Source organism: Protopterus annectens, chromosome 13.part0 (genome assembly GCF_019279795.1).
Source record: "Protopterus annectens isolate FY-2018-M chromosome 13.part0, PAN1.0, whole genome shotgun sequence".
NCBI lineage: Eukaryota > Metazoa > Chordata > Ceratodontiformes > Protopteridae > Protopterus > Protopterus annectens.
The window spans coordinates 766,885,379-766,957,467 of NC_056747.1; the positions used below are offsets into that span (position 1 = coordinate 766,885,379).

The window sequence follows — 72,089 nt, forward strand, 5'->3', positions numbered from 1 at the left end:
GTTAGTTGGTCTTTTATTTTGTTGGCATAATCAATTATCATTAGGATTCTTTTGATATTATCAAATGTATTCCTGTTTTTAACAAAGACAGTTTGATCATTATAAATTAAATGTGGTAGGTATTATTTAAGCCTATTAGTTAAAATGGACATGGATAATTTATAATCAACATTTAATAATGATATAGGTCTACAGGATATACATTCTTTTGGGTCTTTATCAGATTTCAAAATTGGGGATGCTAGTATGTATTTCCATGAAGGGGGAATAATCATTAAAAGTTTTACTGATTGAAATGTATGTATTAAGATTTTCAAAAATTTTTAGGCATCAATTTATATAGTTCTGATATTATCCCATCATTTCCTGGGTCTTTATTGTTTTCTAATTTATGTATCTGGGTTGTAAATTCCATCATAGATATAGGTTTATTAATTAGTTCTAGGTATTGTTCTGTTAGTCTATGATTGGTATATTTGTTAATAAATTTTCTTATTGCTTCTTTCAAGTCCATTTTTTGATTAAATTGATTAATTTTAATGTAATGTATTCTGAACTCATTGAGTATGTCTTCTATTGCAGTAACTTTTTTCTTTTTATTCTCACTATATATTTCCTTAATATGATTAGATTTAATTATCATTGTGGTTCTAGATGCTATTCTCCTTTGTTTTTTGGGGTTTCTTGAATAATTAGTTAATTTTATTTTCTCCATATTTGTTTTGATTTTATGATTTAGAATTTCTAAATATTTATTCTGTAAATTGTTTATTGTTTGTAACATTGTTTTATTATTCTTTTTTCCCTTTTTTGGTTTTCAAGTTTTAATTTATCAAATTTCTCTTATAGTTCTTTTTATCCCACTGTTTTCTTTTTTGGGAATATCAATTTATGATTTTCCCATAAAGATAAGATTTGAGAGCATCCCAAATATATGCTATTGGTATGTCCCTTGCATTATTAAACTGTAGGTATATTTGTATCTCAAAAACTCTTTGAAATCTTTCATATTCGTGATATATGTCAGTATTCTTTTGAAATATGTATAATTATTATATGTCAGAAAAAGATCAAATAATATGGCATTATGATCTGAAATTGGGCATGAAGTTATTTTAACTTTATCTATATATGTGACTAAATCAGTAGAGATAAGAACTCTATCAATTTTGTTTTTAAACTAAAGCCTGAGCACTGTAGCTCTTTGTGCAGGCAGGTTATAAACTGCAGCAGCAGTTTGCTGAATTTGTAGCAAGCAGTTTACTACAGTTTAAAAGTAGAAATAAAACATGTTCAAGGAGGGTTGAAGCAGAGCACAAAATGGGACCTGAATGGTTGGGCAGAGGGAGGGTGTGTGTGTGTGTGTGTGTGTGTGTGTGTGTAGTACATCTGGCCATTTGATTGGTGTGCCAGTAGAAAGAACATTTTTTTCGCCCTCCAATGGAAGAGCTGGGGGGAGGCTGGTTCAGGGTACTGGCACAGGCCACTGGTTAAGCCAGCTATGCTTCCGTAGAGTTCACTGCAGTTATTCTTTCAATAATTTTAAATGTCCCCTACCACTCAGCCAGAAATGTGTTCTTCATGGAGGTTAGTAATACTAATACCTGATGCCCTGTGCTAAATTCTCTAAGTAAAACATTCTAATTATTAACTCATTGTTGCATCTCATTGGCTCTCTGTATGTGCTCCTTTACTATTGGCACAACCAGCTTTAGTCTATCCTATAAACTGAGATAGTGTTCTATCACATTTTTAAATTGCATAATCTCTGTTTTCCAAGTCTCCTTAGCAATATCTAACAGACCTCTTGGATGCCTGTCATAAAACAGTTCCAATGGTGTAAACCCAGTTGAAGCCTGTGGCACGTTTCTTATCACAAACAAGTTAACTACTTGTTCCAATTTTATTACTCACATTTATTTATTTTATTTATTTATTACAGTTTGTTGACTGGATAGGTGGACTGGTCAAATGACCCTTTTCAGCTACAACTCAGATACAGTTATATAATTTTAAAGTAGCATAAAGGCAAGATAGTTAAGCTATAATACAAATGAAAAACACTGGCAACATATGATGTAATATATACAGTATGCATACATAGATGTTATGTACAGTTATAGTTGGGAACTTGAATAATTTGCATATCTTTTCTCAGCCTCTGTCATAAAAGCATGAGTATTTAGCTTCCATAAAGAGAGAGCCCTCTAAGGCATTTTTAAAGCATCAGCTGTACTATTATCTTTAATATCAATAGGCAAGTGGCTCCAAAGTCCAGGTTGAGTTCTGGAGAAGGCTTTCTCACCAATGGCTAGTTTGAACCTTGGAGAGGTAAGGTAAGAGTATCTGGCTGGCTGTTTCTAATTGTGTAATTTTGTTATCCTAGTGGTAGTTTCCCTTTGAGAGGAGGACAGTATTCTGTTTTAAGAATTTTGAATATTAGTATTCCCGCTAAGAAAGTGGCTCTATCTGATACAGGTAGTCATTTCATTGCTTGAAATATCTCACAATGGTATTTTATTTGGTCAGTTAGGACTGCAAATTTACATATATTTTATTCAGTTGTCTCAATTTTTGGCTGTTGTAGGTGGAGTGCATAGTAAGTACTGGTAGTGCATATTCTAGTTTTGGAAGAAGAACGTTTCTGGCTATAGATTTGTGGGAAGTTGGAGATAGTAAGTGGGAAAATTATGTAGCATAGTTTTAATTGGGAAAAAAAATTTAGATGTAATTTTTCTGTGTGATTTCTGAAGTTGAAATAAGGGTCCAGTATTAAGCCTAGGTTTATCTGTTCATCTATATTATCCTTTAATGTATTTAATTATTAGTTGTGGTAAGGATTCAAGTATCTTTACACTAGAGAAAAGCATATGATTGATTTTACCATTATTAAATAGTTATCTGTTTTGTTGAAGCCATGTACAAAGGTCAAAAAAATTAGATTGCAGGTTTGTTTGGAGAGCATGATCAGTTCGGTTTGCATCAAGGAGAATCTTATCATCAGTGTACATTTTAATATCGAGGTCAGGAAACTGTAGTGTGATGCCGTAAACAGAGATCAAGAAAAGAAGATGGAGAAGGACTGGGCCTTGAGGCACCCCTTTACTAATAATGGCAACATCAGAAAAGGTATTATTATTACTTTTATTATAATTATCATAATCATTATCATATATTTGGAATGTCCTGTCTTTAAACTATGCTAAAATATTTCCTGTAAAGTTTAATTATTTCAATTTGTTTAAAAGGAGAATATGATTGACATTTTCAAATGCTCTAGTTAGATCTACAAAAATTCCAGATGTAAGAAGTCCCTCATTTATGTTATAATACATACTATCAGTGGCTATAAGCATGGCGTCATGGGCTAGATGAGATCCTGATTTCATGTTGTTGATCACAGAGAAGTTCATGTTTTTAATATGATTAAACAGTTCTTTGTACAATATTTTTTCAAATATTATTGTTAGGGGACACAAGTTGTGTACTGGACGATAGTGTTTGAGTTGGGAGGGTGACTGCACTTTTGCAAGAGGTATTATCATAGTGTGTTTGAATGAAGGTTGGGCATTACTGGTAGTAAAGGATACATTTTATATGTGTATGGCAATATGTTTGGCAGATAGTTTCAGGAAGGTAGGGTAAAGTTTGGAAAATTTAACTCCTGAACATTTTAGTTTTGATAGTAGAGACTTAGTTTCCTTAACTGTAACTCAGAGTATCTTGCTCTGGTAAGCCAGAGATAGCTATTTGGAGAGTGTTATTTGAGATTCTGTTATTGCTTGGTGTGGGGTCTAATGGTCAAATGTCACATAATATAGGTAGAATGTGGAGGGCTATCAGTGTGGTACAGATTGCAAAGGCATGGGTAGCCGAGGACAGTTTTATAGTCAAGTTATAGTAACTGTAAGAATGAGAAGGAGTACAAACAAAAGTCATATTAGGGAGTATTATTTGTTGATGACTGATGGTGGAGGCAATGTAAGCTAAGGAGGTGGGTGATGGACAAAGGGATGTGGGTAATGAAAAGGGAGTGTGAGGTAGGTGCATTGAGTATTGGAATTATCCATTCGGATACTTTACCTAATATAGATGTTAAAGTTTTACTGAACCTCTCTACTAAGCTGTCAGTCTGTAGATACTATACTGACTTTTTTAACTGCTTGGCCTTAAAGCATAGGAATGATTGATACAGTGCCCTTGACATGAACAGTTATCTTGGTCAGTATTTTTTAGGAATACCCACTCTACAAAATAAGTAAAACCACAAAAAATAAAAACTAATAAAACAATAAATGTGGAGTTGAAAGCCTGAAGCACCACAAGCACCAACAATAGTACAAAGTCTTTTATTACAAAGGATTTAGCGCTTTAGTCTCGGTATATTAGACTTCTTCAGAATAAAGTGCATTACATAATTACAAATTTAAATACACACGCTACAAAATAACAGTACCAAGTTTTCTTCCTTAGCATTAGCCTTGTATAATTGTACAGCTTCTAGAAATTCTGCAGTCTATTCTGTTATAACTAGTATGTGCTGATACCTATTGCTAAATTGCACTAATGGCATCAGAGTGCCAATGGCAATGAGTTGAAATGGCATGTTTATAACAGTCAATGGAATTAATGGACTCTTAAATCCAGTATTTTGATGTTATGGACAAAAGACAGACAGTTTCTGTTTCTTTCATTAGGCTTGGCCAATAACATCTGGCTAATGCTCTTACATTAATTCTGTCTACTAACAGGTGACCACCTAATGTGTTGACTTCATTAGTAATGTTTTATAAGGTTTGTGGACTAACTGGTGTAAAAACCTCCTCTCCATATTTACTTATGCTACATAAAAGATCATCTTTTAACTCAAAGCAGGGGTAATATATAATTGAAACATCTTGCTCACTATCTTTACCTACATCCATGGTTATATCCCGTTTCACTTCAAAAGTATCATCTTCCTGTTTTTTTATGTTTATGTGGCTTACCTGTACATCCATTAACACATGCTTACTTTAATCTTGAGTTGGAAGCTATAGCTTTCCCTTTCAAAAACACTGATACTACTACTACTGCTTCTTCTATGCCTTCCTCTACAAAAAATAGTTTTGGACAGAATAATTTTTCTTTACTGGGTCATACTTACTATTTAGGTAATAATATCGCACAGTAATACCTGAACACCCTTTGGTAAGGGCCTTTTTAGTAGATGATATTAGTGGTTGGTGGCAGCTGGTACTACCTTATAGACTGACAGGAAGGGGCATAGCTGGGGAACCTGTGCCAGCCTTCCCCAGGAGTGTCTGTGTGGTTGTATATAACATAAATCCAAAAAGTTCACTGTTACCCCACATTGCAATCCATCGAACTGCAGCCCATACTCATTACAATGCAAGTCCTTTATAAATTCCTGAACATACTGTTTTCCACTCTCACATATAAATATTAAATCATCAGTATATCGGAAGTAAGATATAACATATTGCTGGTAAAAAGAATGTTTATAAACATAATCCATTTCAAATTTTCCCATGAATAAATTGGCATACTTGGGGGCAAAAGATGCCCCCATGGTAGCGCCTTGTAATTGATGGTATATTACATTATTAAAACTAAAAAAGTTATTTAAAAGACAAAATTGCAACAATTCTATAACATAATTGCATACTAGAGTATCTTCCAAAAATATTGTGTAGCTGCTATTCCATCTTTATGTTTAATATTGGTGTACAGACTTTTTACATCAGTAGGTATCCAATACATGTTTGGGTTCCACTGCACCGTATCTATTTTCTGAAGGAAGTCAAAGGAGTCCCTAATGTATGACTGAAGTTTTATCACATAAGGGAGTAGAAAGTTATGCAAGATAATACCTATATCATGCAGGAAATATTTAACTGCTGACACTATTGGTCTCCCTGGGGTGGGGGGGGGGACTTTTTTCATTCTTATGCAGTTTAGGGAGACAATAGAACGTGGCCATACCTATATTTTCTAAATTAGATTCTTTCTTGGCCATTTGATCTGTAATATATCCTAGTCGATGTCCCTTATTTAACAGCTGTCTAAATCTTTCAACTGCCCTTAGATAAATTTCCATACTACTTACTTCATACACAGTATTATCTTGCAAATGTTCCATACACATCTGTAAATATTGTGTGTGATGCATCATTACAGTTTTGTTACCCTTGTCCGATGGTTTAATAATTAGGTCCTTCCTTTTTACCAAATCCTTTAGAGACTTCCATTCCCATTTAGTTAAATTGTAACTTATTTCATTCTTCCTTACAAAAAAATCAGTATACAAGTGTTCTACAGCATATTTTACCATTTCTGTAAAAAAATTAACACATTTGTTTGTGTAGGGGGGAATAAAAGTACTTTTGAAGCATACATTCTTGTCATTCAACAAAGTATGCATTTGCGTTCATTTCTAAATCATCTGCATCAGACAAACATGAATGAAAACTTTCCTCATCACTCATATAGTCATTTTCATCAACATCATTATTTTCGGATGTATTACAGAATGCAAAATAACATTTAAGATGCAATTTTTGTACCAGACGAAAAATGTCCTGTTTTATCACATGTAACCTTGGTATAACTGTCAGGATAAATTTTAATCCCAAATTTAATACATTCACTTGTTCCTCTGTCAAGGAACAAGCTGTTAAATCTACTACACAATTATGAAAAATAAAATCATTGCCATCTACCTCGCTTAGGCATTTGTTTAAAATGTCCATCCATTTGTTGTTGTCTCTGAAATGCTCCTCACTCCTTAAAGTTCTTCCCCGCTTCATTATTGTTCCGAAAGTAGTAGATTATGCTACAAGATACCCGAAGGCAGTGGCTTTGTCCTCCATTGAGGCAGAAAAGGTGGCAAATGCTTTGTTAGAGATTTTCAGCAGGGTAGGTTTCCCAAAAGAAAAACTGACTGACAGAGGTGCCAATTTCATGTCAGACCTGCTGGCTTTTCTGTGGAAGTACTGTGGGGTAAAGCACCTGAAGACCACTCCCTGCCATCCCCAGACTAATGGTCTTGTTGAGAGGTTAAACTCTACAATCAAGTCCATGCTACGGGCATTTGCAGACCGGTTTAAGAGGGAGTGGGATAAATATTTGCCCCATCTGTTGTTTGCTTAGAGAGAGGTTCCCCGGGAATCCACAGGTTTTTCACCCTTGAGTTGCTGTATGGGCGTAGGGTGAGGGGACCTCTAGATTTAATTTGTGATGAGTGGGAGGGTGAGTGTGAATCTCACAAGGATTCTGTTGTGGCATATGTCCTAAACCTCAGGACAACGATCAGGGAACTCATGGGCTTGGCCCAGGAGAACTAGGCAGTAACCCAACAACAGAAAAAGGTATGGTATAACAGGAATGCTCAAGCTAGAGAGTATGCAGTAGGTCAGCAGGTAATGGTTCTCATTCCTGTCAGACACAACAAGCTGCAAGCAACTTGGGAGTGACCCTACAAGGTGGTAAGAAAGGTAAGTGATTTTAACTACATGGTGGAACTGCTAGGCAGGAGGCAGGGGCACAAATTGTACCATGTTAACATGATGAAACCTTACCATTACATTAATTCTGTCTACTAACAGGTGACCACCTAATGTGTTGACTTCATTAGTAATGTTTTATAAGGTTTGTGGACTAACTGGTGTAAAAACCTCCTCTCCATATTTACTTATGCTACATAAAAGATCATCTTTTAACTCAAAGCAGGGGAAATATATAATTGAAACATCTTGCTCACTATCTTTACCTACATCCATGGTTATATCCCGTTTCACTTCAAAAGTATCATCTTCCTGTTTTTTTATGTTTATGTGGCTTACCTGTACATCCATTAACACATGCTTACTTTAATCTTGAGTTGGAAACTATAGCTTTCCCTTTCAAAAACACTGATACTACTACTACTGCTTCTTCTATGTCTTCCTCTACAAAAAATAGTTTTGGACAGAATATTTTTTCTTTACTGGGTCATACTTACTATTTAGGTAATAATATCGCACAGTAATACCTGAACACCCTTTGGTAAGGGCCTTTTTAGTAGATGATATTAGTGGTTGGTGGCAGCTGGTACTACCTTATAGACTGACAGGAAGGGGCATAGCTGGGGAACCTGTGCCAGCCTTCCCCAGGAGTGTCTGTGTGGTTGTATATAACATAAATCCAAAAAGTTCACTGTTACCCCACATTGCAATTCATCGAACTGCAGCCCATACTCATTACAATGCAAGTCCTTTATAAATTCCTGAACATACTGTTTTCCACTCTCACATATAAATATTAAATCATCAGTATATCGGAAGTAAGATATAACATATTGCTGGTAAAAAGAATGTTTATAAACATAATCCATTTCAAATTTTCCCATGAATAAATTGGCATACTTGGGGGCAAAAGATGCCCCCATGGTAGCGCCTTGTAATTGATGGTATATTACATTATTAAAACTAAAAAAGTTATTTAAAAGACAAAATTGCAACAATTCTATAACATAATTGCATACTAGAGTATCTTCCAAAAATATTGTATAGCTGCTATTCCATCTTTATGTTTAATATTGGTGTACAGACTTTTTACATCAGTAGATATCCAATACATGTTTGGGTTCCACTGCACCGTATCTATTTTCTGAAGGAAGTCAAAGGAGTCCCTAATGTATGACTGAAGTTTTATCACATAAGGGAGTAGAAAGTTATGCAAGATAATACCTATATCATGCAGGAAATATTTAACTGCTGACACTATTGGTCTCCCTGGGGGGGGGGGGGGGGGCTTTTTTCATTCTTATGCAGTTTAGGGAGACAATAGAACGTGGCCATACCTATATTTTCTAAATTAGATTCTTTCTTGGCCATTTGATCTGTAATATATCCTAGTCGATGTCCCTTATTTAACAGCTGTCTAAATCTTTCAACTGCCCTTAGATAAATTTCCATACTACTTACTTCATACACAGTATTATCTTGTAAATGTTCCATACACATCTGTAAATATTGTGTGTGATGCATCATTACAGTTTTGTTACCCTTGTCCGATGGTTTAATAATTAGGTCCTTCCTTTTTACCAAATCCTTTAGAGACTTCCATTCCCATTTAGTTAAATTGTAACTTATTTCATTCTTCCTTACAAAAAAATCAGTATACAAGTGTTCTACAGCATATTTTACCATTTCTGTAAAAAAATTAACACATTTGTTTGTGTAGGGGGGAATAAAAGTACTTTTGAAGCATACATTCTTGTCATTCAACAAAGTATGCATTTGCGTTCATTTCTAAATCATCTGCATCAGACAAACATGAATGAAAACTTTCCTCATCACTCATATAGTCATTTTCATCAACATCATTATTTTCGGATGTATTACAGAATGCAAAATAACATTTAAGATGCAATTTTTGTACCAGACGAAAAATGTCCTGTTTTATCACATGTAACCTTGGTATAACTGTCAGGATAAATTTTAATCCCAAATTTAATACATTCACTTGTTCCTCTGTCAAGGAACAAGCTGTTAAATCTACTACACAATTATGAAAAATAAAATCATTGCCATCTACCTCGCTTAGGCATTTGTTTAAAATGTCCATCCATTTGTTGTTGTCTCTGAAATGCTCCTCACTCCTTAAAGTTCTTCCCCGCTTCATTATTGTTCCGAAAGTAGTAGATTATGCTACAAGATACCCGAAGGCAGTGGCTTTGTCCTCCATTGAGGCAGAAAAGGTGGCAAATGCTTTGTTAGAGATTTTCAGCAGGGTAGATTTCCCAAAAGAAATACTGACTGACAGAGGTGCCAATTTCATGTCAGACCTGCTGGCTTTTCTGTGGAAGTACTGTGGGGTAAAGCACCTGAAGACCACTCCCTGCCATCCCCAGACTAATGGTCTTGTTGAGAGGTTAAACTCTACAATCAAGTCCATGCTACGGGCATTTGCAGACCAGTTTAAGAGGGAGTGGGATAAATATTTGCCCCATCTGTTGTTTGCTTACAGAGAGGTTCCCCGGGAATCCACAGGTTTTTCACCCTTGAGTTGCTGTATGGGCGTAGGGTGAGGGGACCTCTAGATTTAATTTGTGATGAGTGGGAGGGTGAGTGTGAATCTCACAAGGATTCTGTTGTGGCATATGTCCTAAACCTCAGGACAACGATCAGGGAACTCATGGGCTTGGCCCAGGAGAACTAGGCAGTAACCCAACAACAGAAAAAGGTATGGTATAACAGGAATGCTCAAGCTAGAGAGTATGCAGTAGGTCAGCAGGTAATGGTTCTCATTCCTGTCAGACACAACAAGCTGCAAGCAACTTGGGAGTGACCCTACAAGGTGGTAAGAAAGGTAAGTGATTTTAACTACATGGTGGAACTGCTAGGCAGGAGGCAGGGGCACAAATTGTACCATGTTAACATGATGAAACCTTACCATGATAGGGAGGCCCTTGTGCTGAGTATTTGCAGTGGATTGCAGGAGGAGTCTGAGAGAGATCTGGTGACTGATTGCCTCAGTGAGGCTCGGACTGACACCTCAGTGGAAGGGGTAGCAATGTCCCAGCAGCTATCTCCTACCCAGGTTCAAGAAATCCGAGCAGTGTTACAGTAGTTTAGGGACATGTTAACTGGGAAACCAGGGTGCACCCACCTGGTGCAGCACTAGGTGGATACAGGACCCCAAAGGCCTATTAGGCAAGCCCCTTATAGGGTGCCTGAGAGAATCAAACAGACTCTGAGGGATGAGATACAGGAGATGTTAGAACTAGGGGTAATTCAAGAGTCCAACAGTCCCTGGGCCTCCCCAGTGCTGCTGGGGTCAAAGAAGGATGGCAGCACCAGATTCTGCGTGGACTACAGGAAATTAAATAGTCACACAGAGTCAGATGCTTACCCCATGCCTAGGATGGATGTGGCCCTAGAGCAGCTGGCTGGGGCTAAGTATCTTACCACCATTGATCTTACCAAGGGTTACTGGCAGGTGCCCCTGACTCCCAGTGCTAGAGAGAGGTCAGCCTTTGAGACTCCTTTTGGCTTGTATGAGTTCACAAAGATGCCCTTTGGGATGAAAAATGCTCCAGCAACTTTCTGGCTGGTATATCATATCCTAGCAAGAACAGGAGGGTTTGCCCTTGCTTAACTAGATGATATTGCCATCTACAGCCATTCCTGGCAAGAGCACCTTCAACATGTCAGAGAGGTGCTGGGTAGACTACAGAGAGCAGGGTTGACCATTAAGCTCAGCAAATGTCACATGGGTATGGCAGAGGTCTCCTACCAGGGATGTAGAGTGGGGAGTGGTAAAATCAGGCCAGAACCTGCCAAAGTGGAAGCCATTCAGGCATGGCCTGCACCTGTTATCAAAAAGCAGGTGAGGGCATTCTTAGGGATAGCCGGGTACTAGAGAAAGTTTGTCCCCAGTTATAGTAGTATAGCTGCCCCCCTCACAGACCTGACAAGGAAAAACAGGCCAGATAAGGTAGTGTAGACCCCAGCATGTGAGCAGGCATTCCAGAAGCTTAAAGAAGCTTTGGGAGGACACCTTGTGTTAGCCAGTCCAGATTACAGCAAAGAATTTGTTATGCAGGTGGATGCTTTGAACCATGGGGTGGAGGCTGTACTTAGGCAGAATTCTTCAGCGGGAGAAGTGCACCCAGTGGTTTATCTCAGTCATAGGCTTCAACACAGGGAGGAATGCTATGTAACTGTAGAAAAGGAATGTCTAGCCATTTGAAGGCTTTTGTATAGCCGAAGCGTCAACAGTTGTGGTTTCATTTTATCATTTTATTTAGACTGTGTTGTTTAGAATGTCTAGCCATAGTGTGGGCACTGCAGAAACCTCAGCCTTATCTGTATGGAAGAAAATTCACTGTAGTTACAGATCACAATCCACTAACATGATTACACCAAGCCAGCCAGCCAGCAAAATGCCAAGTTGCTAAGATGAAGCCTAGGGTTGCAAGCATATGATATGGCAGGGCAGTGCAGCACCATAGTGGGATTAGCAATGCCAATGCAGATGGGCTGTCAAGACAGGGAATGGGGTAAGGTATACACAGCTAGACCTAACCCTCTCAAGCAATGTTTCTCAAGGGTCATTTGAAAAACTAGCTTGAGTTCTCCAGGGGGAAGATAGCCACCAATTAATATGTGATGCCCGTGCACTGGCCCAGGAATCAAGGAGCCTCAATCCTCACCACCAACACCAGTGACGGGTGTCCACATTGGGAAGGATAACAAATACACACACAGTAAAGTAGAATTTCCCTTAAGAACACACAGGGATCACAGTCAGTCTGGGGCTGGTTTCTCCCTTTCTCTCCAGATCCTCAATAAGAATCCCCACTAGCACAGCATTAGAGTCCAGATCTCAGCCTAGTGGTCAAGCTAAAACCTCCAGCACCCTCTCTGTCCAACCAGTGCTTCATGTCCCTGCCCAAGTAGCTGACACACACACACTTTGAGATAAGAGTTATATACAACCACACAGACACTCCTGGAGAAGGCTGGCACAGGTTCTCCAGCTATGCCCCTTCCTGCCAGTCCATAAGGTAGTACCAGCTGCCATCAACCACTAATATCAGCTACTAAAAAGGCCCTTACCAAAGGGTGTCCAATTATTACTGTGCAGTATTATTATTCAAATAGTAAATGTGACCCAGGGCTAAAGCTTTTGGAGTGACTTGGCCAGTATCACTATATAAATGCAATGTACTCTAGAGCTTAAATTATCTCTACGCAAAACAGCCACAGTTGAAAAGTTTAGAAATATTTAATAATAAATAATAAAAATACAAGACAATACTTCTTACTACACAGTGCTAATCAAGAGTTCAGACATCACAGCAAAATGCTTAAAAGAATACTGTACAATTGTTCTGACATAAACATAGAAAACAGCTAGACTAAGCTTACTATTTTCTATATTTTCCTAAGAGCAATCACAGTTCTAAATAAACTTAGATATAGAGCAAACAACAATTGAAAAAAGACGTTCAGAGAAGAATGATATAATCTAAACCTAGCAATTAACTCTGATCTCAAAACAATAAAAAGAATCTGCTGGTCCAGACATCACAGCTCTGAGTTTGAGATCAATCATGCAAGGCTTAACTTATCAGCTTTCTTCCAGCAGAGTGCACTGTTGTTACATTTTTGACATGCAACATTTAACACAATTTTCTTCCATTTAAGAGAACAAGCCTGTGGCTTATATTAATATTTAGAAATGACATAATTCCCATAGGTGCCAAATTAGGTTGGCTTTTACTGACTAAATTTTGTAGCATAGTTGTAACATGAAAGGATCTTGGATACATATATGGTGGCTATGCCCTAGAATGTATTCATGGTGGACTAAAACTAATCTACTTTTACACAAATTACCAAAAAATGTGAATATTTATATTCAGTGTGAAGGCTGCCAGCTTAGCTAGATAGAATTTTGTAGATAATCCATAAGGCCTTCTATGGGTACGTCAAAAACCTAAATGGCAATGCTCAGGTCTGTTCTGAGCTAGTACAAAATGGAACAAAATACACTGACCTTTCTGACATTGCCAACATCTTGGCTGACAGGTTCAGTGCAAATCCCCCACCCACCACCACCTACAGGGCCTATTACCATTCCAGGGGATTGTGTAAGTCCAATTATTACTGATACATTGGTTAACAAGGCTCTATCTAAAGCTATAGACACTGCTTCCATGGGACCAGATGGTGTCCCATGCTTTGTCATACGCGAGCTCCAAAAGGAATTAACCCCTGCATCTTAATACCCTGTTCAGTCTCAGCCTCTCCACAGGATATGTGCCCAGAGAATGGCGCATGGCAACGGAGGTCTCGCTACACAAGGATGGGGCCACAACTGACCCTGGGAACTACTGACCAATAAGCCTGACTAGTCTGATCTGTAAGGCTATGGAGCGAATCATTATGGAACTCATAAATGGAGAGATTGGGAACCTCCAGTCGCTGGACCCCACACAGTTCGGCTTCGTCAAGGGCAGATCATGCCTCCTGAACCTGGTGGATTTCTTTGAGACAGTTACTCAGGCTATAGATAAGGGAAAGGAGGTACACACGGCTTACCTTGACCTTGCTAAAGCATTTGACACCATTCCCCATTCGGGTATTATTGATAAGCTCACCAGCCTGGGCATAAACCCTTACGTCACAAGATGGATCACAAACTGGCTCTCCAACAAATCCCATAAAGTAAGAGTAGCGGGATCTATGTCCAAATCCAGACCAGTAACAAGTGGTGTGCCTCAGGGCTCTGTCCTGGGGCCCCTCCTGTTTGGCATATACTTCTCAGAAGTACAGGCAAGCACGGAAGGGCTGTGGCTGACTAAGTTTGCGGACGACTGCAAACTGGGTGTTATAATAGAGTCTCCGGCCGACATGGAGATCCTCCAGAAGGGCCTAAATGAGACTGATGCATGGTGTCAAAGCCATGGTCTCAAGCTAAATGCAAAAAAATGCATAGTAATCCCCTTTGGAAAAAACAGAGTACCCGCAAACTACAACATAGGAGGTAATCCCTAAAATCTGAAGAAGAAATAAGGGATCAAGGGACCCAAGTAGATAGCCAGCTTTCCTTTGATAACCATGTTGCCAAAGTGGTTAGAAAATCCTTCTATGTGACCCATCTGATCATGAAAGGGTTCGCATCAAGATCTAAGGATGTAATGGTGCCCCTCTACTCTTCCCTCATCAGACCCATTATTGAGTACAATGCACCAATTGGAATGTACCTGGCTAGACATCTCCAGCAGCTGGAGAGACCACAGAGGTACCTAACCAAGAGAATTACTGGCCCCAAACAATTGCCCTATGCAGCATGATTGAAAAAGCTAAGACTGTTCTCTGTTGCATACCGCTTTCTCAGAGGCAATCTCTGTCTAACGTACAGAGCCATGTCCAACCCAGAATTGTTGAACATGCTCCATCTTAGCAAAACCAAATCTACTCGAGCTACACGCTCTAGGGATATAAACCTCAACACAACAATGAATAGAACATGCTGGAGGGACAGATTCACTTCGCAGAGACTTCCCTTACTATGGAACAGGGTCCCGATCTACATAAGACAGAGCCCCTCACTATCACTCTTCAAGAGGAACCTTGATGAGTGGATGGGTAACAGAAAGTTCACACCAGGGATCACACCAACAGCACTACTAGATAGGGGCCAAGGGTACTATGCTAGTACAAGGGTCTAGGGAACTACTAAAGGGGTGGTGAATACCGCACAACATGGCTGGGCTAATATATGCCTTCGGGAAGATAGCTCAGTACCAACCTATGAACCTATATCCCCATAATCAGATGTCATCCTCATTGCTCTAATGCATTGCCCCTTAAAAATGTTATACATTAGTCTTCTAGGGTGATTACTACTATATTCCACATATGAGTTTGAAAATGTGTTTTTCCTGTGAATCCTTGACTTAAAACCTGTCCTACCATTGCTTATGTATGTATCCAAGTATGCCACTCCTGTAACGCTGCTCTCAGATGTGAATTTCAAAAATTCACTACTTCCATTAATGTATTCCATAAAACTGTTGAAAGAATCCTGGTCACCTTCCCATAGAATATAGATATCATCTAAGAATCGAGAATAGTATTTGATGTTACTGTAAAATTTACTCTTAAATACATTCTCTTCTTCCCAGTCAAGCATGACAAGGTTTGCAAAAATGGGGGCGCAAGCTGCCCCCATAGCAACATCCTTTGTTTGTCTAAAAAGTTCGCCTTCATATTATATATAGTTGTTGTCCAGTAAAATAGACATAAGTTCCACAATCAAACAAACTCTATCCCAATCAAGAGTACTATATTTCCTAATACTGTTGGTAAAGTCCTCCATTCCTTCATCCCTAGAAATGCATGAGAATAAATCAATCACATCAATAGATGTGAACAAAAGGCCTTTTTTCCATACATCAACCGGGTAATTCATTAAAAATTCCCAGGAGTCCTTGACCATATGAGTGATATTACCATAAATGTGTTTAAGCACAGAATCCACTGCCACCCCTAAGGGGAAGGTCTTAGATTTACTACCTGAAATTATTGGTCTAAACAGTGGATTGGTTATATCTTTATGTACCTTGGGTATACCCACAAGGGTTGCCAACATAGGTTGTTCTACTTTTAGAAATTTATATAAGTCCTCAGATATCCGTCTGTCCAATAAAAATTCTTCAATATGTAAATCTATCCGTCTATAGGCAATGTTGACCTCATTCAAAGATACTGTTTCATAATTCCCTGAACCGTGAAGGATGTCATGCATTTTAGTACTATATTCAAGACTGTCATAAATCACAATGCCTCCACCCTTGTCAGGTTTCATTACCCGTATACTATTGTCTGTACTAAGCTTTTTCAAAACATCTACTTCTTCCAATGTAAGATTATGTTTTAATTTTTTCTTTGTATTTCGGTTGTTAAACTGATAGATCTGCTGTGTTACCAACCTATCATACAACTGTACATTGGGATTCATAACTGGCATGAAACTACTTTTCTTTTTTAAAATGTTGTTATTCACTATATTATGTTCTCCTTTATCCTTGAACATCAACGCTAAATTGATTTTCCTAATAAATATTTTAAACTCATTCAAACAGTCCACTAGTCGAAAACGGGTTATCAGGATAAACTTCATTCCCTTAGACAAAAGGCTGAAGTGCACTTTATCCAAAAATGTTTGCATGCAGTTAAATATTTAGAAATGTTTATAACTAGAAATGACACCTTCATTAATAATTTTAGGATCATTTTCTAAGGCCACTGTGTAATTATTTGAAATTCCTACTAAATTCTCTCTTCCCATTTTTTCTGATGTCTGAAATCTTTCTTTTTCCATTTCCCTCCCCTTCTCCAACTGGTTGAATTGCCAGTCTTGCGCTCCTGATGAAAATTTTCATAATTGTTCTTCCCTATATACTTTGAGTAACATTGAGAACTTTTCACATTATGTGTATCTGTATGTAAATCAACCAACTGTTCTCCCCTTCCCCATTTGATACACCTTGCCTTTATTGTACCGCTCAGTGTCTCTTATTATTTTCTTACTTTTCCTATCAAATGCTTTTTTAGTTTTGGATTCTGCTAACTCAGATTGTTTTAAATATAGCTTCTCCCAATTCTCATACATTAAGTCATTGAGAATGACTTCATTTAACTGTTCAACTTCATTCATTATTTTACATAATTTTTCGTCATTGTGCTTAACTAACATTTTCATGTATTGTACTCCAAATGAATCAAATAATTTGTTGAAATCAGTTTTTACTTCACTAGTTATTTCAATTCCCATAGGTGCCTTATAAAAACGTAAACCCACAGGTACTATGTTAGTGTTGATGCAATGAGATAAGTAAGCATTATCTAGCTTAATAGCATTTATTACATTCATCTTTTTCCCAAACATATATATCAAATCCTTCAATTTTCCTTTCAATTTGTTGGGATTAAATTGCTCACTAGCTTTAGATTCACAAACATTATCAAAAGCACAATGAGAATCGAAAAAATGTTTTAAGAAAGAATCTTTCTTCCTTTCTTGTGCATTCACTTTCTTCATTTGGTCTTCATTAATGTTAGTAAAAACAGTACCTTTGTCACTAATGCCTTGAGCATTAGTATGAGAATATGTCCGCAATTGCTGGCTGTATTTTGGCTTGGTACCTGTCCGTTTGGCCTCCTCCGTGAGGTTGCCAAATGAAAAATCAAAAGTAAAATCCGTGGCTGCAAGCCTATTACTACTACTTGGTTCCGCTCGAATAGGCAAAACAGGCATGTCAATACCGTCTGCGTTATGGTGCCTTTGTTGCTATCCATTGGGTATCTCCGGTGAGGAGGTAATTATAACCAAACTTTCCTTAGGAGTTAACCTCCTGTGCATATTGTCTAATCCATCAATGTGTCCATTTCCAAAATTCTTCGTTTCAATACAGCTGCATTTGGAGTTGTGACCGGCTACTCCGTTGGCCGTATCACTATTAAACAATTCTCCCTTACAAATCCCCATGTCGGTTAGCAGATTGAGGAGCTTACTACCTTCACCCCTGAGTGTGGAAACTTACGAATGAAGTTCCCTGAGTTCGTCTCTCTGTTTGGGCGAGCGAGCTCCAGACATGTCGTGTGTGGAATCCATGAAACAACAACTGAAAAAAGACGTTCAGTTCACCAAAGAAAGTGTATCACAGTGATACAGAACGCCGCAAAAATCGCTTTTCCACACAACAACAGTCAGCTAAAATCCTTTGCATGGGTTGAACAAACAACTGTCTGCAACTGTAGTTCACAATAAAAAGATTTTAATACGAAAAACGTTAAGCGCTTTTACTCACAAACTGTGAGCTTCTTCAGAACGCTGAAACAGCTGATACAGAATGTTTAAATATTCATTATTGGCGCCTAAAACCTAATCAGCTCCTTAAAGCTGAAATACCCTTATAAAAACTTCCTGGTAATGTCTATTACTGAAAGCACATCACTAAAACAACTCCACTCAATTAATAAAAAATCACTTATAACATTGTACAAAATATAACAATTTTTATACAACATGATAAAAAATGTACTATCAAAAAATATGCTATCAATACCTTATTTCTAATAAAGGTTTGGTGGGTATATGCTCATTTAAACCTGGTGGTGTTACTGCATCAGTCAGCAACTGCCACCATACCTCCTTGTAAGCTAATACATTTTTACTGCTACCTCCCCAAGGATTTGTCAACACATTCTCCAAGATAGCAAATTTAAAATTGTGCTTGTCTCCTTGATTGTCTATGTATTTAAACAGGGCATTATTTTGATCTTTTATTCTAATACTATATAAATGAGAATATATTCGCTTTCTAAAATTTCTCTCAGTTTTTCCAATATAGAATGCTGGGCATGCCATACATTTAGCTAAATATTTGACCATTTTGGTGTTACAATTGCCCTGTTTAAAACATATATTCATCCTATTAATATTGTTTAATGTCACTCCTGTATCCTCACAAATGGCAAAGCACTGATTGCATGTGCCACATCTCATTGTATATGTACCCCTCTCTGTCTTTTTTACTTCCAGGCCCCTTTCTAGAAGTGTTTTCAAATTACTCCCCATCAAACGAATATCAGTTTGGGGCCCAAAATGTCCAACTTCTCCTGGTCTGTCAACAATACATACCAATTTCTACTTAGGATTTCTTTAATTTGATTTATATATGGACCATATTCCAATATACATGCCCTATTGTATGCTTTGTTATTTTTTCCATCATTTCTTATAACATTATTTCTTTGTTCGCCTATGTGTTTAACTCCTAATAATGGGGTATATTTCTTTCCCCATTCACTAGTTACATATTCTGTAACCTCTCTCATCACTCTGATGTCATATCCTCTGTCCTTAAATAGGTCAGAGATGTATTTAACTTCTTCAATCATATCCCCATAATCAGATGTCAGATTCTTTCTTAAAACATTTTTTCGATTCTCATTGTGCTTTTGATAATGTTTGTGAAGCTAAAGCTAGTGAGCAATTTAATCCCAACAAATTGAAAGGAAAATTGAAGGATTTGATATATATGTTTGGGAAAAAGATGAATGTAATAAATGCTATTAAGCTAGATAATGCTTACTTATCTCATTGCATCAACACTAACATAGTACCTGTGGGTTTAGGTTTTTATAAGGCACCTATGGGAATTGAAATAACTAGTGAAGTAAAAACTGATTTCAACAAATTATTTGATTCATGAACAAAAACCAACGAACTATAGAAAAGATAGCCCAGTAGCACAAACACAAGAGCGGACAACTGACCGTAAATTCCACTGTTTATTTAACGAAAGATGGTAAGCGCTTTCGGCTGTGTTACTCCAGCCTTCATCAGACAAAGTTAAAATGCTGGTTATGCTGATTTTATAATGCTACCAATACAACAATTAGCCAATAAATCAATTCATTATTCAAATACTGATTAAATCAAATACTGATAAAATATATGTAGAACCACATGAATACTTCCTTTTTACATAAAAAATAAATATGAAAAATATATATGTATGTATATATTTATGATATCAATGTACAACATGAACTGATGTAATAATTTTAATTTATTTTATTTTTCTACCCTTACGTAAAATGAAATATGAATATGGTAATGTCCAAAATAAATAAATGAATGAATAATGTATATGCATTTAAAAACATGTTATAAATATTTGTTTTAAAAGAATACATATGATATAAGCATACATTTTGAAATCCATTTTAATAAAAATATTGAATAAAAATGTTGATAAAAATACCATCATGATTGTGTAATGAGTAATATATAATTTTACTATAAACAACATAAAAAATATGTATACTATATATTGAAAATGTTATTTGGCCACATATGGGAAAATGTACATATGTTTATCTATTGAGAGCTCTTAATTTTAAAATACTGGTGATAGAAATAGAATCATTTAAACCTGGGAATACTGTGGCATTTAGAAGTACTTGCCACCAGTATTCCTTTGACTCTAATTTAATCTTCCAAGGACCTAACCTGGGTGAGGAAATGACTTGCTCCAATACTAGGAACTTGAAATTGTGTGTTGGGTGTTGCATTGTGTGTCTGTATAATGCATTGTTTTCTGAACGCCTACTGATGTCATAAAGATGCTCATAAATACGCTGCTTTAACTTCCGTTCAGTCTTACCTATATAATAGGCTGAACATTGTGTACATAAAGCTGCGTACACTACCCCAGAGGTGTTGCAGTTATATTTTCCTTTTACTTGTATACTGACACTGTTTATGCACACTTGCTCAGTTTCCATAATATGTGAGCAATACCTACACATATTACATTTCCTCATAGAGCCTATATGATTTGGGAAAAAGATGAATGTAATAAATGCTATTAAGCTAGATAATGCTTACTTATCTCATTGCATCAACACTAACATAGTACCTGTGGGTTTACGTTTTTATAAGGCACCTATGGGAATTGAAATAACTAGTGAAGTAAAAACTAATTTCAACAAATTATTTGATTCATTTGGAGTACAATACATGAAAATGTTAGTTAAGCACAATGACGAAAAATTATGTAAAATAATGAATGAAGTTGAACAGTTTAATGAAGTCATTTTCAATGACTTAATGTATGAGAATTGGGAGAAGCTATATTTAAAACAATTTGAGTGAGCAGAATCCAAAACTAAAAAAGTATTTGATAGGAAAAGTAAGAAAATAATAAGAGGCGCTGAACAGTACAATAAAGGCAAGGTGTATCAATGGGGAGGGGGACAACAGTTGGTTGATATACATACAGATACACATAATGTGAAAAGTTCTCAATGTTACTCAAAGTATATAGGGAAGAACAATTATGAAAATTTTCATCAGGTGTGCATGACTGGCAATTCAACCAGTTGGAGAAGGGGAGGAAAATGGAAAAAGAAAGATTTCAGACATCAGAACGAATGGGAAGAGAGAATTTAGTAGGAATTTCAAATAATTACAGTGGCCTTAGAAAATGATCCTAAAATTATTAATGAAGGTGTCATTTCTAGTTATAAACATTTCAAAATATTTAACTGCATGCAAACATTTTTGGATAAAGCGCACTTCAGCCTTTTGTCTAAGGGAATGAAGTTTATTCCCACAACCCGTTTTCGACTAGTGGACTGTTTGAGTGAGTTTAAAATATTTATTAAGAAAATCAATTTAGCGTTGATGTTCAGGGATAAAGAAGAACATAATATGGTGAATAACAACATTTTAAAAAAGAAAAGTAGTTTCATGCCAGTTATGAATCCCAATGTACAGTTGTATGATAGGTTGGTAACACAGCAGATCTATCAGTTTAACAACCGAAATACAAAGAAAAAATTAAAACATAATCTTACATTGGAAGAAGTAGATGTTTTGAAAAAGCTTAGAACAGACAATAGTATACGGGTAATGAAACCTGAGAAGGGTAGAGGCATTGTGATTTATGACAGTCTTGAATATAGTACTAAAATGCATGACATCCTTCACGGTTCAGATTTGGCTGGAAAGAGAGGCTCTCAATAACTTTTGTACTGTTTTGTTTCTAAATGATCTTAATATAGCTTTCTGTTCTTGACATAATTTCTTAAATAAAATATAACTCATTATTTAATTCTTCATTCTACTGAATAATTATTTTTGAATACTTCTTTTATTTGTATACTGTATGCTATATATGGAAAAAGTTGTGCCAGTGTTTTTTTTTCCCTTGGTATACTTTCATATTTTGGTTTGTAGAAGATTTGACAATTAAATGATTTTTGTAATTATTTCTAGTACTTGAATCTTTATATCCAAAATATTGTTTTAGTAATTGAGGCTTTAGAATAGTATTATTTTCTAAAAGAAAAAAAATATAAGGGTTTTTTATTATAATTATCAATACTGGATTGGCTATATAACCAATCATAAAAAAAATATTGTACCAAAGAAAAACTATTTGTGATATGGCAATAGAATGAACATTTTAATGTGCAGATCTGTTGTGAATTTGTTGTTAAAAATTCTAGCTGTATACAGAGTCTCACTTGCCATAAACAATTATATTTTGAATAACAAAAGAAAAATTGAATTCAAATTAAAATAAGTTATACAAATTTGAACAAACATGACATTGCAGGATCTTTAATATTATAAAACAAAATTTAAATGAGGGCATTCTTAGACATCAGTGTGTCAAAAATAATTTACTCCAAATTGTTTTATTGTTTTGAAATTATTAAACCAATGTGTCTGTGGAGGAAAAATAGAATTTTGTATAAAAAGACCAGTATGGGAAATGTTTACTTTAAAAAAAGTTAATTATTTTGGCAAACAATATATTTATACATTTCCTCTTTTGTGCTATCTCTTTTATACTATTAATTGTACACCTACGCTAGTATTCTGCAATTAAATCTGTATCAAGACTATATATCCATCTAATTATTAGCACAACAACTCAGGCAACAGAAAATAGAAAGGGATGTCACCAAGCTTAGGGAGCCTATAACAAAGAAGATAACAAGAGATCCTGTAGAGGTGCTAGAAATATTTCATTAATTTTATGTAAATCTGTATAAAGCAGAGAAATATGGAAATCAAGAAAAGGTATAAATGGAAATGTTCATAGAAGAATTAAATATGCCAAGGCTAGAGGTAGTTAAGGGTCAATTACTATCAGTTAGAATAGGAGGGGTTGAGATAAAAATGGTGATGAATAACCAATTTACAGGAAAGTCCCCAAGAATAGATCATATTCCTGTGGAAGTTTGGAATCTAGGAGGGGAAAAAACTGATAAAGATCTGGAAGGTTTTATTTAACAGTAATTTAAGAGGAAGAGAAGCACCAACATCCTGGAAGAGAACGGTAATGCTTAAAGAGGGTAAGGACCCATCAGATCCAGCTTCATATAGGCCCATTTCAATTCTAAACCATGATTATGGACAGAGCAGTGGTGCAGCAGTTTGCATTGTTGCCTCACAGCAAGAAGTTCTCCGGTTTGATTCTCAGCTGGGGTGCCTTCTGTGTGGAGTCTGCAATGTCCTTCCTGAGCTTGTGTGGGTTTCCTCCTGGTGCTTCGGTTTCCTTCAACATTACAAAGACACACGCCTGGAGTATTTCTCCCTGGGCCTCTATTGAAAATTGGCTTGTTTCAAGTTGGACTTTTCCTGGTAAACAAATGTTAAATACATAAATTATAAAGTGTTTTTGTCTATAATGGCTAAAAGAATAGCAAAGGTGATGCCAAGATTGATAGATATGGATCAGTGTCATTTTGTGGAGGGAAAGCAAACATTTGGCAACATTAATAAAATGATGATGATCCAGAGGGAAGCAGAATATAAGAAAATACCACTGTTGTTGGTGGACCTTGATGCAGAGAAAGCAATCAATAAAATAAGCTTGGATTTTATGAGCAGTGCAATGGAAACATTTGTATTCCCTGATAAAATTATAATGTTGATCAGGAGAATATATGAGGGGTCAGAGGTGGAAAAATAAAGTGGGTGGGTTCCTTTGTAATAATTTCTGTTTCAGCAAAGGAACAAAGCAGGGGTGTCCTCTTTCCCTTTTGTTATTTGCATTATATTTAGAACCATTGGTAAAGAAAACAAGGGACTCAGAAATTGCAGGATATAATTGGTATGGTAGTCATGAAAAGCTGGCTTTATTTGCAGGTGATATTACTTTTAACATGATAAAAAAGAAAAGGATATTTCAGTTTTGTGGAACATTCTGAGAGTTTTAAGTCTTTTTGGGATACAAAATTAATGAAGATAAAACAAAGGCAATAACTGTAGACTATGTACCCACACACAAATTGGTTCAACAATATCTATATCTATGGGGACATAATTAAATGAATACTTAGGAGTATGGATTAAAAACTAGTCTGTTGTGGCAGCTAAGGATATGTGGGAAGAGACTAACCAAAAGATAATTCAAAAACTGAGAAATTGGAAGCTCTGTTTTATGGATATGGATAACAAGATACAAGCAGTTAAAACGTTTTTAGACCCTTTAGTTTTATACACAGGTCAGGCATATCTTTATCAATAAGAGGAGAAGTTGTGGATAGCAATTAATAAAGACCTAATGGATTTTATCTGGGAGGGGAGATGGTAAGAGTCAAGTGGGATAAGCTGATTCTTCCAATAGAAAAAGGTGGTTTGGGATTACCTGATTTGAAGGGGTGCACAGTTACTGTACATATCACAAGCAGAAACCTATAGTTCAAAGTGGAGCAGGATGATGACAAAACAGGGGGAAGCTCAAGAAACAAGGAGAGACTGGGATTTTAGATGCAGATCCTTAAGGAGAATGACAACCATGCAGAATATTATATTTATAAAGTTGCAAAATGTATTCTGAGAACCAAGTCAACACAAGAATGGAGAAAAGTGATTCTGCAGATAGGGATACAGACAATAGATAAGAGGTGGCTGGAATTTATTGGTGAAAACTGGCAAAGGAACCAAGGTTTTGGGAGGAGATAATTGGAGAGAGAAAGGTAATCGAATGGGAAGAGGCCAAGAATTTATTTGGACTTCAGGCTAGAGACTGCCTTCACTATCAAGGATTGATATTAGAGTACAGACAAAGAGAATGCATTAGTGGGAGCCTAAGCAAAACACCCATAGTGCTAGAGTTTTTAGTAGACTCTAGAATAGAAGCTGCTTTTAAAAAAGGGAAAATTAGTACAGCATATAAAATATTGCATGATAACTATAAGAATCGATCAGAGAAGGTTAGAAAGGATTGGGAAGGGAGACTGAATAAGCAATTCACAAAGAAACAATGGGGATATATGAATGTCTCCCAAATATGCAACAATGTTTAAAAGATTTATGATCTTTGCTTGGATTTAAAAATAAAATAAAATCACAAGCAAAAAATTTAAAGTGACGAAACAAAGTTTTTTATCTGTCTCATTTGGTTGTTTAAAATGTGTTTTGTCACTTTAAATTTTTTGCTTTCCCTAGAGCTCAGCAACAAGGTGATCATGTGATGTCTATCATTTGATTTTTTTTAACCATGTGACCTTTTCCCTGTTGCTATTTAAATGGAGTTCAAGCAATGTGCTTTTATCTGAAGAAGTTTATATTTAATAAATGAAAGTGTTAATCCACCATTTTGTACTGTTTTGCATTTTACTACACACTTACTGACTGTTGTAAATGTTGGAGTCTCTGTGGCCTGTGGATTTCTTATTTTTTATTGTTTTATTTATTTATTTTCTTTTTGGTTCCAGGTAGTAAACATAGTAGCAGAGATAAACAACTAGAAATGGGATCTTTAGAAAAGAGTAGGAGGAAATTACACAGAAACAACTTGGAATTGTGGGAAAAATACATGCAGAATAACATTTTGAAGGAGGAATGGAGTTTAAAAGAAGGCAAGATTTGAATAAGGTGTGTAATGTTTGACTAACAATGACTGGATAGATTATAAGTGATGTACACTGTTTGCAACTGAAAATATGTCAATATGGTTTGTTTTCATTTATATAAATGTATGATTTCATATGCCATAAGTGGTAATTTAATAAAGGTGTTTCTTGTTTAAAAAAAGATTATATAGCCATCCAAGATTTTTAATTTTCTCACACAAGGAATTTCAGATTTAATTTCATGTTAAGTTGTTAACAGCAGATTCTTTGATTTATTAAAGTTAATCCTCTAGCCAGAAATGTCTTTGATAATAATGAAAAAATTAAAATGTTATTAATATAAATATCTAAATTTAACACTGTCAGTGGTAAATCATTTGCATAGGCAGTTGGTTGACATTATAACTGTTTATTGAAATTGGAATAATTAATTGATCCTTTTCTAAAAGTGTTAAAATGGAGTTAAGACATACTAGAAATAATGTGGGAGCTAATGGACAACATTATTGAACACCACATTTTTAATTAATATGTCATAAGTTAGGTGACTGATTTTATACCAAGTATCTGTAAATAGAGTTTTAATAATATTCAGTAGTGGTATCGGGAGATTAAATTTAAGTAATTGTTAAAGAGAACATCCATATTTATTAAGTCAGAAGGCTTTTCAGCATCTGAAGAAATAAAAGCCAATGAGAAATAAGTTGCTGGTGGACTGTTTTTATAATAAAGAATAATAGCCCATAAAAGTTAATTAATCATAAACACATTTCCTGTGTATGAAACCAACTTGGTTTGGATGTGAAAAGAAAAGTACTTTATTTTGTGTTTAAAAATATATTTGCTATTCGAATAATAACATTATATTCTGCATTAAGTAGTGCAGCAACCCAATAGTTTGCAGGATCATATGGGTATTTTGAGGGTTTACGTATCATTATTAAGCTAGCTAAAGTAAAGTATGGGTTTAAACCAGTTAACGTGGTAAGTGATATAATTTCATTAATATTGGGCTAATTCTCTTTTAAAATGTGTAAAATTCTATAGGAATTAATTCAGGACCTGGAGCTTTATTATCTGCAAAGTTTTATATAGCATATTCTATAATTATAACAGAAAGGTTGAAATCCTTGATGTCTATTGGAACTATTCTGTAATTATCAAGACAGTTGGAGATTTTATATTTGTCAATGGAATCAGATGTGGAATATATGGAGTTATAATATTTAATAAAAACATGTATTATGTCTGATGAAGTTAGTATTCATACCTAAAGGAGATTTTTTTCTTAGATTAAATAGTTTCTTTAAAAAAGGATCCATGACATTCTGCCTTATAATAATTATCTTTCATTGCAACAGCTCTTTTCTGATGTATGCATTACTGGTTCCATTTTAGTAGTAACTGAGAGTTTTGGAAGAGGTATTTACTGCACTTAATATGCATCAATTGATTCATAGTATAAAGCTGCTCTGAAATTTTATCTAATATTAATATGGTCTGAGATTTATCTTTCAAAGTGAGCTGGAAAAAAAAACAATGTAAGATCTGAAGGCAGCCCAGATCTTTAAAAAAATAATAATTTCCTGTGGGGAATTATTAGCCAGAATTCTTCCATTGCTTATTTAATTTACTTTGAATGTGTAATAAAAATTTATTTATCTATAAAAAAAAATTCTCCTTGTGTTCTTTACTGATGTAAACAACAGTTTTCCAAGAAGCGTTGAATGATCTAAAATTACTGTGGGCAATATATGAATAGTGTTGTACTGTTTTATAAAATGAAAGAAATAAAAATACTTGGGGGAATTCATAAAGGTTGCTGTGAGTTGGAGACTTCATGTACACCTCTTAGTAACATTTTAGAATTCAGAGACAGCCTTAACAGTATAATTTAGCATGAAGACATTTAGCATCATGCCAGGTTGTCTCTGAGGCCATATTACAGGTAGTCTGTGAGTGGAGAATGCTAATTAGTCAAGTGCTCTCTCCCCAGAACTGCCTCCAAGAAGGTGTCTATGTACCAAGCAATTCATAGAATCACTCTGCTATAGATTTACATAGCTGCTCCTCCCAAGTTGTGGTAGTTCGCCATGTTCAGTCATCATGGAAAAGGTAATCACTGGGTATTTTAGTGGTAAGACAAGGTTGGGAGTAATGTGAATGAGTGTACACAAAGAACTGCATGTATGTGTGTGTGTGTGTGTGTGTGTGTGTGTGTGTGTGTGTGTGTGTGTGTGTGTGTGTGTGTGTGTGTGTGTGTGTGTGTGTGTGTGTGTGTGTGTGTGTGTGTGTGTGTGTGTGTGTGTGTGTGTGTGTGTGTGTGTGTGTGTGTGTGTGTGTGTGTGTGTGTGTGTGTGTCTGTCTGAGAGATAGCATAACAGGTAGTGAGGTGGTGCGGTGTGTTTGTGTGTGTGTGTGTCTGTCTGTCTGTTTGGGAGATAGCATAACAGGTAGAGAGGAGGTGCGGTATGTGTGTGTGTGTGTGTGTGTGTGTGTGTGTGTGTGTGTGTGTGTGTGCCTGTCTGTCTAGGAGATAGCATAGGAGGTAGTGAGGAGATGAGGTGTGTGTGTGTGTGTGTGTGTGTGTGTGTGTGTGTGTGTGTGTGTGTGTGTGTGTGTGTGTGTGTGTGTGTGTGTGAAAATGGATGAGTGTGTCAGTGCAAATATGTGTGTGTGTTTGTGTGTGTGTGTGTGTGTGTGTGTGTGTGTGTGTGTGTGTGTGTATGCGCACATGGGTTTGAAGTGTTTGCGTGTATGAGTGTTTTGGGGTGGCTGTTATATCTCCACAAACCCATAAACTAATGAGCATGATCTACAATATGGGATGACAGGACTGCTAGGCTCCATGGTAAACTGTACTATAGGGATGGGGGATCTACTAGCCACCTAGGATTACCTTATAACATTTGTGCCTTAATGGCACATAAAATAGTATGGGGATGGGGGGATTGGGGTGAGGGAAACACTAGTCACCAGGGATTACTTTATAACACTCATGCCTTAACTGCAATTAAACCAGTGTGGATATGGGGGAATGGAGAACAGTAGACACGAGGGGTTACTTTATAAAATGTATGCCTTAATGGCACTTACACCAGTATGGGGATTAGGACGTGAAATACTAGATGCCAGTGATATTCACTATAAACGCACATTCAATAAAAGGAACCACTAGATACCAGAAACTGTTAAAAAAATAAAATAAAAACTAAGGAAAATGGGGAAAAGATTTTTGAACTTTGTACCCTTGATACAAGGACCCTTTGCATTAGCACATTGTGCTAACCAATAAGTTACTGCAGTGTGTGTTTTTCTTAACCATATCAAGAATCTTGGGCATTATGCAATGTCTGCAACATGTTGTTCTGTACAAGAGGGAGGGATGGAACATGGCACACTTACCTCCCATCCTTGTACTCTTATTCCTTAGCAAGCATTTACTGAAGGATGTGAAGTGTCAAACCCAAATGTCTGGCATTAATCACTGAACTGCAATCATCCATGAATTATCACTGTAGGGGGAATGTCTGACAATAGGGTGAGGTATTGAATACATGGTATGTATGAGTGCGTGTGTGTGTGTGTGTGTGTGTGTGTGTGTGTGTGTGTGTGTGTGTGTGTGTGTGTTTTTTTTACTGTGTCCTTGTGTGTGCAAGACTAACTGGGGATTACCCCTGCTTCCACAATGTGAGCATCAACTGGCTGCCTACTGTGGGAAGTGCTGATCTGCACTTCATGATAGGTAATGCAATCCAGAGTCATGCAAATTAGCTGATAATGAAGTCTTTCCTCATTACAGCTAAATTGTCTCTGAATCATAAAACACTGCATCATGGGAATAGGTCCTTTTTATGTCTCTTGCTGGGGTTGTTAATAATTCCCCAAGATAGTCTAGTTTCAATGTTTTTTTTTATATCCAGCATCTATATGAGTAAAGACAGATAATGTGATGTTTTAAAATTCCAAGAATCAATTAAATTAAAAGTGGTCAAGAAGTTCTTTAAAGGTGTATTATTGCACATTGAATGAGTATCAAAGGAAACATTAAAATCACCAGTTAGGTCTATGTCATGACAATCAGTATAGCTTATCTGCCAGCTCTTTCAAAAAATGCTGTAATTATAAATGGAGAATAAACTGAGCCAGCTATGAAAATAAAATGTTTAAATTTTACTTTATACAGTTTGGTCCTATTATTAGTATATACATAGCAGTCAACAATGAAATAATCTGCACTGGTTAATAAAATAGCTACACCTTTAGACGTATTAGCTTAATTCATCAAGGAATATGTAAAGAGCTTCGTGGCTGATTTCACCAAATGCTTATTTGATGCTAAATGAGTTTCCTGTAAATAAATAACAACTGATGAGTGAAGCTGAATTAATTTAATTTATTTATTTTTTAATTTAACATTTGTTAACCGGGAAAGTCTGACTTGGAACAAAGACAATTTTCAGTGGAGGCCCAGGAAGAAATGCTCCAGATGCATGTCTTTGTGATGTGGGAGGAAGCCGGAGCACCCAGAGGAAACCCACATGAATGCAGGGAGGACATGCAGACTTGACACAGAAGGCACCCCAACCAAGAATCAAACTAGAGAACCTCTTGCTGTGAAGCAACAATTCTACCGCTGCACCACTGTGCCATCTGTTAATTAGCATGGCTCTTTTAATTTGGGTGATTTACACCATTAATTTTTATTGACAATATTCTTATAGAATAAAAGTTTTAAAAATGTAAAGAAAAAAAATCAATTTTAAACTCTATCTCAAAACATTAATTATACTAAGTTCTAAATTAGCTTTATCCACTGAAGAATATAATACAAATAAATCTGTGTACTTAACTTGTAGTATTACAGGAAAATGGAACTTACTTGAAACTCCCTTTGGCTATAATAATTTATGTACCTTTGCAAATGATCTCCTCTTTTATACTAATTAAGTGGACAAACTTTGAAAATCTGAAATCAAAATGTTTATACAAAAATGTTCTTGTTTTTTGAACAGCAATGCAATTAACATTTCTATTACTTAGTGACAAGAATCTGGCCATACAATAGCTTGGTTACAGACAGGCTTCTAAGAGCCAATACAATGCACTGTATCAGGTTTGATTAAAGATATAGCTTCTATATAAACTTTAGTAGCCAGCTCCAAAAATATCCAAAATTGTGTTTAAAAGGTTGTATGCTATCAAAATGCTCTCAAATACCCACAAAATGTAAATCTAATCTCCTTCCTCTCATTTCTACCTATAGGAGACATTCTTGGAGAAATGAGAGTCTTTGATATTTTTATTTTCAGTACTTAATTATCATAATTCAAATCAAAATTAAATAATTCAGATTATATTTTAATTTGCCCTTTAATTTTGACATCTACTATTTTTGTGCAAGTATGTGGGATTTAACTGTTGACATTTCTTCTTGTATTTCTGTTAGTGAGTTCCCAGCATCATTTAAAATGTCTAACTTGTGCATAATCACATCTGCCCATGATGACATAGAATCTATATTCAAAAACACTGAAGAGCTAACTCTACCATCAGTATCAACCAGTGGCTTCGGACTGCAGGACTGCAGCCCCCCCAGCAAAAAGATTCAAGTTTGTACATTTCCATTTGAATAAAAAAAAAACATGTATTTAAATATTTTGTTTGCTGTGCTAATGTGCTCTAAGTTACTCTGACCGACTCACAAAGTCCCAGAACATGAACTGCGCATACTCATCTAGTCTCGGGTTTTTTATTTACTTACTTATTTATTTATTTTAATTAGTGAACGTTTCTATAAATCTAGACTGCTTTACAAGCAGTCCAGATATGATAGAAGGCATCAGTGTGATGCCCAGAAGTCTATGCGGTTTAACTGCACAGTAAAGTAGAAGGGGGTTTGGACTGCCATGTCCGCAGTCACGTATGTGACGTGGACGGCTGGAATGCTACTGATTGGTTCTCGCTCTCTTCTCAAAAAAGAGAGCAAGAAACAATCAGTAGTAGTAGCCTGTAGCACATTAAGCACAGTACTTTGATTACTTGTGCTACGAATGGTACACTATCGTTGGTGAAAGTTGAAGTTCCATAAACAACTTTGTTTTTTTTCATCTTGCTTGCTTTTTGCCTTGCTGGCTTGCTTACGAGCAGCTGCAGTCACGCATCAGACAGATAGGAAGAAAGAGTTCCTTTCTTCATAAAGGAGAAGAAGATGGACAGTCACAGTCACTTTTTTAACAAGTGAAGTTATTAAACTTTAACTGAGGTAGATGCCGGACTCTGCTCTGCACAGATGTCAATGTAATTTTTTTTTTTTTTTTTTTTTGCAGTACTCTCGAACGCAGCAGTGAAATCTGCACTAGATAGATCCTGATGTCAGTCTGTAATATTGTATATTGCCATCAGAACTGTTTATACTCTACATAGCTTAACATAGTCTCAGTCTTTTTTGTGATTTGACTCTGCTAAGCTAACAAGTCACTCCATTCATCAGCTGAAATGTAAACAGGTCTTCCATTTTTTCTTCAGGCAAAGTGGTATTGTCTTCTACATGTAGATAATATAAAAGATTAATTCTGTAGGGTACTACTATTTTTTTCACAGAATTCAAGGCTTAATTCTTTTTCCATTTCTGTCACTGGTATGCCTGTAAGCAAGTTATATAATGGAATGGTGATCTTAAAATATCACCATAAAGAGAAGATTGTGTCCAGTGGATTTTATATAAAATTATTACGATATGCAAACTGCAGTACAGTAAAACAGAATTTATGTGGTACTGAAAATTATTTTACTTTTCCTGTTTTGCTATTTTGGAAACTGCAATAAAGAAAAGAGGCATGTTGTCTGTGGATACCAAGGGCCCAAGTATTCATGGACTACATATATAGGTTTTAAAAATTATTTGTTGCATGTCCTCTAAACATCAAAGATAACATATAGGAGATTATGATTTAGGTATTGCAATTGCTGAGTGTGTGTGTGTGTGTGTGTGTGTGTGTGTGTGTGTGTGTGTGTGTGTGTGTGTGTGTGTGTGTGTGTGTGTGTGTATGAAATGCCCCAGTTAAATATACCTGGTAGCTAGACTCAAACCCTGCACCTTGCAAACAGGTGGCAACAGCTTGAATTCCCTACCCACCACCACGTGTGAAATATTTGCCTCATATTTGTGGTTTTATGGATTTTGAAAAATGACAGGCATTTGAATTTCAGACTTCATATTCTTCAGAAAGTACATGGTAAAACAAAACTTTTTATTCGAGCAATGTTCTAACATTAATATTTGAAATTTGTCGCTATTTTTGGGGCTGTATTCCTCCATTATTGGCTTTGTCCAGGTTTTTTGTGCTGAGAGGTTAAGAGCTATGGTGAGAACTGAATTCACTGAATATGTTTAGGGAGCTGTATTCCCCCATTATTGACTTTGTCTATGTGTTTTGTGCTAACTAAGAGGTTGAGAGTTATGGTGAGAAATGAATTCACTAAATGATAGCCATTTAAGCGTCAGTCTACATGCATTTCAAGAAACAGTTGATTTGACATAGTGGTGTGTTTCTCTGACTGTAGTGCACAGGGTCCAAGGTCCAAGACTTGGCAGTGAAATGCATGATGGTAACACAGCATTGTATTCTAGCAACTTTCCAAGATTATACAAGCAATGTTTGAAATGTGTCCCTACTTTTTCAGCTTTTGCCCCCCCCCCGCCAATAAATTTTGGCTTTTTCCAGATTTCTTGTGCTTCAAAGTTGAGCGATACAGTTGAATGTCAAGTGACTTTTGCAAGGAGCTGAGAGCTTGAAGAGAAGTTTAACACTGCTTATGCTGAGTCTGCTTATATTGTTAATAGCACAACAGATAGTGTACTTGCTTTTTATGCAGAAGGCTGTGGGTTCTACTTCCACAGTATATAGATGCATTGCTGATACTGTACTGTGTTGTACTTTTAAAGGGTGGATGCTGCAGTCCTGAGAATGTCCTCTTTGGTGGAGATACCTAGTAATGAACCTGTTATCAGTTTGCCATCCATTCCCTATTGCAATATTACTAGCTTATCATTTTTTTATTGCAACATAGGCAATTTATTCCTCGATGGCAACAGGCACTTTATTTGTAGAGGAAACAATGAAACAAAAAGTTATTTGCTAGCACCAACCTCTTCATTAGTTACAGATCTCTTTAATGTGGAATTATTTAGATGACTTTTACTTCTGCAGAGATTATACATATTTACTGATACTGGTGGATTGTAGAAGTTTGAGTAGACTTTTATGATGGAAGTGTTCTGCACTGGGCAGTTTTGTCATTATTAGTGCATGCATTTTGTTTTATTGTTTACTGGAAACCTGTTAAAAACAATAAATTTAAAATGCCCTCTAACAGCTGTACTGTATTATTTATTTATTACTATAAAACCTATACTAGAGTCACGTAGTTTAAAATAAAATTAATAAATACATACATTATATATATATATATATATATATATATATATATATATACACACATAGTTTACATTCACCATCTATACATTACCATGTTTTTCCATGTTTCATACACATTTTTACATTCATCCATACACTATTTTATTTGACATCATGATGTTCCATGTTTTCACTGGGGTTACTTTCATATATGTTTTATATTACTATATATTTTTTGTTAAGATATGATATATCTACATTGTTATACTGATAAATTTCATTTTAATGATATTCTTTATGCTGAATTGATTCACATGTATATATATTTTTAAGAGAACTTAATCAAATTATCTGATTTTATTTAATTGTTTATTCAGTTTTAACCAATTATCTAGTTTAATTGTTCAATTAATTGATTGATGAAATGTAATTGCACTGTATTTAAATGCAAGTGGGCGTATTGTAAAACCAGATCTGATGAAGCGTACCAGAAGAGTACGCGAAAGCGCTTATCTGTTTGTTATCCAATAAATTATATTTTTCATTTTTCATCGTGGTAGTCCGACTAGTCTTTTTCTTCATTTTTATCGTTTTGTTACTGAGTCGGACTTCTGGACAGCTGCATTCACCTTTTCAGTTTCAGCTGTACTGTATTATATGAGGAATATAATTTAATACAATCAGGAAGGTGTATCAAATAACACATGTATGTTTCCTGTGCAAGGGGCCTATGATTTAAAAACAGCCCAAAGTTAATCTTTATCTGCTTTGAATGTGAGTTTCAATGCTGTTTCAATGAAAGTGAGTTTCAAGGGCAGAGAAGTTTTAATGCTAAGTCTATTTTCATTGTGAGACTGCATTGCTTTGTTTAGCAGATTTCTATTAGTGTTTGTGCTGTAAAATGTAAAATAAAACTTTTAAACGAAATCCAAATCATCGTAGAAGTAAAGCAGTATGCACATTACAGTATTTATGGTAAATGTGGTGAAATAGCCAAGTCATGGTACATTGGAATAGCTACAGGGGGGAGGCCCCATTCAACCATGATTTTGTGAGGAGGGGAAGGGCGGCAAACTCAGACAGCCCCAGCTGAACTATACCTCTTAACTGTCCAGATTTTTGCAGAATGAATAGATTTTTTTTCTTATTTTTGGTTTGTTCCTCATAAAATTTGTGGTTTTCTGGCAAATCATTTAGGAATGAAGTCACTAAATAATGACAGATATTGAATTTCAGACTTCATACTCTTCAGCAAAAATGCATGCTAAAGCAAGACCTGTTGTTCTGTCAACTGACTATGTTTATACAAGAGCAACTTTTAGTACTGTTCGTATGTTCCCCCAATATATTTGGCCTTGTCCAAATTTCCTGTGCTAAGAGGATGAGAGGTACGCTCAGATAAATCACTTTATAGAATTAGGTATATCCAAACCTCTCAACTGTCCCTGATTTTGGCTCAAAATGTTGCTCTCCCCCTAATAATCCCTCCACAAAATGGCAAATTTGGAAGAAAACGTGGAGGGTTTACAATTAATAAATAATTGTAATGATCAGTTATAGATTACTTTTAATTTCAGAAATGCATGTAGATTCTCTTATTTTGTCAGATGCTCAAGTTAACAGTACTAATATTAAAAGTGTCCCTTCTTTGAAAGGTTCCCAGCTGTATTGTGTGGGTATTTTATATTTGTGCATCACATTTTTGGTCCGTTTTTCATAAAATTGTGGTTTTCTGGCAAATTAGTGACAAATCATTAAAGATTAAAGTTAGAAAATAATGACAGACATTTATGTTTCAGAGTTCATACCCTTCAGAAAATTCATACTACTGCAAGACCTACTATTCTATTATCTTCCTAAGTTTATAAGAGCAATATTTAAAAATTGTCCTTATTTTTGGGCCTTTGTCCCACTTCTGTTTATGGCTTTGTCCAGATTTCTTGCTCTGAGGCTGAAAGGAATGACAAATGTATCAGGGCAATCACCATCAGTCAGAGACATTTAATTTTGATATACTTGTTGCACCCCACTCTCCCACTTACTGACTCTGGATGTGTCCAAGCAAGGCAAGGAGGAGTTATGCAGTGTAAGAGTGCAGAGTATCCTCCTCATCCTAGGTAGACACAAGTACTACAGTGGCTTTTCATCTAGCCTTGATTTTGCAGAATATTCTGGTTTTCTGTTATATTTTTATACTGTTGATTTATGCTTCTTATTCAGAAAATGCATGTCATTGCAGTGCTTGCTGCTCTGTGTTTAAGTAGCAATGCTTTAATGACCATCTGGTAAACTTGTCTGAGACTGTAAGATGCAAGTAAGCTTTAATAAGCATGCTGTTAAAGAATTACTAACATTGAATATCTTTTTGTTGTTGCCATGCAGAGAATATTTACATAACTAGATAGCGTATAAGCCTTAAGTACTGAAATGCATATGACAGTATTTGTAATAAAGGACAGGATTACAGTATTTTCAGAAGCTCATTACATTTATTGGAGACTTCAGTCATCTTTGCAGGCTTTACCTGTAAACTAAACAGAATGCCAGTCTATCATGTGTGGTCCATAACCTGTGCAATAATTCTTTAAGCAATTTATCTTGAGCTTGTTTCTTGTTTGCTGTTCATTTTTTACTTTGATCATGTTTTCCCCATGAAACAAGTAGATAGTTGTTGTCAGGCAGCAGGTCTTTTTTGGATAAGAAACATTTTTACAAGTGGGGGTATTGCTACTTTCAGCATGTTACTTGGTACTTTTATAAAGCTAAATATAAATTATAATTAGAAATGCAGTGCAAGGAGAAGTGGTTTGAGTTGAGTGCTGCTTGTTTTTTATACCTGATTTTGACTGGCATTCCAGTAATGTATTTAAAAAGTAATTTATTTGTTCATGCCTCACAACCTTTTTGTTTCCATCTAGATATTAAGTAAGCTGTCATGTAGCCAATGCATTGAAATTTTTTTTTCTTCTCCACTTCATTTTGTCTTGATTGGACTCTCATAATGATGGTTTGGCACCCAGAGCAGCGTATTTAATTAAAGTCCCAGTTTTTGTGGTTTTGAGCATAGCTCCACCCCTTTCTAGTTGGCAAACCCCTCCCATTGGCCTCACCCATTCGGCTGTCTCCTGCAGCCCCCCTTTCATTTGAAGTCACCATCCGCCACTGGTATCAACTATACTATCACTAACAATGATAGAATTCTCTCCAATAATTGCAAATTTTGATGGTACAACAGTGCTCAATGAATTAGAAAAAAAAGTACCTACTGAAAGAACTTCCTGACTGGAAGTTCCTGTCAATCCTTCGTGTGCCTTGGAGTGCTTCATTGCACTAGAAGTGTTCTGTATTTCTCTTAAAGTATGCAGAGGTACATTACCTTGTTCCTAATGCAAATGTCATGCTCTAACGTCTTTCAAGCCCTTAGTGTCATCCAACCATGTTGTCACAATTGATGCAGCTTTAGTCATCATGTTTGAATACTGAACAAATTTCAGGATTTTGCCCTGTGAATGCCTTTTATCACTAGGATAAGAAAGCATCTATTAAGAGGGTGAAGAAGGGGTATAGGCTGCAGGTTCTGTTTGTGTAATGGAAAGTGAAGAATATTCTGTCACAAATGAGTTATTCTGGATAGGTTATTCCACTGTTTAAGTGAAGATCCTTTATTTATGGTTAGCATAGTAGTACATTACAAACTAAATATTGGAATCATTTCTGAAAAAAAATTACATTGTTGACATAAAAAAATGACAACAACAAAAGTTGTCAGACAACAAAACAGGGCTACAAAATTTTATAACTTTACAAGGTACACTAATATTATATTATTCTGTCAAACAAATCACATTGTACAATAAAAAAGATGAAAGTTAAAGTTATGAAGCTCTAATTTAAATTTGATGTGAGTCCACCAGTGCTGCAAAGCTAACATCATCTCTCAATTTCCTCCTCAACTGGAACCGTCCCCCAGCTTTTGTTGTTAATCTTACCCTCATACAAGTAAGAAACACTGACAAGGGTAATCATTCTTCCAGAATCCAGTAAAGCTTGAACTTCTCTCTTTACAAAAATGTGATACCCTTTACCAGCTTAGTTGTAATACAATGACATAATACTGACTGGATAAATTAACCCTAGCTTCAGTCTCATCGCATCTGCAGAAGATTAAAGTAGCAGAGACTATTGGACTGATAGGAAAGAGACATGGGAAGGGAGGCATAAAATGAAATGCCAGCATTAGTAACATTTTTGAACTGAGAACACAGAGTGCCACCTAAAAATAAATAATAAGTAGGGCATAAAATGACTGCATGACAATTACAAAAAATTAGTCACAAAAGTTAAGGAAGTTTGGAGGAAGGACAATTCATACACAAATTAGAAAAAAGGAAGAAACTTCCAAGTTATGAAATGAAATCAGGACACCTTGGAGGAATGATCTAGGTGTGTCTAGATAGATATTTTTCACCCCAAGCAGACTTCATAAAATATTTTTCAAAGTAGAAGGTAGATGTTATAATTGTGAGATGGAATAAAGGGTAAACTAGTCAGATGCTTTTGCCAGGTGTTCAGTCTTTATAGAATTTAAAACTGAAATAAAAAATGTACTACTGCAAATGCTGGGGGTAAACATGTGGACATGAATAAGGAAATTAAGTATTTCAGCTGAAATATATAATTACAAGTGCCAATATACAGTAAGGCTCTGCTGAATATACTGATGCCAGTAGTCAGAAAAGCAATTAGTCAAAAATAGAAGTCAAAATCTGCACCCACACTAGTAGATGTGATGAATATTTTTGAAAGACAGGTAATGGAGATGAAATCCTTAAGAGATGGTGGAAGTAAACTGCATTTAAATAAATAGTCATTGTGGGAACAGTACCAACAAAGCAATATACAAAATAAAGGATGGTCAGGGGATTAAACAGGTAGGAATGAACTAAGAATATGATAAATAACTCAAGGAAAATGGCAATGAATGGGAACAAATGTGGTAATGTGGTGGAGTTGGTTTTAAAAGTTTTATTAAAAACGTAAATATTTTTAATGGAAAGAAAGTATGTAAGTTCTGAAAATGTTAAGTAACAATTTAACAATGTTTAAATAAGTGTTACTGCTATATATGTATTCATGTTACAAAGCTTATTTGTGAGATTTAATTTTTTTTTTTAAAAGTAGCTGTGACTATCAGTCTTAATAAACACAATACAGTTCAGTACTTTATAGGATCATAGTAAATTACTAGGCTAATGGTCCTGGGGCCTTTACAAGCCTAGCCAAGTTCTACCTTTATTTCCATGATCAGCACCTATTGCCCCTGTTCAAGAGGGACACAGGGTAAATTTACAGTAAAACATCCAATTGTCCAGACTGCATTTGAAGAGGGCCAGTGAGGTGCTCTGTTTGACATGAAGTGGGAGTCTGTTCCAAAGGTGTGGTAACCTCTGGGAGACAAATCTATCCCTCCAGCAGGTTCTATTAATGTCACATACCAAGTTAAGGTCTTTATAGTGAGTAATCCATGTACTGTTTGACTTACGGAGATGCAGCATTTCCAATAAAGCAGGGTCAGAGATTGCCTTGCATGCAAGGCAGAGATCGCCTCTGAGTAGTCAGTATGAAATGGAATAAAGTGACAATAATTTCAAACAATCCACATAGGACAGATGCTGAAGACCTCGAATGTTCCTTGTGAGGAACCTTTGTGGTTTTTCCAATTGCTGCAGGTGCTTGAAAAGGTACATACCAAAAGGGGTGTTGTACTGAATTATTAACCTGATGAGGGAAGAGTACAGGGAGGTATAACTTTTTTTTCCTGAGGCAATACCCTTACTTATGAGATGAGCCATATAGAATTTCCTTCTTACCACTATGGGGACATGGTGGTCAAAGTTAAGGTTGCTGTCAACCTGTGTGCCCAGGTCTCTCTCACCACTGAGTATGTACTTAAGGTTTTGCTATTGATGTGGTAGTTTGCAGGGATGTCATCCTTACTGAAAGGGATGATATACACTTTTTTGCACTGAGTTTAAGGCCATGACTTTGGCACCAATTATTTGTTTGTTTGTGTAAGACCCTCTTGTAGGATGTTGAGATCATTTGGAAATTCTATGATCGCTCCCAGTTTGCAGTCATTGGCAAACTTTGTCAGCCACAGACCTTTAGTTTTGGCTTTTACTTTGGAGAAATAGATTCCAAACAGTAGAGGTCCCAGAACTGATCCCAGTGGAACACCACTGGTCTGCTGTTAGAGATGAATTCCCCTATTTTGACAATATGGGTTCTATCAGTGAGCCAGTTATTGACCCATCTAATAATATAAGGGTTGATAATGGGTGAGTTTGTCAATGATGCCTGAGTGGGAGATAGTGTCAAATGCCTTGGATAAGTCTAGGTGGGCTGTATGCACAGATTTCCCCTCATCCAGGGCTTTAGTGACTGTCTCAAAGAAGTACACCAGGTTTAACATGCATGATCTCCCTTTGACAAATCCAAACTGAGTAGGGTAAAGTGTTTGGAGATTACCTCTTTGTTGATAAAGTCCATGATGATTCACTCCATGGCCTTGTAGATAAGGCTAGTCAAGCTAATAGGTCTATAGTTCCCAGGATCAGTGGAAGCACCACCTTTGTGCAAGGGAATAATGGTGGCCATTTTCCATTCAGCTGGGATGAAGCCAGTGCTTAGACTAAAACTGAAAAGAGTACCCAATAGGTTCATAGGTTGGTACTAGGGTATTGGCCCTAGGGCCTATACAAGCCTAGCCATAACAATTCCTTGGCTATTTCTTCCCACACTATTTACTTCCCTGGACCCCTGTCTAGTAGGATGACTGACTTGATCCCCGGGGTGAATTTCTTTTCTCCCATCCAATCATCAAGGTTCCTTTTGAAGAGGGCCAAAGAGGTGCTCTGCTTGACATGTATGGGCAGTCTATTCCAGAGTCTGGGGAGTCTCTGGGTCAGGAACCCATCCCTCCAGCATGTTTTGTTTATTGTGATGACAAGGTTTAGATTCCTGGAGTGTGTGGCTCTGAGAGATTGGGATTTATTTAAGTGTAGCATGTCCAACAGCTCTGGGTTTGACATGGCCTTGAATGTTAAGCAGAGATCGCCTCGGAGTAGACGATATGCAACAGAGTATAGCTGGAGTTTTTTAAGGCAGTCAGCATAGGGCATCTGCTTTAGGCCTGTGATTCTTTTAGTGAGGTATTTCTGTGGCTTTTCCAGTTGTTGCAGATGTCTTGAGAGGTACATACCAAATGGGGCATTGTATTCTATAATGGGTCTAATGAGGGATGAGCACAGTGGGACAATGACCTCCTTTCCTCTGGATGAAAAGCCCTTAGTGATGAGGTGTGCCACATAGAAGGATTTCCTGACTGTTGCGGCTATGTGGTTATTGAAGGTGAGACCACTGTCCACCTGTGCCCCAATGGTGCTGCTAATTCTTGTTGGAGCCCATGAAGGACACAGCCTGTAATATTATCAGGTCCCATAAATGCTGTATTTTTGGCCTTAGAGAGGGTGTTTATGACCTGCTCTTTAAAGATACAGGGTAGGGGACTGGTGGCAGGGATGTCATGGGGTACATGTGGTGGGGACAGGGGAGTGACGTTTTCACAGAACCTATTGGCCAACAGGTTAGCTATGGCCAGAGGCTCAGTATATGTGGTATCATTAACTACCAGTTCGGTGTAAATCTGGGCCTTTCCTTTTACAAAAATACAGCAGATTCTTCCTAGCAAAATAAAGTTTTGTGGTTTAATCAAATGCACAGCAAGTACTTTTACTCAGTCCTATACTGCTGGGGAACAGTTTCTGATAGTATTTCTCTCTGGGATACCCCCTAGCAGGAAAATTTTCTGGCTTCTTGTTCAAGGTCTATCACTGACCACTGAGTAATAGCGCACTCACCTTTGGTGTAGAGGGATGGGTTTTCTATTCCCAAAAAATTAATTGGATTAATTTTCCAGTACTGACATTGCAGTGCAGCATAAGGGAAACACTGTACTCCTGAGTGTGCCATCCTTTGAATAAGATGTTAATCCATGGCCCCATCTGCCAGAGTTGGTGGCAGCTACGTTGGATGTAAAAGATCCTATGACACTTATGAAAAAGAGTAGGGGAAGGTCCTGGACAAATTTTTTCTACTCAGTATGAATGCCACCTTGGATCTCCACTGAAAAGTCACCATTGGCCTATTGGCACTAACCTGGTCAACAAAGTGTAACCAACTAAATCAATAAAATAAAAAAGTCTTCCTTCACTATTGTTGATTCTCTTGCATTGGTGATGTTTTGTACACCCTCTTCCTTTCTATAAAGGGCAAATGCTGTCTGACTGGGCTTTCCTTAGCCCTCATTTTGTATTACATTCAATAGCTCAGGGCATGCCTGCTCTTACTAATACAGAGATATTTTTTCCGTTCTAAAAAAATCTTAATAGAAACACTTACTTCACTTAGTTCCATTAATGAAGCATCACTCAATTTACAATGGGCTCTTTGCAACATTGCTATAAACAATATTTAAACAACTAGTTACATGTTTTAGGTTACTTGTATTCTTCTGTTTTGTGAGAATCATTACACTCTACTACATATTCCATAGGAACAATTTCACATTTCTACTACTAGCATTCTCTTTAGTATTAGCATAATAGACTCTAGCTATGTCACCCACAAGTCATTACTTTTTACTTTTTGTTTCACATTTCTTACTGTAACAATAGCTTTATAAGCACTCAGTTCAGTTTTAAACAATGTGTCATTAACTAACATTCTACTAAAGTTAATAATTTGCCAGAGTTCTTGAGATCACTTTACAACACCCATTTTCACATATTGCTATGTAATGCTCTTTTAAATATATACCCTGCTAGAATTTCTAATATTTTCATTTTACTGTTACTATCAGGTTCTACTAACAGCTTTAATACATATTTCAAATCATACATCTAGGTTCTTTCAAATTTGTCATCATTGAAATTTTGGTTATGAAATGTTATGGCTTTTACTTCACAAGTTACCCCAGCCTGGCTAAAAGTTCTATTTTAAGTTTTTCATAGACAATATAATTAGTCACTCCTTGCCCGTACAGGTTGTTAATACTTTGGCTGTTAACTGAGATGAAAAAAAATGCCCCATTCAGATGTATCTTACTTTTCCTGCAAGACATACCCTTCAAAAGTCATGTGTAGTATTTACTGAGAGTATACAAAAAACGGTTACTGTCAAAGAAATGTTTAATTCTGGACAAGTCATTAAGAATTGCAGTCTCAGTGAAAAGAGCTGCGAGAGGTGTTATTATTATGTAAGAAAATGTAATCAAATTCAATAGAGTGAATCACTGTGATAGTTTTTGAAAGTTAAAAACAAAATTCCAAAAATGGATAAAATAAAACAAGCCAGCCTTTATTAAATATTAAGCATTTTGTCTTTACATCACCAAAGACTTCATCAGCATGATATCTTCTATACAATCACAGGTTTTAGCTTAAAGTAAAATGACAAATAGACCAATCACATCACTCCGAATCAAGAGGTATCACAGGTATCTGGAAACACATAATAAAACACCAATAAGTATTAATTCAGTGCACTGTTTAAACAAAACATCAGTATGTTGGTATGCTTTAAAAACATCCCCATGTTTACTTCCTCCTAAGTGTTAACATAATTAAACATATTTCACATATGTTCATTATAGCTACTCACTGCCATGATGACTAATCCCTTTTTCTACCTTCATAATACTTCTTTGGTTTTGTCTTTTAGTTGCCTTCATAAGGGGTAGTGTAAGTTGCATGATGTGATGTTTGTGACAGCTTCTATATAAAAATACACAGTGACTGTCTCCTACATCTAAGAACATTGATATGCAATAAATACAATAACAGTAACAGTGTACTATATACACATCTTAGAACAAAATATAGTTAAGAAATTTAAATTTTTTGTAGTTAATGTAGCTGGGATGGGTATGAAAGGAGATAATCTAGATACATACTTAAGATTATAAACAGCTGTGGATTGCAAATCAGGCTAAATTAATGATATTACCCTGGTTTACATATCAACATTAGTTTAAAGACTACACTAAGTAAATGTTAAATTATATTGTGTTTAAAAATATCAGTGTCCAGGTAACTGTGATGTTTCATCATTTAGAGTGATGAAGACTTTAAAAATGTAAAGTAAAAGTAAATGTTAAATGATAGTGTATTATAAAGTAAGAGTTTCCAGGTAACTCTGATATTTTGTCCATTTGGAGTGATGAAGACTTTGGCAATGTAAAGACAAAAGCACTTCATGTTTAATAGAGAGTAGCTCATTTTATTTTCTCCACTTTGGAAGTCTTTGTTATAGATTTGTTATTGTTTTAACTTTTCTTGGCTTGATTTATGAAAGAAGTATATATCTAAACTAAATGTTTTTTGAAATTTCATACCACAAAGTTAAAGTATCATTACATTTATCATGTTGACTAGATATCAGTTAGCTGTAACCAAATATGAACACTTTAGAAGACTATCTAGTTTGCCTTCTTAAATATCTAAGGCCGGAGAAAGTGTGTTATGTGAAGTGTCAGTCACCACATGTACTTGTACACTTTTGTGATCATTGACAAAACAAGTAAATGGCAGATTCAACCTTTGCTCTGGCTCTGTGGAATTTGTTACTTTCTAAGACTAAAACTGTTCATAACCATTATACAAACCCATACGTACATTTTTGAAGGAAATGGCTGCAGCCATGCATTCATTAAACCATATTAAATACATTAAGCTCCTCACATCTATTTATGGATTAAGATAGGCCTGACAGAGCTAAAATCTATATAATTAGCTAATCAACAGACTTTACTGTTAATCTCTTACTACCACACAGCAAACCATTAAGATACACCCCAGCCTTTTTACAGTCCCTGAGTTGACCCTCATTTTAGTTACTGGAACCTCAACATCGTCCTACTATATCTTTACCCAGACACAACAGGATGGTTACATGCTGCCAGAAAGAAGTGGGGAGCAGGTTGCCAATCTTGAGCTCTTGGGCTCTGAATTTCTAAGCGAAGGCCTCTCAAACATAACCATCGAGACTAGCCACTCAAATCCCCAAGCACATTTTGAACTAATTCTCCAGCCCTACTGTAATGTCCTGTACAAATTCCATTAAACTTTATTTTTAAATGAATATTACCTACTCTGTGCAATTACAGTTTTAGGCAGTTATCCCTGGGTGCCTGACCATGACTTAGTGACTGAATATCAAATCACCAAACATCACATTGGGAATCATCAGAACTGTAAAATTAAAAATGCATGTTGTCAACTTTAACAGTATTACCAAAAAAAGTATACCAAACCCAGGATCTCATAAATATACTAACATCAAGAGTGCACACCCTTAGAGTTCTAATATATGCTAATTTCAGTGTCTGTACTTCAACATGAGAGTCATTTAAACATAATGGAATATTCCAGTTTCAAGTACAGCTAGTGAGATCATACAAAGGATACTACCTGACCTCCAGGCCTTTCCAAAACATCTTTAGATTATTCATTCAAATACAGCTTAAAATGTATTTATTATTATTTTTTTAATTTATATATGTTCTGTTAAGTGGGTTAGTCCCACTAGGCATGTGCCATATTTATAGGGGAAAAGCTAAGTGTCTGAACTGTTGACTAGGGGAAATTTAGTCAGAGCAGCAGAGAAATTCTCTTACTTTTTTCAATTTCCAGAGTCTGTTGGAAAAATGTAATGACAATGGAAGCTTTTTTTTTAATTTTCCAAGTCTTTTGGGTTCCTAATGCCATGATGGGAATGGACCCCCTTCCTAAGTCAAAGTACGATTAAAGTTCATGAAATTAGTATTGTTTCAGTTGTTGATGTCATCCAGAACTGATCTTCACAGCAGCCACAATGTGCCCAGTAATGACTCCTTCTGCAATTCATACGGGGTTACATGTATTGGTAATATATCTAAATATAATTGTAGATTCTTTTTGGTAAGACCTGTACCTCCTGTTGCTATTGGAACTGTATGGGTATCTTTCTTTCACATTGCTCTTATTTCTGCCTGCAAATCCTGATATTTTATGACTTTTTGTCTCTCTGTATGCAATACACTGCAGTCACTGGGTGTGGCGATTTCGATGATCAATGCTACTTTTGTCTTTTTTTCATATACCACTATATCCGGTTTGCTAACATCTGTCTTTTGAACTGTTGGTAATGGGAGATCCAATTTGATGTGGACTTCATCATTTTCTATGATGCTTTGTGGCTCATGTTTCCAGTGTTTTTCAGCTACTTCAGTATCATAATGTTTGCACAATCCCCAGTGCAACAGTCTTGCCACATTTTTATGGCTTTCAGTATACAGTCCTTCTGCCATTAGTATGTCACAGCTAGCAATGAGGTGTGCAACTGTTTCCAATTCTGTTTTACAAAACCTACATTTGTCAGTTTCTCCCACATGTTCATTGGATTTTGTAAAACAACATGTACGTAGCCCACTGTCTTGGGCTGTCAGTATTAACCTTTCATCTCTTGGTTTGAATTTCCCTCTCCTTAACCATTTCTGAATTCGATCCTGATCAACATGAGGTTCTTCCAGAAGTTTTCTATACCTGCAACTATATTTATGCATTTTCCACATTTTGTGCCTTTTCATCTGGTCTTCTACCTTATATTCTTTATTTTGTTTTTTTGACACATTCACTTGCTGCCTGATTTTTATCTACTTCTCATTTGATTTCCATTCCTGCTTGACGCTGATATGCTTCTGCCAGATTTTGTAGAGAAGTCACCTTAGATTTATTCTCTTCATGTTTCAAAACTTTCACTACATTTGGGTCTTGTGAAGTCAGCAAATATGTGTGCAGTCCCATGATTGCAGATCTATACATGTAATCAGTTTCAAGGAGGCCCAACCCTCCTTCAGAATGGGAAATATATAATCTTGGTATGTATTAGCCAAATTAGCAGCAGACAACCTCCCAAGTGAATACCTACAAATCGCAGCTGATGCTCTGGCCTACCCAGTATCCATCTTGATTAACCGATCTCTGTCAGAAAGTTATGTTCCCACACTGTGGAAAGTATCACATATAATTCCCCTCCACAAAGGCGGACCCCTCACAGAACTAACCAATTACCACCCCATAGCTATTCTCTCTCCACTCTCCAAAATACTAGAGAGATGCATACACAATCAGGTCTTAGACTACCTCCTTATTAACAACCTCATTTCCAGTACTCAGCATGGTTTCTGACCAAACCATAGCACCACCACTGCCTTACTCTCCTTTACTAACACTATCCTTCAGCATAAAAACAATGGCTATCTCTCCTCTGCTACTTTCCTAGACCTATCTAAAGCATTTGACATGGTCCCACACAAACAACTTATCTCTGTCCTCATTAACCTATCCTTCTCTCAATCAGTCACCAACTGGTTCAAGAGTTACCTGTCTGACCGCCAACAATCTGTTGTATGGCAGAATGACATATCTCCCCAACTACCTGTCTCCATAGGGGTTCCCCAAGGATCCATCCTTGGACCCCTACTCTTCTCTGTTTACACCAATAATCTAGCCTCTGCCACCAAACATGGCACACTCATACAATACGCAGATGACTCAACCATCATCTGCTCAGCCCAGTCCCTACCCAAACTGCAAAAAGTCACACAGGAAGCCTTTTCCTCTGTTGAAATTTGGTTATCCGATGTCCAATTAATACTCAACCCAAACAAAACTAAACTACTCATCTTCCAACCCACCAAACGTACTCAAAACAACTCTCACTTTAACATCACAGCAAAAGACAACACCACTATATACCCAACTGAATACACCAAATTGCTAGGAGTGGAAATAGACAATAAACTAAAATTTGACATTCACATATCCATGACCATAAAAACGTCCACAAAAAACTAGGAGCGTTATACAGAAATAAGCAACTTCTCACCAAAGCAGCAAAAATTTCACTAGCAAATTCCCACCTTATCTCCACCCTACTTTATGCCTCTCCAATATATACCAACCTAAGGCAATGCGATCTAAACAAGCTAGAGACCTGCTACAACAAAATCGCCAAATTCGCTACAGGGGCATCCTACCATAGTCACCACTGTCTCTCATTTGCTGAACTGGGCTGGCTTGAACTCCCTCACCTCCTTCAATGGTATCAACTCTCACTCGCCCACAAACTAGTAAGCCATCCTCTAAATGTCCCATCCCTCCAGAATCTACTCCAACCCTATTGCACCACCAGACCACTAAGATCCAGCAACAAAAATCACTTGCAGATCACTAAAGCCAATAACTCTGCTGGTGAAGCACTATTCTCTTGCACCATAGCCAAATTATGGAACTCCCTTCCACCCACAATTACCTCCGTACCATCATGCACCCACTTCAAAACTTTACTAAAAGCGCACCTAAAAACATGCTGGCTATGCCCTTGCATCTCCCACTCTAATATCACCCACCCCATCCAAGCACTACTTTTCTTTCCACTCCACTAACTACCTTGATTATAGCAAGCTCAGATGCTCATAAGCCTAGTACTTATTATACAGCAGGAACTTCTTATTGTAACATTTGTTAATGTCTGTTATGTACTTCACAGATAAAGATTCTAGTTATCTACTGATGTACTATGTTCTTCATCTGTAAATATGTTGTAAGTAATTGCTATGTTAAATTGTTAATCGCTATGTAATCCAATATAACTACTGACTGTTTATTTTAACTGTGGAGCTTTTCTCCCCAGGCCTCCGCTGAAAATGGACCTACGTCCAGTCGGACACTCCCAGTCAACAAATGTAAATAAATAAATAAATAAATAAATAAATAAGTATCCTTCTTGTTTTCCTAACTAATCTATCCAACACGTTTTGGGGCCAGTCAGTCACATTAGTATATGTGTGAATTGTTTACTATTTGAGATGGGTGTTGTGTAAGTGGTTTCGACAACATGATGTGCACTTGTATGTGACAGTTTAGCCTCCAGTGTCATTGTGTAAGTATACCTCTCACATTCTTTGTCTGCTTCTTTAAGGATTAAGTGGTTGTCAGTAAACATGAGACAATTGCTACATTCTTTCAAAATGCTCATATCCACCAAGATGGCTACAGAGAAGTTAGGAAGTTGCATATCCATACTATCCAGTCCTTTGATTTGTGAGCTAGAAGGGGGTGATGTATTAGGGTTAGAAGGCTATTAAGGGTGCTTTGTTGGTGCAGACGAATAAGGGCTCTTTATTGGGCAGATTATGCTTAACAGTACTAAATTTTATTGACTTTAATGTTGACACAATACTGAATTCTGCTACATCTGTAGGTTTTGCCACTTGACATCCAACTAGCTGCTCTAAGCTTGTCGGCACACAAGGTATTTGTTCTGTATTGCTGTTTTACAGTGTACAGTTTTATAGACCTTTCTACAGGGAAAATTTACTTTCTAGGTGTTTGCTATTGTACAGGACACCTTAACCCATGCAATCATGCAAAATTTACGGCAGCACAGAAAAAACAGACTACTAACTAATGAGCCTTCTGGCCAAGAAAATAACTACACTATGAGATCTTTTAAGTATTTCCCAACTCAGACCAGGCAAACTCCTCCTTCCACAAGATGAATAAACCCAGTCCTCCTAATTTAAAAACACAGTAGCAGAGACCCACAAGTGCAATGCTACCACATACCAATTAAACCGCTAGCTGGAAATCCCTTGCTGAAGGCGATTTCAAGACAGTCTTAAAGCAGTAACAGTGAGAGGAAGAGCAAGTTTTTAAATTTATAGTGAAATGCACACATGACATAAAAGCAAAAAAACAGTAACAATCACACAAAGTAACTTAAGCAAGTGAGCTTTAGCAACCAACGGTACTTAACTTTGCCTGGATAGCAGTGGATACAAGTAAAGCACTTTTGGAACACAGGCTAGGACTCCAAGCTTTGCTGAGCTCTAGAGAAATGAGAGTTACAGCAGAGCTATGAAAGTATCTTTTGAAATTTCATTTCACAGATAAGAGTGTTAATTAGACATGATTTCCGGATAAAAATACTGCAGTCGTCCAGTCTATCTTCCGTACAAATATGAGCAACTGTTCAGTTAGGAAATGAAGGTTTTATATATATGAAAATGAAGCTAGATTATTTGTAGCTAAGTAAATTTTAAAACTTTTGACAATTTCCTTGGTCCAAAAATAAAATAAATAAATACAAATGTTTGGCATAAATAAAAAAGGAAGTATTTTTTTAACAGTTCTGTAATACTGATATAAGAGGAAATTACAACAAGGAACTCTAATGTTTATTGTACAGGGATGGCACATTTGGATGGATTAAAAATGACACAAGCTGAAATGATGCAAATACCTAAAGTAATGATAAAACAAAGGAAAAAGGTAATGGTCTTTTTTGGAGACAAACCTTAAGATTACCATTTTTGTAGAAAGAGACATTTGTTGAAAATGTGTATAACAAGGCATGTGACTTTTATGAATAAAGACGACATGAGGACAAGCTAAAATATATGTGTGTTGCTGAATGCATTGAGTGAAAAGAAGATACAGTTTAAGATGGGCTACATATTAAATGTGTCATGTGATGCTTTTGAAGACAATAATGAGAAAAACAATGATGAATGTAATGTGATTGTGGATGAAACACAGGAAGGGGGAGCAGAGGGGGCGGGGTTAATGATGGATGATGATGCTGTTCAAAATGAAAAATCTACTATTTCAAGTAATACTGGAAAATAGGGGTGACAGTGATGTATAACATGAAACTATGACATCTTTATGTAACAAGTATGATATTTTGCAGGATGGCTTAGGAGTTATGACAGAGGAGGAAGATGGTGTAATACAACACTAAAGTAAGGAAGAATAAAAATATAATAAAAGAGGTAAAGGGGAGTGGAAAACAATGTCTTCAAAAGTTAGCAGCATCACAAGTCAAACCATGACAATATGTTGTTTTACACTGGCTGAAAAAACATGAAGCTGACATTTTTATTGCAAGATATAATACACGTATCAGAACTTAATCCTTAATTATCCTAAATGGGGGCATAGATAGAACAAAATCTGAACAGTTCTTCTTTGTATTTATAACAACATAATACAATTCTTTCACAGGATCTTACTGTGAATTCTTAAAAAAAATAATTGTATCCAAGTTCTCTTTAAATAAAATAGCATAGCCACTCACAAACACTCTTCATCTTTTAATGGCCAAAATATTTTACAACTCCTCAATAATTTAAGAAATTAGAGAAATGCCTAGTGATGATATTGTGTTAGTATGTGGAGGGGATGTTAATTGCTGTTTAGATATAAAGGGTAAGAATGTTGATAGTGATACTAAGATACTAAAGGAGGTATTAAACAGAGCTGATACACAAGTGGTATTACACAGAGACTACACATGTAGAAAAGAGGAGACATTGGGATGAAAATTGATTGCATTTTATGTTCAAATGCAATAAAATATACATCTATGTGCATTGTAACAGTAAGTTTCTCTGAACTCAACACTATCATCATAGTTATGAATGGTGAAAAGGTTAAAAAAAGAGAACATTCAGAATGCATACAAGCTTTATACACAGTTCAGATATTAAGGGTGTTCTTTGAAAGTGCATGGAGTGATCATTTAAGTATGACATTTGGTATGAAAACTGGAATAAATAGTGGCAGGCATACAAGAATAAGTTTGAAAATGAGAATTTGAAGTTAAGGGTGAGAGACATTAAGGCAAAGGGACAAAATACAGACTGCAAATTACAGAAGTACAAGTTTATTTGGTAAAGGATAACTTACAACATTATGATGGCAAACAGAAATTATTTAAGTCTAATTAAGAAATAATACAAGAATAGACAAATAAAAAAAAAGTACACTGTGACAGACAGAAAGAATGAGGCAAGTCTACTGTTAATAAAATAAGTACAAAAGAGGAATACTTAAATGGACAAATTAAGAGATGGATAGTGTGTTTATGAAATGTGAGAAAAATTAATGTTTTGACTCATTTAGGAAATATGCACAGGAAAAACACTAAAGAAATAAATTTGAAGTTGAAGAAGATAACAAAAAAATAAACTGATTAAAATATTAAGATAGAATAAATCAAAAATGTATTAAAATAGTAAAGACCAAGGGGACCCCAGATCATGATGGTATACTTTTTTTTTTATAAAATGTAGAATGCACAGCAGTTAAGTATATTTGGGGACATAACATAAAATATAGTAGAACCAAACCACAGCCAGCATTCAATATAAAATAACTTTTAATGGTGAGCACTTTCGTGACGAATTGTGCCGCTTCATCAGACAACAAAAAAAATCACATCACTTGATATTTAAAACAGTTGTGTCCAATAAAAACTCAGAAACAATTAACAATCAATTAAAATCAATTGCAAGGCAATCAGTATTAAAAGGCATAGACATTAATATTGTCATCTAACCAAGTTCCTTGCTTGTAAAATAGGCTTTATAGAAGCCTTATCATTGAGCCCTTTTCCCCTGGTTGCTCTCATTCTAATTATCCACTCGAGCTCAATGGTTTCTGTTCTATTAACAATATCCCCTCTTCTTTCATGGCCTCTAACAGTTTCTACTACCAAAAACTTAAATGTATGCATCGCATCATGCATAAGCTACATGTTTAGCAAGGGCATTGTTGTCAGCTCCCCTGGAGATATCATAAATATGTTCTCTCATACGCTCCTTTAACCTACTATTTGTTTTCCCTATATAATACGAGGAGCATATTACACAATAAGCCAGGTAAATTAAGTTACTTGTATTGCAATCAGCTGACACTTTAAACTCAATTGTTTTACCCGTATGAGGATGTGTGAATCTACTACTACTGTCAACATACCGACAGAAGTTGCATTTGGAACAAGGAAAGGTACCTATACTCCTAGTATTGACATTATCTGATGCATCCCTAGAGTAACATAATAACTGTTTTAAAGGCTTTTTATTTTTGTATGCAAAAGTGGGCTTATGTACCACAATTTGCTTAATTGTATCATCAGAGCTTAATGTAGACCAGTTCTTTCTATAAATCTCCTGCATAAGATTGACTTTACTGGAATAAGTAATAGGTATTCTTATTTGCTTAGAGTCAGCCCGTTGTATAGCTAATGGAGCAGTTTCCATATGTTCTGAAAAATAGGGCTTCCCTATAGTGTTCCTCAAACTTGGGATATTAGAGAGACCATGATCCACTTCTAGCTCACTGTAACCTCTCTGCATGAATTTACCCTTGTAACTCTGTTTCTAAAGTGTCTTGATCAGTATTTAGTCTTGAAGTTTTCAATCCTTGCCCCTTTACAATGTTGCTAAATATATACCTGGGATGCATGCTCTGTCTATGAAGGTAACCATTTCTATAACACTCTTTCCTGTAAATTCCTGTATGAAACAAACCCCTTACATCCTGATTAATCCTCACTTCTAAACTTCTATAGTTTCATAGGCCCATTTCATAGTGAATTTCAAGAAGTTAGTACTATTGTCAATACTGTGAAAACATTGTTGTACAGTAGTGACATCCCCCTCCCATAAAAGGAAGAGGTCATCCACAAACCTTCTATAGAAGGCTATGCCTCCTCGAGTCACATATCGTAACAAATACTGATTTTCCCATTGGGCCAATACAATGTCGGCGTAGCTATGGGCACATGAAGTGCCCATAGCTACGCCATCCAATTGTCTATATAATGTATGCTCAAATAAAAAGACATAATTTTCTAATATGAGCTCCACTGACATAGATAATAGGTCTAAGGCTTTAACCTCTAAATGCCCATCATTCAGTAGATATTGTCTAAACATACCTATCCCTAGGTCATTAGGTATGACTGTGAACAAGGATTGAACATCCAGTGTAACTAATAGATACCTATAACTCCCTTCCCTATTGTTCAAGTATTGATAGAGGTCCTTCAAAAAATGTTGTGTATCACGTAATATATAATGGTTCCTGGCTAATACTGACTTAAGATTTTTTCTACATACAGCGAGAAGGGTTCCGTACACCATCCCCTCCCTGCGATTATAGGTCGCATGAGTGGTAATGTCGGATGTTTATGTATTTTTGGATTTCCCTGGATAATAGGTATAAGCAGTTCCTTCACTAAAAGATATTCATATAAATCTTTTACCACACTGTACACAATCATATATAGTGTCATTAATATTCAAAATACATCTATCAAGTTTTCCTTCGTTAATTTTTTCATAAACATTAATATCACTTAGCATGGCTTCCATTGTTTGTTTGTAATAGCTTCTATCCATAACAACTAAAGGGCCTCCTTTATCAGTAGGCCTAATTATTATTTGCATGTCATGCTGAAGATTTACCAATGCTTCATTTTCATCTTTATTCAAGTTCACAAACCTCTTCCCTGCCACTCTATTATCATATAATTCATAAATTTCCTTCTCACATACTCTCTCAAATGTTTCTATTATGGCATTGTTTTTGGCCAAAAAACAACTTTTCTTATAAAACATAGTATTGCCTTTCCTTTCATCACATTTAGAACCATCAAAAATAGATTCAAAAGTCTTTCTTCTGCTGGTGATAAAAGTTTAGTGGAAAGATTGTTGTTCTGCTGCCACATTTTCTTTAGGGTTAGCCCATTACTATGGTTTTAAATTTAATTACCCCTTCTTGCAATACGCAAATCAATGAAAATAATGCCTTTAACTTGAAAATGAACCTACCTTACCCAATAAACAATACGTCTTTTCAGGAACACTTTTACAGCAAGGAGAAAATGAAGAGGAAGGCATCCCTGGAGAGCGACAACGGAATAACCCTAAAGAAAATGTGTTAGCAGAACAACAATCACAGATATGGAATATTTCCACTAAACTTTTATCACCAGCAGAAGAAAGACTTTTGAATACAGGTATGACATTTATACCTTCAACTACAATGACCGTGACAAAAGATATAATTGAACTGAAAACATTCACACGTAATTTAATGTCAAAATCTATGTCTGATGGTTCTAAATGTGATGAAAGGAAAGGCAATGCTATGTTTTATAAGAAAAGTTGTTTTTTGCCCAAAAACAATGCCATAATAGAAGCATTTGAGAGAGTATGTGAGAAGGAAATGTATGAATTATATGATTCAATATTCATATGCTATTCATATTCAATTCAATGCTATGTTTTTTATGACTAAGCAAATAAGAATACCTATTCCTTATTCCAGTAACGTCAGTCTTATGCAGGAGATTTATAGAAAGAACTGGTCTACATTAAGCTCTGATGATAAAATTAAGCAAATTGTGGTAGATAAGCCAATTTTTGCATACAAAAATAAAAAGTCTTTAAAAAGGTTATTATGTTACTCTAGGGATGCATCAGATAATGTCAATACTAGGAGTATAGGTTGTTGTTGTTTGTCTTTCAGCTTTTTCTGGTTAGGGGTCGCCACAGTGGAACTCCGGTCCGCTAATGATTGGCAGTAGATTTTCACGAACACCGAGGTGCCAGCTCAACATCCAACCTTCAACGAAGGCACGCCCACTTACGCATGTCTTTCGAATGCCACCCAACCATGGGGAGGACATGCAGACTCCACACAGAAGGCACTCCCCGCACTCCAGCCGAGAATCGAACGGGAGAACCTCTTGCTGTGAGGTAACAATGCTACCGCTGCACCACCACGGCTATACTACTAGGTACCTTTCCTTATTCCAAATGCAAATTCTGTTGGTATGTTGACAGTAGTAGTAGATTCACACATCCTCATACGGGTAAAACAATTGAGTTTAAAGTGTCAGCTGATTGTAATACCAGTAACTTAATTTGGCTTATTGTGTAATATGCTCCTTGTGTTATATAGGGAAAACAAATTGTAGGTTAAAGGAGCATATGAGAGAACATGTATATGACATCTGAAGGGGAGCTGATAATAATGCCCTTGCTAAACTTGTAGCTGTGCATTATGCAACACATAGATTTAAGTTTTTGGTAGTAGAAACTGTTAGAGGCCATGAAAGAAGAGGGGATATAGTTAATAGAACAGAAACCATTGAGCTCGAGTGGATAATTAGAATGAGAGCAACCAGGGGAAAAGGGCTCAATGATAAGGCTTCTATAAAGCCTATTTTACAAGCAAGGAACTTGGTTAGATGACAATATTAATGTCTTTGCCTTTTAATATTGATTGCCTTGCAATTGATTTTAATTGATTGTTAATTGTTTTTGAGTTTTTATTGGACACAGCTGTTTTAAATATCATGTGATGCGATTTTTTTGTTGTCTGATGAAGCGGCAAAATTTGTCGCCAAAGCGCTCACCATTAAAAGTTATTTTATATTGCATATCGGCTGTGGTTTGGTTCTACTATATTTTATGTTACGCTGATTTTTGTGGGTTAGTAGAACCATTTACCTGCACCACATTCTATTTTTACACTGTTATATTTGGGGACATACTACAGGAATAACAGTTGAGAGAAAAGAAAATAATCTTGTACCTCAAATGACTGTTGGCACCTGACAAACCAGCCAGCCATTCCCTCTGCTCTGTCACTGTGGAGTTGTGAATGGTTCCAAGGCCACAGCCATAGAAATCTAGATCTAAGTCATTCATTTATCAAGTGCAGTACATTTGTAACTGACTACTACAGTATTTTAAATAGCATCTATTTGGTTGCTTTTAAGCCATCCCTTAGATTGAATCTCTGTTCTTCTTTATTCTGACAGTAAATGATACCACATTTATTTTATTTGCTTACCTACTACTCTGTGCTCACAAACTACTTTGTATTAAATTTAAATGTTATATATTTGCTTTTATATGTGTGTGCTGTGTATATATAACAAACATGGTAATAAACCTGAAGTGAAGCTGTTCTTCGAGTTCTTTTCATTCTCAATATCATTAACACAACTTAGCTTCCTTGCGATCTCCTGCCATCTCAGTTAGATATAGTACAACCAAGGAACAGGGAACTCCTACTGGTGTTGTTAATGAAACTCATTTTTAATTAATCTTAATGCTTCAGAGCTTAATGTCAAAATGTCAGGGTCACTTCACTTGAAGTCCCTTACTCTTATTTTTCACTAACTGTCACTGTCAGCATTATCTTTCACATGCTTCTGAACTATTGTCATCTGCACACCTTTTAACCTCTGAGTACAAGAATTCTGGAAAAAACAAAAATAATGGTTGGGACAAAGCCCCAAAACTAAGGACAGATTTTAAATATTGCTTTTATAAACTTAGAACGTTAATAGAATACCAGGTATTATTTCTGAAGGCTATGAAGTCTGAAACTCAAGTCTCTGTTATTATTTAGTGGCTGCCGTCCTCAATGATTTGCTAGAAATTCACAATTTTTATGATGAATAGACCAAAAATACAAATCAGAAATCTGAAAATTTTGAAGAATTATGGACAGTAAAGAGGAATGGCCATCTGTTAGCCTGCTCAAGGCTTTCATACTTATAAGCCAGAAAGGACATGCTTGTTTAAGTCACACATGACATCTGTGTGGATGAGAAGCTTCCATTTCAAATCATCCAAACCCGTCCCCGCCATCAATAGAATAAATACTTTAGGGCCATATCTCAAAGAAGCACCATAATGTATGCGCAGTAGCAAACCCTACCCCTGCACCTCCCACCACATACAAACTAGAGCTGATTACAGGCCTCTCAACTGTCTTATTCTGAAGAAACATTCCTATTTTCAGGCCTGATTTATCCCTGCACTCAACATACCTATTTTTGGAAGCATGCCCCTTGTAAAAAATAAAAGTTCTGTTCCACCAGATTACCGATAATTGTAGTTTATTTTGTAATAATATAGTGAGCAGCAGAGTATAATAGCAGTATATATAAATGTCACAGCAGCACACTTAGACTAATATATATAGCAGTATAATATGTCAAATAAATGAAGGTACGAAAGTATATGAACAAGTCTTGAACCAGAACTTAACTGAGTGCTCTATTCTCAAACACACATATTATGTTACTTCTTGTTCAGTAAGTTTCTTCTGGTAGCTGTATCCATCCCCTTCAGCCTTGATTCCTAGGCCTTGTACCATCCAAAAAATATTTATTATTTCAGGTGCCTAACAGTCTGTTCTCTATATCTGCAAAGTCTTAACATTCCATTGAGAAAGTACATAACATTTTCTTGATAAAAGCATATAGAGAGCTGTTATTCCTGCATGTCTCATGCTTAGCCTGAAGGTTATCTAAATTTTTCCTTTCTACTGAAAATGCTTTTACTGAAACTGTATGTATAAAATGAAGACACAGGCCTGACTTTATATTTTCTGGCCTGTGCACACTTTATTCTACTGCAGTAGACTCCCTCTTATCAAATCTCAATGGGATTCTGCCAATAGGGATGACTGCAATTAGGGATACAGACAATAAGCAAGGAATTTATTGGAGAAAACTGGGAAATGAACCAAGGTATTGGGAGCAAATAACTAGAGAGGGAAAGATGATAGAATGGGAAGAGGCCATGAATTTATTTGGACTGCAGGATAGAGACTGCCTTCCCTATCAAGGATTGATATTAGAATATAGGCAAGAGAAAGAAATAGAGGGGTCTTAAATGAAAGACCAGCACTGGTAGAGTTTTTAGTAGAATCTAGAACAAAAGCTGCCAGTAAAAAAGGAATAATTAGTAGAGCACATAAAATATTGCATGAGAACTAAAATAATCAATCAGAGGAGGTTAGAAAGGATTGAGAAGAGAGACTGGATACGCAATTCACAAAGAAACAATGGTAGGATATATGTATGTGGGTCTATATAATATGTTCGAAGTTTGAAAACTTCAAAGTCAAATAATCAAATTTAAATGTTCAAAGTTTCAATCATCGAACATATGATTAAAAAAAAACAAACACACCCAAAACTAACTGTTGTAGGCAGGAGGGCAAGCCCCCTGCACTCCCCACATCCCCCGCTCTTTAAATATACCAACTCGAAGACTGCACTACAGTGCAGTAAGGGAAATCTTCCCTTTACCGCATTATAGTTACAACAGCCATGTAAGTTCCCTTTCTTTTTTTTTTTTAATCATATGTTCGATGTTTGAAACTTCAAATATTTAAATTTGATTATTTAACGTTCAAAGTTTTCAAACTTCGAACATATAATATAGACCCATGTATGTCTTCCAAATATGCAACAAAATCTAGAAGGTTTAGGATTTTTGCTTGGAAATGTTTATATAGATATTTCTGTACCTCAAGTAGGCTTCAGAAAAATTTTTCTCAGGTAGACAGCAAATGTTGAAGGTGTGATGGGGAAGAAAGCGGTACATGGGAGCATGTTTTCTGAGAGTGCAGTTAGTTGGTGGACTTTAAGGTTTCCCTGTTGGATGCACTGTCAGATATGCTGGACGGGCAGGTTGGTGTGATGAGGGAGATGATTTTTCTGAGCTATGATACAGAATCAGAATTGCCTAGACATGGTAAGGCCTTGCTGTCTCTAATTATGGTGGCTGCCAAAAAAAAAAAATTACTAGAAAATGGAAATCAAAATCTAAACCAACTATATAACAAGTAGTGAATATATTATCAGAGATAAAACAACTGGAATTTAGATCTTTAGAAAAACTTGGGAGCCAACTACATAGGACAAAATGTGAATTGTGGGAACAATACATACAGGGGAGGAATGAGGTTTAGAAGAAGGCAGGACTTAAATGAATTAGGGTTCCTATCACATAGTCGAACATTTACAAGTTTGAACCTCATATGGTCGAGACCATAAGTTCGAATTTGCAAAAGTTTAAGCGTTTGAATGAAAATCTCCATAAGCGGAGGTTTCCATTTTGTTCAATGGGGTGCAATCTCGGAGTTGGTATATTTAAGTAGTGGGGGGGTGCAGGGAGCTTGCCCCCCTGCTTAAAACAGTTTATTTTGTTTTCCGTTGCTTTTTTTTGTAACTTTGAACATAATGGTTCCAACATTACATGTTCGAAGTTATAAGACTTTGACTATGTGATGTAGACCCAATGAACTATGTAATGTTTGACTGAAAATGATCAGGTAGATTCTAAGTGATGTATAATGTTTGCAACTGGGAGTGTGTCAGTATGGTCTGTGATATAAAATGCTTGCAACTAGGATTGTGTCGATGTAATTTGTCTTCATTTATATAAATGTATGATTGCTTATGTTGTAAGTGATGGTTTAATAAAGATGTTTCTTGTTTAAAAAAGGGGCAGGAATTGAATAATTTATGTAATGTTGCTTAGGTTATATGATATATAGCAATATATTTCAAGTATAATGTTTGTTAATTTTAACTTGTTAATACAGTTTGATTTCTTTTATATAAATGTAAATGTGCCTATGTCACAAGTGATAATTCAGTAAAGGTGTTTAAAAAAAAATACTCATCTGGACAAACTTATCCCGGGACACCAGCTCAGACAGCAGGAATTCAGATAGGCCAGCACTCCACGATCTAAGTGCACTCAGTTCAGTGCTGCAAACTGAAGCAGCATTAAAATGAGTAAACCTTTCCTCTTAAATGTCTCTAATTGTGTGGTGCATCTGCAAGCCTACACGTGGTCATCTAGGGGATAGCAAACACACTGACTGCAGTGAGGACATGCAGACTCCGCACAGAAGGTACCCCAGCCGAGGACTGAACCAGAGAACCTCTTCCTGTGAGGTGACAGAGTTATTCTAAATGTATGGCACAGGTGTGCAGTAAAAAACAACCATAAAAAATGGTCATTATAGTCCTTAAATTATTATTTATAATGTTATGTATGTTAATTATTTTGATACCACCCTGTTGTCAGCTTCATTTGCCTCACGTTTTGACATTCCAATATAAATGTTTTTTTTTTTTTTTTTTATAGTCAGGAGAAATGCTAAAAGGATGAAGTACCCTCACGCAAACCAGAGCAGTAATTAACAGTTCTTTTATATCTTAAAGAAGAAAACAAAATCATTCTGTACTTTCTGCTTTGGGGAGATATCCTAAAAGTAACAATAACTTCATTACTTTTGGTGTAGCATCAGGAACAGCAGTCAGCAAAATGCCTACCAACATCACTGAACTGAAAAGAAGAGGGAGTTACTGTACAGGGAAGACACAGCAAGATTTTGAGGTTTGAGGCACTATACATTCATACACACATGTATATTTATATATATATATATATATATATATATATATATACACACATACACATACACACACACACACACACACACACACACACACACACACACACACACATATATATATATATATATATATATATATATATATATATTTGGGGGGAGTGCAGCTATTTTGGTAGGCTGTTTTGATTTCCTGTTAAGTACAGCAGTTCTCCTTGCCTATTTACACTTTTGACATTTATTTATAAAATGGTATTGCTACAAAGTTACTTTGCCATTTGGATTTATCTTCACTAGCCTTACTTTATTATTTTTTTTTACTGAACCATCATCTGTTTTGCGTGCTGGAGTCTACTAGTTGCTCATTTTAGTGTCACAGGACTCGGAGCCTAAAGCATTTTTCCATGCAGAAATAAAACTAAGACCCATTACAGACATTGCATCACACTAGATCAGTTATTTTTCTGGTAATGCTTATATAGTTTTTTTTTTTTCAATGCAGGTAAACTATTCTATGGTAATTGTTGGTTCATTCATCTCAGAGATAGCTGAACAAAAGTTTATCTGTCCACGTGTTTTTGTTATATATAATTATTTAAGCACTTCTGGTAACTCTATCTTTATTCCTCCTCCTCTTTTAATAGAAGAAATTAAAAAAATACACAGTCTATTTTATTTGTGACTAAGCATTTCTTGTTACTCTTTTTTTTAACAGAAGAAATTGGAATGTACAAAATGTTTGTTTTACTATGAGTATTTCTGGCTACTCCGTTTTTTGAATATATGTATGTCTGTTATCTCATTCAAGCCTATAGCATATTTCTTGTTTACTTCCAGTTAACACCTGTAGTCCTTTTGGCTTCCAGAGATCTTGAGGGGCTGGTTCCTTAACAATGGAACTTGCCAATTAATAATAATTAACATTAGAAAGGGCAAGGGTATAAGTAATAAAATAATGTGGCAGCTATTCTAGGATGTCCTGGAGTGAACAGATGAATCACTGTTTATCACTTACCACTCATATTTTCATAACTGGGAGACCCATGTGTTGTTGAGGGGCATAGTGTGAAACACCATGGTAGAAGGCAGGAAAATTGCATTGTTTGTGTACCTTTTTACTATAATGGAGCTATTGCTACTTATTTGTTAGTACTAGGAAGATATTCAGCATTTCAGTACATGCTTAATATTTCCAAAATTAAGTGACATGCAAACTGTTGTGTGGCATCAAGTGAAACCTTAGATGATTAAGATGACTATCATTGATATTTGCACTGCAAATTTCACAGCTTTTTTTTAAACAAGAAACATCGTTATTAAATTATCACATATGACACAGTCAATCATACATCTACACAAATGAAAACAAACCATGCTGAAATAATTTTAGTTGCAAACATTATACATCACAAACCATACTGACATAATTTTAGTTGCAAACATTATACATCACTTATAATCTATCCAGTCATTGTCATCAAACATTACATAGCTCATTCAAATCCTGCTTTCTTTTAAACCGCATTCCTCCTCTGTAAGTATTGTTCCCACAATTCCCATTTTTCTAGGTAATTTGCTCCTACCCCTTTCTAGAGATCCCAATTTCAGTTATCTTATATCTGTTACTATATTCATTACTTATAGCACAGTTGATTTAGACTTTGATTTCCATTTTCAAGTAATTGCTTTTTTGGCAGCCCCCAGAATTAGACTCAGCAAGGCCTTACTATGTCTAGGCAATTCCTATTCTGTATCACACCCCAAAAAAAATAATCTCCTTAGTTACACCAGTTTGCTCACCCAGTATCTCTGACAATGTAGTCTGCATGGAATCTTTAAAGTCTGCTAACATATTGCACTCCCAGAAAATATGTTCCCAGTTACCTCTTTATTTCCTATCACATCTTCAACATTTTCTGTCTACCTGAGTAAAAATTCTTTGGAGTCTACCTGTGGTATAAAAATACTTATTTAAACACTTACTAGCAGAGATCAGAAATTGTATAGACTTTGTTGCATATTTAGGAGACATACATATATCCCTCCCAATTATTTCTTTGTGAATTGCTTAGTCAGTCTCTCTACCCAAGCCTTTCTAACCACCACTGATTGACTTGTATAGTTATCATGCAATATTTTATATGTTCTGCTAATTATTCCTTTATAAACAACAACTTCTGTTCTAGATTCTACTAGAAATTCTACCAGTGCTGGTCTTTCACTTAGGATTCCCTATTACTTTCTCTTTGCCTATAATCTGATATCAATCCTTGATAGGGAAGGCACTCTCTAGCCTGCAGTCCAAATATGTTCTTGTCCCCTTCCCATTCTATTACCTTTCCCTCTTTAATTATTTGCTCCCAATACATTGGTTCTTTTGCCGGTTTTCTTTAATAATTTCCAGCCTCATCTTGTCTATTGTCTGTATCTATAATTACAGTCATCCCTATCAGCAGCATCTCCTTTCTTTATTCCCATGTTGGCTTAGTTCTTAGAATACTTTCTGCTGCTTTATGAATATAATATTCTATATGGATATTGTTATTCTCCTTAAGGATCTTCTTTCAAAATCCTAGTCTCTCCTTGTTTCTTGAGCTTCCCCCAGTTTTATCATCATCATCCATTTCCACTTTGAATTGTAGGTTTGTGCTTGTGCTACGTATAGGAGCCTTAACTGTGTAACTCTGAAATATCTCTTCAAAGTGGGTAATCCCAAACTGCCTTATTCTACTGGAAGAAAAAGCTTATCCAACTTGACTCTTGCCATCTTTCCCTCCCAGATAAAATCCTTCAGCTATTTATTAATTGCTATCCACAACTTTTCCTCTGGTTGAAAAAAATATTTCTGACCTATGTATAAAACGAAAGGGAGTAAAAACATTTTAACTGCTTGTATCTTGCTATCCATATCCATACAATAGAGATTCCAATTTCTCAGTTTTTTTATTATCTTTTGTTTAGTCTCTTCCCACATATCCTTAGCTGCCACACCAGAATCCCTTTCACTCCATACTCCTAAGTACTTCATTTTATCATGTACCCATAAATATGGATATTGCTGAACCAATTTGTGTGTAGTTACATAATTTACAGCTATTGCCTTTGCTTTAGCTTCATTAATTTTGTATCCCAAAAAGATTTGAAACTGCCTCAAAATGTTCCACAACAGTGAAATATGCTTTTCTTGTTTTATCAGGTATAAAATAATATTGTCTGGTTTTGTCTTATCTTTATTTATCTCCCAGATTGGGAAAACACTTGATTATGCTCAGAAAACATTAACTCCTAGCAACAGAAAGAAAGAAATATTCTGTTTTTATTGCTCTTTATCAGATGTCTCCATGGTGACATGAGAACCAGATACAGAGTTGCTTCTACAAGCATTTTTTATTTGCTAGAGGAAAGCTTTATTATATTCAATCAACATTTTTATTTATTTGCTTTCTCTTAAAAGTTGTTACTAGATCAAGCCAAGGGCCTTAATCTACTCATTCCCCTATGCAAGAATGAGAAAAAGTGCATTGATTTTTCTTGTGTCATGCTCTTTATGCCAGACTTTTCTTTTTTTTTACATTGCAGTGCCTACATTTTTTAAAACTGAATAAGGACAAAGAGAAAAGAAGGAAAAAAACAGGGGCACCTGTTAATTTTAGCATCACCAATACAATTGAAAATAACTGAGCAAACTTTACTTTATAGTATACAGATTATATCATGCACTATAAAAATACTAGTGTTAAGAACGTTTTGTTTTACTTACAGTTAACTCTCTCTCCCTCCTCTTCCCCTCTAGTAAGTGCTTTCCAAACATTAATGACATGAAGTAGGGCACATGCTTTAGAGTCCTCTACAAGTTTAACAAAGTCAAAAAAGTCCAATATCTCCAGGTTTTCTCTTTCTATCATGTTTCATAAATATAATTAACCTTTGTAATCTCAAATTTATTTGTCAATTTCCAATGTGCTGGTTTTATTCCTGTTTATCTCCATCTCCCACATCCAGTTTCTGCATCATTTCCAATGTACTCTTGATTCTTCTAGTCAACTCCTGTGCTTTTTCTCTCTCTCAAGCATTTTCTGTTAAAACATTGGAGAAGGTTTCACTGACACAGTCTCTCTGTCGTCGTTATTACCAGAAGAACAAGAAGCAGAATCTCCTTCTGTTTCATAGCTCACTTTTTGTTGGCCAAACTTTTGTATTTCCTCCTTAGCATGTTCTGCATAAAGAAATGATCTTGTTCCTACAGAAAAGAATATTCCAAAGACAGCTGGGAACAGCAGTTTGAATCTCACGCCTGCTTCTCGACATTCCAAGATTAGTGGAATAAATGTACTCCTCTTCTGCCTGGGGTACAGTGTGTAATCATTTTCCACAAACACTCCACTGTCTCTGACTTTTAGTACTTTGTCCTTCTGCCACAGTTCTGTCAGAATCAACTCCTTCTGCTGGTAGGATTGCATCTTTACTACTAAAGGTCTAGGTTGTTTTCTCATGGCCAGGTTTGGAGCATAAACACACTGTGCCCTTTCAATTAACAACTCCTGCTGTGGAATACCAGTACAGTTGTTTATTTGTGCTTTCACAAAATGAATATAGTCTGTTCCTATCAGCTTCTCTGGTACAGCAGAAAATCTCAGGTTTTACCTACCTGCTCTGTCCTTTAATTCTATTATTTTTTGAAACGTCTCTTCCTGGGCAGTCTCATATTCAGCCAGCCTTTTCTTCATTTTAACCTCTGATTTTTGCAGTTTTATCACCTCATCTGAATATCTGTTTAGAACGTCTTCCATTTTTTCCAGCCTTTTGTTATTTGAGTTGATATACTCCATCAGTGTTTCATTTATTTTAATCAGCTCTGAGTATATTTGGCTTATTTTTTTTTCCCTCTAGGTTACTGGAAGCCATGTCTTGCATTGCTTTTTGCTGAATAGCTGCATAATTCTCCCCAGTCACTGTTTTTTTTTCTTACCTTTTGTGATTGATCTTCTTTCAGGTTCTCTGAATTTCTTTTTTGGTGACATCAAAGCAGTGCACTTACTACTCAGCTGCTGAAATTTACCCAGAAATATGAGTTTCTGTTTTCACACTGGGAGAGCTGATATTAAGATGTTAATCAATGTTCAGCATTCTTGGAAGTCCATAAATTGTACATCTCGAGTGATATTATTTATATTATTAATTATACAATGAAGCATATTTCCTATTTCTGTAAATCTTAATAAATAAGCACTAAGAGATGAATTTCTTGCTCTCATGTCTGGGTAACAGTTTTCTGAGAATATAGGCTTAGGTTGCACAGTTTCTAGGATATAACAATGTGTTTATAAAACTTTAGAGAAAAAAATATTATACTGTGTTTGTGAGCATTATAATATAGTATTGTTTACAGTGAACACACTAATTATTATTGCTGTAGATAACTTACTTTACTGATAACATTACTATTTTACCATGCTGGTAGCTTCTAGTCATCACAAAATAATTACATTTGTTTGTCCTATATTATTAAGTTGATTTTTTTCAGAAAATGCTCTGCAATGGAAGGATGTATGAACGGTGCTAGAGGTGTGATATTCCACAGCACAGGTGTGATAATGTGTTATGTGGAAACTATTAGGTTGGATACGCAGGGGAGAGAGAACATGTGCTTATTCTGCATATAAGAGTATTTCAAGATAACTGTACATATAAGAGTATTACACATATATTTATAGAGTGTCCCTGATTTTACAACATATTTTTAATATTTTTCTTATAGAATATTGTTTTTCTAGTACATTGTTTAAGACTATAGTCACTAAATAATGGCAGACATTTGAATCTAATGTATGGGAAATATGATGACTTTGGTTTCATTTAACTGCAGTATCAGTATAGTTTTTAGTACCATGGAAAGTATTCAGTTTTTCAACAAAAACAAATTGTGTTTGTGTTTACTGGTAATCCTGTAGAGGTCTAAAGTTCTATATGCAATTTTCCCACTGGATGGTGCAGAAAATGCAACTATCAATTTAATTCATCTCAATGTTTACTATTATTAATTCACTGAAACTCAAAAGAGCATTCTTAATTCAGTGAATATACCAATACCTTTATTACTTTTGTTCTGATCAGGAGGATAGTGCCAGATAAGGAAAATTCAGGTAATCTGGTTAAACATAATTTTTGCTCAGTTTCTCATCAATATCTCATAAAATATATGTTCTAGACAGAAATAAAAAATTATTACAGTAAACAAACTATGTCATTACTCATAATCTATAAAATACATTTCAGTGCAAATGCTATTATTTTGTCACTGTTCTCACTGAAATGTTACCACTGTTGTAAAAAGTGTGACTTCTTTACAGCCTTTGCCCATACTTGTTTCTGGTTATCGAGGGAGGAGGTTTCTCCCTGTGGATCCAGGTTATTTTTGTATAATATGCCTAGTTCATCATGCCATGCTCTTCTTTCTTTTTAATGAAGCATTATTTCAGCAAGCTGTTAAGCTGCCCAGTGGATTACATATCACTAAAAAGAAATGCAGTCTTAAACATGTTCCTCAAGGTTCTGCTCAGGAATGCTCTGTATTACATAGTACTGAAGTTTTCTTCCTTAGTTTTAGATTAGATTGTAGAGTTGTTGTAAGCCCTCTGTAGGATTTACCTGTAATTTTTTTTCAGGAAGTGTGTAAGTTAACAATTGCAAGGAAAATTGTGTAGAATAATTTAAAACCTTTGTCACAAATAATCAAAGAATTATTAGGAAATTAGTTTCTGCTAAGTGGAAACCCATTAGTACTGTCAAGTGGAAAGGAAGATAGTTTGCAGCTTTCAGTTCTCTTCAATGTAAAATTACAAAAACTATTTTTGGTGTGATTCCAGATTTAAATGTAGTATGTCGTTTTGTACAGAAGCTATATTTTCATTCTTTCTATATGATGATTCACAAAAATAACATATTTTATTTATTTTTTCATTAAAATTCAAGATGCAACTGTTCCTTTGTCTTTGAAATTAAAGCCAGCAAGGGAGATATGAATTGTAAGAGGATATTTCTGATGATTTTATATTCTCCCGAAGCAAGCTTTAGTTTTTTTCTGTTCATCTTACACAAATTAAAGGGACTTTTTATACAAAAGTCTGTAATTTTGGCCTATATTTAAAGAATTGCTGCATGACAGTAAAGTAGGCTTTAGAGTTAAATTCCCCTGTGAAATGTTATAGTGGTTACATTTGTTTTCATAATGTGCATGTGACTGAACTGAGTATTTGTCTTTTTTTTGTACATTTTCATTTTCATAGCTGTTGCTTAATTCTCTGTGTTGGTTTCAATTAACTGAAGTGTTTATCTGTTTGTGCACAGTTTTTTGTTTTTTACTTTATATTGACTTAAAATTTGCTGTGGTACTTACTGTGATTACTTCATCTTCATTAGGATTGTTTGCTAGATTATCATATTACTTATATAAGCTATGCCACTATGGACATGGAGTGTGACTTTATATGGGTGACTGAGCATCTGCCCAAGCCTGCCTTGAAGCAACTAGTTCTCTCTGTAAATCTCCTTAACTGTTGGATAGGAATTGCCTATTTCTAGTGCCGCAGCTATACTACAATGATATCCAAATTAATATATACTGCTTCGTTGTCATATTTGTTGTCAGCGCAGCCTATGGGTAAGTCTACTTTCCATACCTCCACCATGGTCAGCTTTCCAGGTAGCACCAACCCCCCTTTTGCAAATTCCTGGGTCCGCTACTGTGTGTGTGTAGATATTAGTGGTATAGAAGAACAACCAAAGCAGGGCTAGCCATCTGTTGGTGTGAACATTGGCTGTAGATGACTGCTACTGTTGATGTGACACCTGTACCACATATGGGAAAAAAAAAGTTTTGGATGGATTTGTGAGAACACCCCTCAAATGCACCTCCTTATAAAGATTTAAAATCTTAAAAATTCTATGTTTCATGCTGTTTCACAACAAAAGGGTTTGACACACATTCATTGTTAAGAATATGATACACATTCCATTGTACACAATATTAAATCTTACTAAGTCATCAAACACACCACTTTTTAAGTATGAAGAAGCTGTCAATAACCATACTGCGAGTTTCATAGTTGAAGTCCTTAATAAGTGTTCCACATTTTTCAGATGGAAGGTTCAAAACTGTGTTGACCAGTTATTCAGAAATGCCGACGTTCGGAGACATATAAACATTGACACTTATTTTTCAGTTTATGAAAATACTACTTATCATCACTCATCATACCTCTCATCTGGTTAGAGCAACAAATCTGGACAAAGCCATAAATAATAGGTGGACAACAGACCAAAAATAGGGACAGCTTTTAAATATTGCTCTTATAAACTTAGAAAGTTGATAGAATAGCAGGTTTTGCCTAGGCATGAATTTTCTGAAGGGTATGAAATCTGAAATTCAAATGAATTCCATTATTTTCTGACTTAAGCTCTCAATGATTTGCCAACAATTTGCCAGAAAACCAAAATTTTATGAGGAACAGACACAATATGAGGCAAAAATCTGGGCAGCAGAGATCTGTGTCACTCTACAGACTATAAAGGGGGCTACCCTGCTTTCTTTTGCTGTGCATCTACTCAGCAATGATGATGAAGATAAGTGCGTTCTATTTTTTATTACATTATGTGCTTAGGGTCGCCACCTTTTCAAATGGCCAAAGTGGGACATTTTTGTTATAAACATCAGATTTTACAGGCCGACACATACCCACGGTCAGTACAAAGGATAGATCTTAACTATTTTGCATAAATAAAAGCTTATTCTTGTAGCATTTTAGTTGCTTATTCTGTTTTTTGTAACATTTAGATATTTTAGATACAGAGTAACTGTTTTATGCAACTATTACATAAATCATAGGAAATAATTTTCTCCTAAAATCTCAGGACATTTGCTATTTTTACATTTTTTTTTGTCAGGACACAACTGCCCAAAGAGGGACTGTCCCTCGCAAAGTGAGACAGGTGTTAACCCTGTATGTGCTAACTCCAGCAATGTTACATTATGTAATTAACAGGGGTCCCCTGGGAAGTGCGTGTATCCGTGGTTCTGAACTGCCAAATCAATTCTGTCACTCACCGAAACCACGCCCAACCTGCTGGAAGACGTAGACGTTGTTCTTTCAGTTTCTACATATACAGGCTGCAATAGCAGATATTATTTTGTGATGCAGTAGGGTGTTTTGAAATTCTATGTGATTGTGTAACTCGAATTCTCACAGTGAGATGCCTCAAAATGAGTTATTATACACTGAACTACATGAAAAGCACATTAACAAATGCAAGCATTTTGTTTTACGCACAACTACATTTTTTGCTGCAAACATCGGCCAGGAAAATCATTCAGATATGCTTCAGCACTTTCGTTACTTTTCGTTTACATCTCGTAGCGTTTGTTAGAGAGGCTGACATAACCTACACACGCCTGTTTTGTTTAGATGTGTACTCTTTGGTTCAGTACCCTTTTTCCCTTTTGACGCCTGTATCCGCACCTCGTCTCGGTAGCTGTATGTAATCTGTGGCTGTAAGTCTGCATACAGTCCCGAGAGAAGAGGAGGCGGATACACAACATGGCGGCTCCGGGAAAACAGTGAGTATAGGCTGCTGATCTGTATGAAAATGAAACGTTTTAAGGCAGTAGACTATTTGTTGAGAATGATCTGCCAGTACTAAACTCACTGGAACCATTGGTTCATGTCTGAAGACGCCATTACAATATCTGTGTTTTATCCCTTGTTTACTCTTCTGTTCTGGTGGAGTTTGGTGTTGCTGTGCATCAAGCCGTTTTAGAATAATTAGTCGACTTTAAGGAACACTTCTGTAACATAATGTTGATTTCAGAGTAAGAGTTAGTGGAGATTTGTTGTGTTAGTAATATAATACATTTTTCATTTAGGGAAAACGTATAATGCCTTTTGCATTTTTAATCAGTAGTTCTCAAGGTTTTTTTTTTTTGGGAGGGGGGCATATTCATACTTCTCAACCCCTTACTGAAAGAAATCTGAACAAAACCTAAAACAGTGAGAGAATAGGGAAGTCTTTTAAATATTGCGTTTATAAACTGAATGATGTGAAGTTCGAAATTCAAACATATGTTGTTATTAGAGACGTCAATCCTCATTGATTTGCCAGAAACCACGCATTTTGAGGTACACACCAAATATGAGGACAAATCAGGATATTCTGCGAAAATATGGACAGTTGATAGGTATGGACTCCTTTCAATGAAAGAAAATTCCCTACATTTATGAATCGCCAGTAGGCTCGCAGCTGCAGTTTTCTCTTGGGTCACAGTGATATATTTAGAAGATGCATAGGGGTTACCACCTGACCATCTTGGTTATTTGTGTCTTGGGGGAGGCTAAAAATTGCAAATGTCCTGAGATTTTAGGACAAGAAATGTTGCGTCTTCTTTAACACAGTTGTTTTGTATCTGAAACACTTAAATGTTATACTGTTGTATAAACAATTTAAATGCAACAAGAATAAGCTTTTATTGCTGCAAAAAG

The 72,089-nt window shown here is 35.8% G+C and overlaps 1 protein-coding gene across 1 annotated transcript in view; it reads left to right on the forward strand.

Moving 5' to 3' along the window:
• Window positions 1-71,086: 71,086 nt before the first annotated feature.
• The window catches only part of NSRP1 (nuclear speckle splicing regulatory protein 1), an 884,562-nt gene continuing 883,559 nt past the window's right edge, over window positions 71,087-72,089 (forward strand). The window contains exon 1 of the mRNA XM_044054474.1: window positions 71,087-71,170. Within this exon, the coding sequence (XP_043910409.1) occupies window positions 71,151-71,170 (20 nt within the window). The 5' untranslated portion in view covers window positions 71,087-71,150. The remainder of the gene's footprint in view (window positions 71,171-72,089) is intronic.